The 60,948-nt window shown below is 25.6% G+C and overlaps 5 protein-coding genes across 8 annotated transcripts in view; 2 read left to right on the forward strand and 3 right to left on the reverse strand.

The window, feature by feature from the left end:
• The window catches only part of LOC114123131 (serine/threonine-protein phosphatase 2A catalytic subunit alpha isoform), a 7,626-nt gene extending 4,310 nt beyond the window's left edge, over nt 1-3,316 (reverse strand). For all 3 annotated transcript variants that reach the window (XM_050199884.1, XM_050199928.1, XM_027985998.2), the window contains exon 1: nt 3,075-3,316. In XM_050199884.1, the coding sequence (XP_050055841.1) occupies nt 3,075-3,176 (102 nt within the window). In that variant the 5' untranslated portion in view covers nt 3,177-3,316. The remainder of the gene's footprint in view (nt 1-3,074) is intronic.
• An 8,364-nt stretch (nt 3,317-11,680) lies between these two features.
• LOC114123133 (integral membrane protein GPR155) lies at nt 11,681-20,103 on the reverse strand. The gene is made up of 15 exons (XM_027986000.2): nt 19,485-20,103; nt 15,733-15,882; nt 15,324-15,613; nt 14,970-15,244; nt 14,785-14,906; nt 14,535-14,709; nt 14,327-14,482; nt 14,162-14,239; nt 13,869-14,083; nt 13,668-13,807; nt 13,501-13,609; nt 12,823-12,958; nt 12,587-12,744; nt 12,376-12,516; nt 11,681-12,308 (listed from the first exon to the last, which is right to left on the reverse strand). Exons 1-15 carry the CDS (start codon nt 19,523-19,525, stop codon nt 12,107-12,109), a joined length of 2,388 nt encoding a protein of 795 aa, XP_027841801.2. The 5' UTR covers nt 19,526-20,103; the 3' UTR covers nt 11,681-12,106.
• A 4,672-nt stretch (nt 20,104-24,775) lies between these two features.
• Nucleotides 24,776-38,526, reverse strand: LOC114123134 (mitogen-activated protein kinase kinase kinase 7-like). Its single transcript, XM_027986001.2, has 12 exons — nt 38,222-38,526; nt 37,916-38,141; nt 37,571-37,688; nt 37,360-37,502; nt 37,111-37,297; nt 36,331-36,458; nt 36,195-36,269; nt 35,210-35,304; nt 35,001-35,145; nt 28,095-28,216; nt 27,561-27,713; nt 24,776-26,762 (listed from the first exon to the last, which is right to left on the reverse strand). Exons 1-12 carry the CDS (start codon nt 38,297-38,299, stop codon nt 26,664-26,666), a joined length of 1,569 nt encoding a protein of 522 aa, XP_027841802.2. The 5' UTR covers nt 38,300-38,526; the 3' UTR covers nt 24,776-26,663.
• Nucleotides 38,527-38,674: 148 nt separating this feature from the next.
• Nucleotides 38,675-49,813, forward strand: LOC114123132 (symplekin). The gene is made up of 17 exons (XM_027985999.2): nt 38,675-39,030; nt 39,097-39,293; nt 39,357-39,590; nt 39,657-39,812; nt 39,904-40,052; nt 40,126-40,280; nt 40,347-40,580; nt 41,712-42,126; nt 42,205-42,412; nt 42,487-42,673; nt 43,404-43,645; nt 43,720-43,898; nt 47,413-47,573; nt 47,651-47,774; nt 47,869-48,233; nt 48,298-48,426; nt 49,588-49,813. The coding sequence occupies exons 1-17, from the start codon at nt 38,995-38,997 to the stop codon at nt 49,684-49,686; spliced, it is 3,270 nt and encodes a 1,089-aa protein (XP_027841800.2). The 5' UTR covers nt 38,675-38,994; the 3' UTR covers nt 49,687-49,813.
• A 165-nt stretch (nt 49,814-49,978) lies between these two features.
• Nucleotides 49,979-60,571, forward strand: LOC114123141 (armadillo repeat-containing protein 2). Of its 2 annotated transcripts, none has more exons than XM_027986013.2 (12): nt 49,979-50,308; nt 50,376-50,467; nt 50,532-50,686; nt 53,243-53,381; nt 54,029-54,210; nt 54,284-54,756; nt 54,884-55,052; nt 55,125-55,247; nt 55,307-55,577; nt 55,671-55,784; nt 58,920-59,198; nt 59,305-60,571. In XM_027986013.2, exons 1-12 carry the CDS (start codon nt 50,127-50,129, stop codon nt 59,454-59,456), a joined length of 2,331 nt encoding a protein of 776 aa, XP_027841814.2. In that variant the 5' UTR covers nt 49,979-50,126; the 3' UTR covers nt 59,457-60,571. The 2 variants fall into 2 exon arrangements, with proteins under 2 accessions (XP_027841814.2, XP_050063453.1); XM_050207496.1 differs by having other exon boundaries at nt 50,535-50,686.
• The last annotated feature ends 377 nt before the right edge of the window (nt 60,572-60,948 follow it).

Below are 60,948 nucleotides of genomic sequence, written 5' to 3' on the forward strand. Positions count from 1 at the left end.
TTATTATGAATAAGTACTTGGTCGATTTATTATAAAAAAAATCATTATTAACATCAAAAATAAAATAAATATTATAGTTTTTAAACATTTATTTATATTTTGTTTGACTACAACTTTAATAATAATTGAAATGTGTTTAATATAAGACAAAAAAATTACTTTCGAGATGGATGGTACCTGAGTTGTAATTTAGCTCTATTGATTGAACTCATGTTTAATAAGAATACCTAATAATGATGAACCATTGTCAAATATTTAACATTGAACATATTATATGAAATGTAAATACATTTGAATAAGTATTGTTAAGACATGCAAAAAACAATAATAAAAACAGTACAAATAAAAGTACCAAATAATGTATATTTTATTTTTTCAAGTATTATGTGTATAATATCTACATTAAATATTTAATAACAACATGGTCATGAAGAAAAGAATCTTAGTTAAAATTAAGTATAATATCTTATTTATAAATTACAATCAAATCGGGTTATGTGTTAAATAGGGCTAAAATTGTAGTCGTAGAAATGAAATGTAAGAAATTGAAAGTAGATTTTTGAATACTTTTATATTAAGATAATATAAACATAATAATTGTTAAAAATAGAGTTTTTATATGAGACAGATAATATGAACATAATTATTGAACACCAATATTTGACTTTCATTATTTATTTTTTTCTGATTACTAAGTATATATTTTTAAAATAATGTTAAAAAGTTTAATATGAATCAATAAAATAATGACATATAATACCAATTAACTGACCTATGATACATAACAAATAATGAAATTAATATGTCATATAAAGTGTTGTTAGTGATAAAAAAACTTTCTCTCTGTGACCTATAAAAAAATTATTCTAACCTTTAGTTTTTAAAAATTTTAAATTTTGATTTTAAATACTTAACATTTTATAATTATCTCTAAACATGAAACATGTACTTGTTAATTATTAAGTATACATAATATTAGGACAACCTTTTTAGGGCTCCAAATAAATTATTATGTTAAAAAACTCAAGTCAAATGTTATAATTTTAAAGCAAGGACAAGTTGTTGTATATGAAATAGTTAAACAGTGAAATTATTAACTAAATAATTTAGTATTCATTAGTGTCTATCAAAATATAATTGTATTTTAATTCAATGAAAATAGACGTATATACTATATATAATATAGGTACAAGTTAAATAATAAAATGCATCCATTTAAAGTTTTCTTATTCTATGGCTAAATATAAGTCTAGTTCACGGAATAATTACAAAATTATCACAAAAATATTTATTCATATAATTAGTTGTATCACAACAAAATATATCATACATTAAATAGTAACTCTGCCACTATGTGTAAATGTGTAATTAGAGTTGTCTAGGTTTACCACTAGTTTATTATTTTTATAATCTAAATTATAAACAGTCACCAATTTTTTTAAACAGATTTTTCATACAAAGGTAAATTATATACACTGAACTGTACTAGTTAACCTAAAATCTAATCTATCTGATTAATATCAGTAATAATATTAAGATTGATATTTTAGTATTGGTAAGTATTAATAAATAATTAACTAATTTAAAAATTTTAAATGCATTGCAATTGCGTGCATTTAAAACTAAATCCTAAAAATATTTTTTTATTTTACTAACTTTCCCCAATATTTTACTTTAATATGACCGATGATGTACATCAGATTATTGACTAGTTCATATTTTAGACATACCTTAAAAGTATTTAGGATTTTATGTTAAATAAAAATATTTTTTATTACAACAATAAAAAAAATTAATATTCATGTAAACAAATTAAGGTACCTAATAATTATTAGTTAGGTTACGTTAATTAAGTTAATTTTAAAACAGTTCCTATCATTTATTTTTTATCTACAAGGTTTACAATTAAGAATACATTTTTAAGCATTGTATTTTATTATTTCATGATAATTACCCAACTCAAATCATTGGTATTAATAATGCATTATGCATATATATAGGTACCATAATAGATTCCTTTCAAAATTAACTATGATTAATAATTTTTTTTTTAGTTTATCATACAATAAATTCTCTGTTTTAACTAATTAGAAAGATAAATCAAAAAAAAAAAAAAGTTTACCAAACAAGTAGTTATTATCAGCAATGTATCAATACACGGATAAAAATTGAAAATACATATTATATACATTAATAAATAATAATCAAAAATACAACACTCATTTTAAGCGTGCATTCAGCGGGTGCAAGTGACTTACTAAAAATAAAATACGAAAATTTAAGAATGGCTTTAAACTAACAGGTGAAGTGATACCAATAATCACATTCAATCAATAATAGAAAAATAAAGACTAATAAAAATTATTATTGATGTTTTCGGTCGACACAGTGAAATACACAACTGCAATCGTAACATATCCAAGCTGTATGCCTAATATTCAACGGGTAGGGAAAGAAAAAGTTTGGATTTCAATACAATGCAAAATACACGACGACCTAGTCGAATGGGTTGGATGCAACAATCTAAACCAAATCCGAAATCCAAGGCCATAATCAGAAGTAAAACAACACAAATCCTAAAGATCTACCGGGATTAGTAAATGTATTCAGAATTAATGCTGTTATCAGTCGGAAAATCGGACCGAAGCCCTGAAAATGTGAGAAAAACCACTTCGGCTCGCAATCCAAATTGGAAAATTTCCGCGGGAGCCGTGGACGGATGACGCCAGCGGCGGGCGCCGGGCAATGACAAATTTTGGGGAGGGGGAGCGCAGCCAGGGCCGGGGCAGTTAGGCGGCCGGCGCGCGCAAGTCGATGGGGCTCGTCGGGACCAGACCCGGTCACGTGGTCGATTTGGGCGAGGTACAAGCGTCCGCAATGGCCGTGCCGGGCCGACGGCAGGCCGGTGAACGGAACGCGCTCGACGGCCGATCCAACGGACAGGGTCCCGGGTCGCCTATGGCCGCGGAGAACGCGTAAACAATATGGCCGAACCGGGCGCGCGCGCGCGCGAACCCGTTGCGCGACGGCGGCGGCAACGCGCCGTATCGACGGGACGCCGCCGAGATATTTACCTTGTCGCACAGGAACTTCACTTGGCTCTCGGTCAACTGTTTGCACTCGTTCAGCTGCTCAATCCATTGGTCTAGTTCCTTCAGGGACGTTTTATCGTCCATAATACGAACGTAAAACGTCGACGGACGAAAATTAACCGATTCGTTTCTCAGGGTAACATGTAAAAATAAATTAAACGGAGTTTCGCGATCGGTGTACTGCGGTCCGGACGGAAATCACAACACAAATGAAATGACAGGTCGGGCGAAGGGTGGTGGTGGCGGAGCTGGGAGGGGGCACCCGATGATTATTTTTGTTTTCTTTTTTTCCCCCTTTTTTACATTTGTATCGGCCCGACTCACCGGTGCTGCCAACGCGATATGCGCGAACAGTGCGTGCAACGCCACTGGTCCGGACCTGTCGCCGCCGCCGCCGCCCACGGGCCACGGCCGTCAGCCGCAACGGTTTTGCTTTGCCCCGTCAACGTACGATAACCGTCCTCCGAACGTCCGATGTTATTATTATTATTATTATTAATTAATCATTTTTTTTATTATATTTATTTACAAAATGATGTCATTTTTATTTTTTACTATTCAACGGCCGAAGTACCGTGGACTATTGAGTATTGAGTACTTTTGGAGTCGTAGTCCGTAGAAAAATTGTACAACTGTAGAATTTGAGAAAATCACCGTTGAGCACCCGAACACGGCTGTTGTAGTGTTGAGTAAATATTACGTAGTGCACTATAATGTAGTGCGTCGTCCGCAGAATGACGTATTGACGTCCCACTCGTCATAAATGTATCATATTATTACAGTACTTGTTAGTATACCTCTTTAAACGGTAATTGTCTGTATTGATTAAACACTCTTTTTGGTTGCGTCCATAGTTTGTCATCTAACTATCTAAGGTACAACAATTTCTAACAATATCATTCCTCCTCGTTCGTTAACCGACTGACAGGCGTCGCGCGCGTGCAGGTAAAGCCGGTGCGACGTTTTGTTTGTATACAAACCAAAAGTATTTCGGGACTTCGGGACGGCTATTCTAGTATTCTACGATGTATACTACTTCAGTGTTATCGTTAGTCATTACCGTCCGTCCACTTTCCTACGATAAGTAATTAATAAATAGGTCAATATTTTTTTATTACTCTACGGTCATTGGCTATAGCGACGATAACGCGTTAGATTTGATATCAATACATTACCGTTTTTTTTTTCTAATAGGAATAGATAACCGACGCTGTTGCTTTTACTTTTTACTTATATCTAAACAACTATCTATGGTGCCCACTGACCGGATTCGTATTTACTATTTTAGGTAGTGATATTATTTATTTTGTATAATTATATTTTTGTAATGATTCTAGACAATTGATACCTAGTCCGAACACCAACACATTTTTCATGTTTATTCGTTTTAATAATTATTATGAATAATGATTATCGTTTTTTATTTTTATGATTTATTCGTTCTACTTATATATATTTATTAATTTATTAGTTCTTACATTAAATTAAATATTAATAATACTGGCACAAGAATACATTGTCTTTTGTTCACAACTATAGTTATTTTTAATTCCTTGACGTTCATTTTTTACCTAGGTACCTATATTTTGAAAACCTATGTTCAAATTTCATAACTCTAAAGCTTTTCCAATTTGGTACAATATTTTATATTTATCACAAGTAGTTCCTATTGAGCCCTACAATTATTCTAATAAATATAGAAACACATTTTTTCGAATTTTACGTTTATTTTTATATTTTATTATACATTTATACCCGATGACATTTTGAAAATATTCCTACTTATTTTAAGCTATTACACCTGTTTATACTACTAGTGATAAACTTAGTGATTACATCGTTCTGCAGTAATAACTAATAAGTCGGTATTGACTATTGACTCGAAAGTTAATAACAATAATTGTATACATGTTTAGATTTAATTATTATAATAAATACAATGATTATGACAGAATTAATTCAATCTATTTTATAGGTAGCTAATAGTAAAATAAATTACTATAAATAATTATAATAGCAATGTAAATAGATACCTATATAATAAAATATCCTTAGAATTATGGGCTGATAAATCGTATCTGGCCTCCATTCAGAAACGTTTTTCAATTATTTATCATTATTAATTATTTAATTCAAATTTAACACACCATTTTACAGTGAGCTACTCTATCTAGTATCTATATCTATACTCATCACTACTATACAGCAAAGTAAGTTCCCTGGATTTTTAGTATTTAAATCAAATAATGAAATGGTGTCATATTCCTATGTAATAATATTTTTCTATTTAAATTAATAATTTGTTTGAGTTATGTTTTTCTATTTATATACTGATAAGCAGATAGCCAAAATAGATACCTAGTATTATTATAGTAGTAGGTACCAATAATACGTATTTGTCGGTACTTATAAGTTATAGGTATGTCTCTTTTATCTATACCATGATACCTACGTTACATATTTTCATAAAAAATGTACAACTTATCGACTATCACTTGTGGTCCGGTTTAAGGGTGTGGCTGGGTGGGCTATGAATTTCGAGCCCACTCATTTAAGAAGTGCCCACCAGTGCCTGAAATGGATAATTTATACTATTATGAAATGTACAACATTTTTTTTATGCTATATTGGATAGGTATATCTTATTACTTATATGTATGTATAATAAATTACTGTATACATATTATATAACTATATAAGTATTATTAATTATTATTTCTTATTAGTTTATATTCTTTGAAAAACCTTATAACAATCATAATACGAATTTGACTGACATTCTCTTGACAATCGATTATTAACGCTCAGAAGTTAAACCACTAACCACTGAGAGACTTTATGCTTAGAAATAATATTTACAATAAATGAAAAATGTATACGATTTATATTATATTTACATTTATAGGTGAGGTCCATATAAGAATCTCTCGCATAAATATTTACGACATTGCTATTTAACATTATGTTATTATAATTTTTAACTCGAACCTTTAAACTTTATACACCTTGGTCGTCGAAATTATATTCACTATTATTCGGAGGTATCTGCTATTCTGATAGGGTATATTTTTTGAAATTCATAAAGGCTACCTATATTATGTGTAAAAAGAAAAAATATGCTCTTGGTCACGGTTAAATTAAATTATATTATTTTGTATTGTTTAATTATTTAAGAAGGCGCACGTAAATATCTCATGTTATGTTTTATTGATATTTGATAACATAACAATTTTAATATTTTAACAGTAAGCTTTTAAATAAACATAAATTAAGAAATTCTTAAGAACATACATAAATACAATTAAATTTAGCGTGAAAAAAATCGGTTTTTGAATAAGTTCATCACCGCTGTATACTTGTGTAAGCACGTTTATCTGTTGTCATTAGTTTTAAATAAAGATTTAAAATTTAAATAGGTATCCACTATTAGAAGGTTTTCCTGTTGAAAATATAGTGCAAATATTCCCGTTTTCAAAAAAGTACCGGATATTGAGAGAAGTCCGTTTTTCTATCGTGAGGTTTTACTGTACTATACTATGTGCATATAAATCATAAGACAAGGACTAAAAATGTATATAGGTAATTGATTTCTGATGGTAGGTATAGGTATTATAGGTACCTAATAAAAATGTTATTAATGTTAACTTCTGCTCGGTAAATAACGTCAATAAATATAATAATATCAATTGACCCGTGATATTGACCTATATAAACGCATAGCTTATGCCTATTGCCTATACTCTATTACAGTCTATACTCTATACCATGATATAATTAATAATTTTACTTATAATTTAGGTATATTATATAATAATTGTTTATTTATTATTATTATGTAGACGAACATATTATCACTGTCATTATTGTTTCATAGGTATATAAGTAATGAAAAATAACTCGAAATAAAAAAAAATGATTATTATTAATTATTAGACTAATGCAATTATAAATAGGTATATACATATGCTATAATAGTTTTGACTTCTGATAAAAAAAAAATAATTACTGTGATCAGAGGAAATATCTACGGAAGTCATCACTTTGTTATATATTAATTTATTAATTTTTAAGTTTATCTATATTTGTTTTTTCATTAGGAGGTCATTGTGATGAATGTGATAAATAATAAATTCAATGACAATTCATTGCACGCAATTGTACAAAAAAATGATTGTGAGCAGAGACAGCGTATCGTTGCCTTTTTTTTCATTAAAGTCATTAGACGTTTTATAATTTATATACTTATACATACATATACCTAATTACGCATTTAAGCTTTAAGGTAAATCCATTTAATATTTTTGCAAAACATATCGAATATAGAGGTACCTATTATAAATATTAGATAGATATAATAATTTATAAATTACTATTATTACCTACTATAGTTACATCACCTACTTAAAGGTATTACATATTTTTATCATGTTCATACAATCATATATTGATGTATTATTATTTATTATTTATTATTGTTTTAAATCAATACGAAAATATATAGTGGAAAAGTGTAAGGTTAAATGAATATAAATAATATAATTTATAAATAAGTTCATGAACATATGCATACCATATATATATCTACCATATGCATGGTAGATATATATAGTTTATTACAATTATTATTTATTAATCTCTAAATATTCATTAATATTATCATAGTCTGCAAAAAAAGATACTAATATATTCGTCGGATCCCAAACGGCTCCCGTAGAAAAAAAATTAAACTAAAACTCAGTCATGTCAGTACACCTAAATTTTTAAAAGAATTAGAGTTCATGAGTTCATTAGGAGAACAATTTTTATCTAGTAAACAAATTGATAAATGTATGTTTTTTTTTTAAATTTCTACTTATACATGTATTTTTTAAAAAAATTTAACATTAAAATCTATTATTCTAATATTATTTTAATAAAAAATTCACAATATATTATTTTTCTATACAAGTTTTATAATTTACTTAGTTTACACCAATAAAAATTTAACCATACCTTTTTCGAGACAGTTTTAAGTCTGTATGAAATGAGAACGAACTTTTGTTGTAAAAAACCGGAGCCATTTGGATATTTACCTGTTCATAAAACCTTTTTGACGGGAGCCGTTTGAAAAATTGATCTTTTTGTAAAACGGGAACCGAATGGGCTACGACCATTATATTGTTATGTTAATGGCGAAAATTATTATTTACTCCCTGCGTTGTATAATCGCATTTAAAGTCAAACTCAAAGTTTAAATAGGTAGGTACTACTCATAAAAATAATGTGGTTTTACGGTAAAAATTCCAAGTAAAATTGATGGGGATTCTTGTATCAATTTTAAATCAACATTTATAGAAAAAAAACGAAAAAATGTTGAAAATGGTATGTGCCTATAAATAACTAAAACAAGCTAAAATAAGTTGTTAAATTTAAATATTTTATCAAAATTTCAAGTAAGTACTTACAACTTACAAGGTAAGTAATACCGTATATAGTTGTCGATTATAATTTTTTAAATACTATAACTAACTATTGGCGAAAATTTAAAAAAATATTAGCCTATACAATTTAGCAGTTACAATAAGCAGTAAAAGGAACTATTGTACCTGTTCCTCGACATTTTATATTAATAAAAAAATGTATAAGGATATCAAAAATATCTATTGGTCCTGTTTTACTTAAGCTTTATCTATATTTCACTGTATAGTGTATAATATACATTATACAATGGGTAACATTTTTTTTTTAAGCATTTTACTTGAACATTATTTTTTTATGCAAGTAATTAAATAAATAAACTAATCAATAAAACATTTATATTACCTATAGTCTATAATCTATATAGCTGGTAGATACGGCCGTACAGAGCTGGAGTTAAGAATAATAACTGAAGATAATTATAAAATACTCCTATCTGAGAGCTAAGATGTAACTTATAAATTTCAATACCTATAATAGGTTTTGTATTTAAAAAAAGTTATAACATTTTAACATTTGTATACAAAAAAAGGAGACTACTTTATTTGTGGTTAAATTTCATAATTTCGTACCTAGATGGCTAGATATTTGGTATTCATTCAAAATTTCAAAACTGCACGAATATTACTGTATTAGATATACCTATATCAACAAAAATGTCTATAACATAATTCATGAAGTCATTTATGTAATGTTCATCTGTAAATATTTAATTAACATACAATTATAATATATTTATACATGTATGTAAGTACCTATACCAAATTTCGGTAAACACCGAAAGTCGATAATCATGACAATGTTAGCTATATTAAATAATTCTAGAATAATTTGAACTGTAAAAAACATATTATGTGTACCTATAACTATATTTTGAAAAATACAGTAAAATATTAAAATAAAAATGAGGCTTTAATTTAATATTTAAAAGTATCTTATAAATTTCTTTTACAAAAATCACTTTTACAAATAAATTTGGTAGTAAAAGTAGTTAAATAATTTTAACTAATACTATGATTACCAACTGTTAGTATTAATACTTAAAAATGTATTAAAAATTGTATTATAACTATAAAGTTAGCAGGTAATTAATATAGTTACACAATACATGATATTTAATATTTTAATATAGGTATCTAAACATATATAGTCTGGTAGTGGTAGTTATAACGATTTTGGAAATTTTCAAATCATTTATTTTAGATATAAATATTTAGGGGCGCTGAACTCGTTTTTGTTAATTCACTAATGTTGTTTTTAATGATGAAACTATTAAAACTATACAAATTACAAAACATACTTTGATTTGGTTGGTTATTTAGTCTAGAACTTGTTATAAACTATTTAAATAAATACATATAATATACAGTATACTGATGTGGTAAATTTATGATTAAAAAAAAAAATAATAATATTCGTACCTAGACAGGGCGTCAGCCGTCAGGGCCCCCACATTCAATTTCGAGCTCCTGTATTAAATGTTTGTCCGGGCCCTTTATAAAACTTCAAAAATACAATTTACCATGTATATATGATCATAATTTTTGGAATCATATATATTTTTTAGTTATACCAATTATTCAAATTCAACATTGATTGTTAAGACAGGACATATCAGTCGGGTCAGCTAGTAAATCATAAAAAAATCAAGATTCATAAACTTTTCAACATTAATAATGTCTTATTATTTTATTACAATATTATCTAAATTAAAATAGAAAAAAATAAGTATATTTCAATTTATATTTAATAAATTTTTTAAAGTTGAAATTTTATTTTGCGGGCTTTGAGCTCAGCGTTATCAGAGTTGGCAGTATCTTGGATACAATTGTATCTTGTATCGTGTATCTCGATACAATTATATGAAGTATCCAGTATTTTGTATCGCGATACTGTTTTTTTAGGATCTTGCCCTTGGAAATTATTTTGTTTGTTTTATTATTAATGTATTATTATTACTGAATAAATGTCAATTTTTATTATATTATTTGCCATTCCCTGTACTTAACGAAGTAACCATCCCCATAATAATAAACATAATTTTTTAAAAAAAAAACAGTGATTAATTTTACTAAAATGTATCGAATATCTAGTATCTAGTATGTTGATACTGGTTTTTGAGTAATCTTGCTCAACCCTGAGCGTAATCAATGGTTAAATATAAAATTAACTATTATTAATCAATGACTAAGTATATATATTTTTTATAAAATGTTATTCTATAATATTATTTAATATAAAATAAGTATTTCTACTAAAATTAATCGTTTTATCTAATTTAGAAAAATGTTTTTTTAAAGATTTAGCGCACAAATAAATATAGACACAGAATAAATAAAATTTTATTTTCAATTCACTTAACCTGTGATGTAAGTACTATAAAATTTAGTCTAGAATCTCAATTTGTCTCATGCATTTTTTTTTAATCAGGCCTTAATTGAAAACTAAAAATTACTTTTCCAAGAAAATCGAAACTATTTAGAATTATTCTTTACAATAAATAATTTACAATATAATTATTAATTTCTATAAGCTGGGTTACTTTTTAAGTTACTTTAAATATGTAAATAAAAGATCTATTTACAATTTTAATTTTTCTTAAAGTTTCATTAAAAAAAACTAATGATTCCAGATTCTTTAAAAAATAAATCATATGGTTTATTTTGAATTATATCTTTAAATTTCTTTACATAAGGTGTTGGATCTCATAATTTTAAGTAACAGTGATGTACAATTTTAAAAAATTATTTACTTTAATATAGTTTCTAAAAATGTATAAGATTTAAAATTTGTCTGAAAACATTTTTTTTTTTTTGCATATTTGAATAATGTCTTAATAATATTTTATTAGTATTTATTTCTATAGTTTAGTTAGAACTAATAAATAGAAACATGTTAAACTCAACACCCGTTCAGTCTTATGAATAATTTTATTTATACCTAATACCACAATGTTTCAAATTAAGCATATTATACTAAATAATGAATTGTAAAGGATAAAAAATAAGATAAATCAATTTGTCTTTGAAAGTCTGAAATCCATTATTTCATATGTAATATGCATGTATCTTATAAAGAATAATAACAATGTCATATAGTTCAGTTAGTACAATTAATGGATACTACAAATGTTCAACAAAAACAATTTTTATTCAAAGCAAACTATAATTTTAATATTTTAATTATAGTTGTTTGTTTTAAAACATAATAGATTTGTTTATTATATATAATATATAAAATAATATATTAAGCCTGTCAACAATTAAATTAATAATAAATATAATAGGTAATAAAAATAAAAATATAAAATAATTATAATTATAAAAATGTAATCACATCATCAAACTATTTAATTTTCTAGAACTGATAATTTTATAAAACTAGGTAAATATATACATTATCTAACCATTCAGTAACATATGAAGCATATTGGCAATACAAGCTTAAAAAATTTAAATTATTATTAAAATATTCTCACTCTTAACAGTCAATTATCACAATCATAATAAATGGAGATTACTTAAAAATCACCAAAAACAATACAAAGGTTGTAAAAATTAGCGGCGATTAAATGTATACAATATATTTGATGTATCTTGAAAATGTTCAGTACAATTTAAGTGTCTCAGTACTTGTCCATTCCACAACTTAATAGAATATCCTAATGCATCATCTCGATTTGAACAAATATTGTTCTCCACTAACCATGTTACAAGCTCAGAGCCAGTAAATGTTTTCTTATACTTCCATAGTTTCCATCTAGAACAATAAATAATAAAATAAGTATTTAAGCACTTATAATCAGTTAAATTATAAAATAAATTACCTAGTAAGATGTGTAATTTCTGCCAAACACTTTTCTCTATGCTTAAACATAAAGTTATCACATGTTTTTCTTGTATCATATGGAAGTTCTTCCCACGATGGACACTCAATCGGTGATCCTCCCCACCAAAATTTATTCCATCTAAACATAAACAATGTATATTATGTGTGATTAGCATTATGAAAATATTAAATAATATAGAAAAACTTACGCTCGCACAATTGGTCTATTAATAGATTGATAATTAATACCATAAATCAACAATGTGAAAATTGATTGCCCTCTCATTAAAGAAGTTTCAGAGTAAGCTAATTCAAGGTATAGTCCATTTGTTTCACCAAATATTCTCCAAATGGCTACAGAGAATGTCTGTTGACATAAGATTTTTATTAATACAATTTAGCATACAAGCTTTTCAAATTAATTGGAATATAAAAATATACTTACAACAAACATTGCAACTGCTTGCATAATAAGTAAAAGAAAATGCTTAAAATATTCATTATTATCCATAACATTGGTTTCAGATTCATAAAGGAGGCCTTGTTTTAAATCGTCTGTGTCAATACTATGAGTGTCAATACTGTAAATATGTTTAATATAAAAATTAAAAATTTGAAAGGTACTCATAAATTGGTCAAAATTGATATCTTGGAAACTGTCCCGCAACTTTTCTACTTTTATTGTTTGATATCACTATTGCATACTACCATTACAGTTAAATATAAATGTACACAAATATATAAAAATCAAATATGCTTGTGATCAAATTTTAATAGTATTTTATATAATTGTATAAATGCTATAGATATAGTTCTTAATTTAACGAAAGACACATTTATTGTGTATCTAGTGAATTAGTTGGCGCTGACTCACAAAACCTATAAAGTTCCATGGAACACCAGGTAGGAAACACTGATTTAGTTAATGGAACTAATAATAATTCTAAGATAGTCTGTTAAGTCAAATAAAAGTGGAAAAATCAAATGGAAGGAAGATAAGTAGTGAATGATTAATTCCAACTTGTGACAGCAATGGCACACATTACATAATAAACAGATGAATATATTTTAAATTATTAAATATAAGAAGATGGATATATTAAATATTCAAATAAAAACTTACGATTGCTTGGATGTACCTTGTACATCATTTATAGTTTCTGAATAAACTACTGCTGGTCTTATTATTTTATGCTTTTGGCGTTGATGCAAGACTAAACAAACAATTGTGCCTAAAAAATGCAAATAATATGAATATTGAATGTACTTATTATTCTAAGAATCATTTACAAATTATTGATGAAAGAAGAATCATTGTAAGTGTTGCAGCTTCCGGAGTTCCATACACATAATTTTGATCAAAATCTGATTTAACAAACAATGGTGGCTGGCAAGTCAACATCAGAACAGATACCAACAATATTGGTACACTAAAAGAAAAATGTGTGAAAAAATAATGTCAAAGTCAATAAATAATAATAACTACAATACCCCCAAGATATTATCATGTAGAAGTAAATAATTTTATCTTGGAATTCATCAGTAAATGGCTTATGCATTATTAGCAAAGTAAAAGCTAAGCATGCGGTCCAAATGTAACAACTCATATCACCAGCTATACTCAACATAAGTTGAATGTATGTTAAGGGGTGTGATTTTGGAGTCTCTGATAAGTATTCTAGTAATACTCCAGTACATGAAATTACCTGAAACAATAATATATTACTTAATTATCAACTTTCATTACAAATACCAATATTAGAATATCAAAAACACAAAAATACCTGTGAAATTACTAAGCAAAAAACTACTTTGAATGGTAAACTTTTTAGTTTTTTTAACATAACTAAGATAATCCAAAGCTGTAAAAAACAAAAAAAAAATAAGTGTTAAAAAGTGTTGTTTGTTATAAAGATTTATATTTAATATAAAAAAAATAAATGACTTACAGATGCAGGGATGGCGAATATACTAACGTTGAATTGATACCCTTTTAAAGCTGTTATATTATTTGATGGATCTAATTTGGCTACAGATATTATCTTGGCAGTTAAAAACATAATTGGAGCTGAGAAGAATACACATAATACCATTGAACTAGCAATCTAAAAAATAAAAATATTAATAAATTATAAAACAATCAAAAACAGTACATACCAAATCCATTTCAAGATTATATGCTGATGCATAAACAAAAACAGCTGGAGCAGAAGGGATCATTCCATATAAAAATCCAAACATGGAAAAGGCAAGACTATCGTCAGCATTTACTGTACCAAATTTTCCCAAAAAAATACTTGTTAGTTCTCTAATCACTAATGGCAAAACTATTCTGTAAAATTCAATCAATACATTAAAAAATGACATTTTTGTTAACTAATTAAAAAAAGATAAATAGATATCTTACAATTTAGCGGCTATTAGAAGTAACGGTAAAATTAAAGCTTCTCCTCTGAGTTTATTGATATTTCCAACCATTCGTAAACCAAGTAGAAACAATGCAGTAGCAGTAAACGCATTACCAAAAGTCTAAAAAATTAATTGTATAATAAAAATGTAGGTAAAACTACAAAAAAAAAAAAAAATACTTACCCCTAAGAAAGTTGTTATCATTTTGGGTGGGTCATGATTAAATACTAAATTAGCTATCATTCCTAAAGCTGTCATAAACACGACAGGATTACAAATAATATTCCTTGATATTCGTCCCATTAAAGCAGATCGTCTTGTAGTTTCATGGCGATTATATTCTTTACCTAATTCCATCATTGCAAAACCAAATGGATTTAGAATTATTAAATTAATTGGAGCCACAAGATAAAGATATTGAACAAATTCACTATGTTGATGCCTGTAAAGTGCTTCAACTGAAAAATAAAAATAAATCTATAGGTACTCAAAAATAATTAGAAATTAAATCTATAATATACTAATTGTATAACTTACATATTGGTGCTCCAATAGCAAAATCATTACTCTGGGTACAGAATATAGCAAATAGAGCAGCCCTAGCCATGTCTGGAGGTCTTGTTACTAATACAGTAATCAAAGCAACTGATACAAATACCAAAGTCTTAGATAGGAGTAGCGATCCCAAAAAAACCAAGTTTACAGATGATAATTCTAACACAGCCATATTAACAAATATGAGTGATGGTAAAGCAAATGTTCCAACAAATCTATTTAAGCCAATACCAGCAGCATGACTAACCAGGCCCAATCGCCCTGACAAATACCTAAAATAAAGTAAGAATAATTGTTAAAATGTATTTATAATTAATTGACATTTAATACAAAAACTTAAAAATAATAATACTAGTAAAAAAAAATAGAAATTGATTGTACAAATAATTACCCTGTGATAATGATCCCAAAACACTGAAATAATGCATTATACATATTATTCATTAAGTCTTCGTCAGAATCACTCATATTAATTGCAGTCTTATTTGAAACCATCATGTTATAAAATTGTTTAGCACTTGTGTGTGTACTATTGAGTAAACTAAAAAAAAAAAAGATATAGCCTGATTAAAGAACATATTATAAATAGTATATGTATTATTTATATATTAAAATCAATCATATTTTATTTATAGAACTAACAACTACTGTGGAATGGTTCATGATACTTATTACAATAATTTAGCTAATAAATAAGTAATTATAAAAATAACAGTTTAGGTCCGTTCAGGTAAAAGCCTAATCAAAAACTAACAATGAATCTACAAACGATTTAAGGGAAAAGAGAGTAATTTAAATTAAAAGTTACAAAAATGTTAATCACTAAGTTGTAAAGGCAGCCTCTTGCACCCTCTAACATCTTTCAAAAAAAAAATTTAATTATACTAATTAATATTTACTACCTATTTTCATTTCTTAAATTTTAATAAAATGTAAAAATTTAACAATTTTACCAATACATTTATGTTTGTTATACTACTCTTTGAGAAATTTAAGTATCAACAAAAAAATAAAGTTTTCATTACTTAAATTTAAAAAAAAAAACACATTAGCACAAAAAGTCAAGTATATCCAAATATTATATTTATATTGTACTAACTATCTTTACGCACATACTTGCCAGTTGTTTAAAAAAAATTAATAAATCAATTTTTGATTGATTAACTAATAAAATTAGAAATAGGATTATAACCTGTTAAGCAATGTACTATTTCATTGAAAAAGCAATAAAATCAAAATAATCAAATGAGTAATTTTAGGGAACATGTGTAACAAAAATTAGATTTTTACATTTATATTATATATATACATATTTATTATAAGTTTTTATTAAATATTGTAATTTAATTTCCATTGGGTCACAATTTTACTTACTGTACATACAAAAATTTAAATTAATATAATTCTTTTATATTTAATGGAGTTTAACTCAATATTCCACTCAATATAGAGAATGAAGAATGCCAAGAATTAGGATCAATAATTTTGGAATTCCTGAACAGTGAACATTGAACTCATACTTCTATACTATATGACTATATATATATATAATATATATATTTGTCACCGTCCACAATATAGAACAAAAAAGAAATATATATCTCTCAAAACTTTATTAAAAATGAAATCTTTTCTCTATATTAAACCTAACCACTCATTAAAAAGTTATAGAACTATTTATTTGCCTTTAACCATTCAAAGCTACTCAATAACTAGCAATATTGTATAATTTAAAATTAAAATAAGATTTTAGCTGCAATACTCATTCAAGACTCTTGAATTTAAATATTTAATTATTATGTATATTTTAAACATAAACAAAAAATTGTCATTTATTCTCTAAGAGAAAGCTTTTTTTTAAATGTATACAAAATTTGTACTCAAGAATTTTTAAACTGTGCTAAAACTATATTATACAAATAGGCTTTCTCTATATTATATATGTGATAATTGATAAGTTTTGGTTAAACATAACTTAAATTAATGATGAACCACATTACAAATAATCTTTTCCAAATTATTATTATACATAATATAGTCTACAAAAAGAGCTTCTATTAATTGTACAACACCACATGCTTTTTTTACACTTTGCTCTTATATTTCAATACTTTCTCTATAAACCTAAACAGCAAATTTAGTACTTCTAAATAGTTAGAATTAGTTAATCAAGTTAAGGGCTATAACATTTTAGGGCATTTGATCTCCCAAAATTTGACATGTTTAGACAATATATTATAGTCTAATAAAATATGTAGATTTATTACATACAGGCACATATACAGGGGGAGGTTCAACCCCCCCAGTTAGCCCCCCCCCAAAGTTAACAATTTTGTAGTTTATTTATGTCATCATTCATCGATAAATATTTATAATTGTAAATTTTTTTATGAACCCTTCCATTTTTTTTTTTGTATACATGCCTGCTGATTTTGTATGTTAAGTATATATATATATATATATATGTCTTTTTTATGTGAGTTTGTTTTACAAATAGAAAATCCATACTAAGAACCTAAGTTAAAATTTAAAATTTTGAATTTATTAGAGCAACATACCAAAATTAAAAATAATTTAAATTTGATATCATAAGAAAAGAAAATTTGACTACAGCTTTTTAATGATTAGGTATATATTCTACTTTTTCAATAGCTCTTAAGAGCTCATTTAGGGCTTTCATTTTTTTATCTATTATTTCACTCTATTTATCTCAATATTCACTTTCTTTAATACTTAATAGTGGTGCATATTATTCAGGGTTTGCTTTAATTGTGTACATTCACCTTCACCTAAGTTATCCTAAAGTTTTTTTCCTGGTTATTGAGTCTCTTTATTTATTTTTTACACCATTGGACCTCTAAATTAGCATATTCCAAACATTTGTCTCTTATAAATGATTTGATATTTGGTTTTAGGTACATTTGATAAACTTCTCTGGTGATTCTCATTATATATTCTTAATTATCAATGACAAGACCATACCTACCTACCGTATGATAGAAATAATCAAAGATAACTGTAGTATAGGATTGGTTTTGTTCTTATGGATAGTAACTTGAGCTATTATCTATATTAGTCCCTAAATATTTAAAATCAGTTACAACTTTGAAAGTATAATTGTCAACTTAAGATCTAATGTGTTTCAATTTCTTCTATCTACAACTAAATAGGTACTTGATCTTATTTTAATTAACCTTGAGATTCATAGTGTTAGCTGCTACAATAAAATCTAATTAATATTTAATTTATTTATGTAATTATTTTATTGGTTATTATTTAAAATTGACATAACATGTATTTTACATATTTTAATTATCATATACATTATAAGTAGGTATTTATACACCCATTATATTATACTTTTAACAAAAGGTTCTACCAATTTAACGTCCAAATGTGATACCTAACTTTCTCTCCTAAAATTATGTTGATTTTAAATACAGAACTGGGTAAAAATGTGGGAAAATGCCCTATTATGTTGCATTAAAGATGGTTTTTTATATAAGTGCTCGTCCAATCGTATTTTAGATTTATAGCAATAATTTTTAAAGTTTTATAAACTACATTTTTCTAAGTCTTGATAAATAAATGGATAAATCCAAACCAATACCTAAATATACGACTATATTCAGTGGCAGACATTACGGGTGGGATATTTGGACTTTTTCTGAGTAGCTGCAGTTAGTATATTTAAATAATAATTTAAGGCATTCCTGTTTACTTATGGCTGTAGAAAAAAAAATATATTGAATAATATTGATTTTGAAGAGATTATTGACATTGTTAGAAATAAGTGATTATTGTGATTTGTTAGATAAAAAATAGTATAAAAATTATGTATAAAACAAATGCAAAATATGATTAATTTTATTTAGTAATTACCAATTTTAAGGTAAAATGACATGCAATTATACCCTAAATAAATTTGAGGGGCAGTTAAATAGTTTTCTCGAGCTTAATTATTTTTTACAGTCTATCACTGTTTAAGGTTGACTATATTATATTATATTTTTGCTATACCTACTTAGTAAAAATCAAGGAAAAAATAAAGACACTGAAATTTTGACGACTAAAAAACAGCTTTATTACAGAATTTTATAATCTGTATTGCCTAATAAAATAAATTATTATTTCAATACTCACAATAATACATCTTTTAAAGCTTCGGAATCAGTAATTTCCATTTTGTTATTATTTTGATAGACAAAGGCTATAAAATTTAATGAAATATGGCTAGGAGTTTAAGAAGCATTGATAGCTAAACTCAACAAAATGTAAAAAAAAAAGAAAAGTATACCGTTTAAAATAAATTAACGAACGGTATTAAACGATAAAAATAATTTCATTAACGCAGAACTTTTACAAGAAATTTAATTTTTCGGAACAAAAGACGAACAACTGGACGAATATTAATTCTGTTTCCTAGGCGGACGTGCTAGTAGAACTTTGGAATGACGTGGGTACTTCCGGATTAGTTGTTCTACACAGCCGTCTTAATTGCACAAAATCATATCAAAAAAAATATGACACGCAACAGCATCGTTCCCTGTCATTACAGGCTCGGACGTCGCCGGACAGTTGCTGGCCACTGCACAAGTGCACGATGCGACAATACCGTAGATAAGTGTATTATGAACACTACGACGGTAGTACGACGTACATACTACGAACACGAACACACGATTATTACTAAGGACTTCGGGACTTCGTGAGTTGTACTCGGTAGGGACAGCTGAGTCGTAGTGTGGACGGTGCACTGCAAAAAATTAAATCAAAATAGAAAACTGATAACATTGACAACAATAACAATGGGTGAGCGACGCAAATCGAGATAAGACTTTATCACGTTTCGTACTCGACGACGATAAGCGTGAGAGAGGGAACCGTCGCAATTCAATGATTTTTTTATGCTACCGACCAACGTAGACTCGTACGTAAATACGTAATAATATACATATTAATATATTCATGAGTCATATTACATATTATACAGTAATATAATATTAAGCTCCTTTATCGTGTTAATATATTATAATTTTATTTTATCTATGCCGGCCAAAGAAATATGACTAACTTTTTATGCGTTTTTTGCATTTTTCGCTAGGCGTCAGACGCTGGTTACCCGTTGACGTCGTATTTCGTGTACGTAACAACAGAAACAGAATAGTATTCTGATGTCGCTACCGCTGCCGGAGTGTAGCGTTTTCGTACTATAATATTGTTGAACACGTCTTGCAGTTTTTCATATTAATTGTATGTACTGCGAATTGTACAGCTTCCACTAATAAAATTATGTACGAATTATGCGTCTTGCGGAAATCGGAATGACTCACGATCGTTATACTAATCACATACCTATTATAATACTGGCATACAAATTATTCGCATGACGCGAACGTGATTATTCTCGTTATTTCTTGAAACTCGGCCGAGAAACAGCGAATGTTGCAGTCGCTTTTAAAAACCCAAGGTAAAAGTATCGATTAAGAGGTAGGTACCTATATGAATAAAAAAAAAAAAAAATACCTTGATAGTAAGTAACTCATAACTCATAAGCAATAACTACTGAAAATAGTGTTCACAATTTATTATATTATTATAAATTATTATAAACGCTGGTAATGAAATAAGTACCCATTTCCCATTTTCACTGACCACTGCACCAAACATGACAAAATAAATTTTGTCATGGCACCAAATTTACCAACACGTTAAACCTACTTACTTCAGTATTTTTTACTTGTAATCGGTTCGTGTGTTGAACGCTATAGCCTATAATTACAATATGTATTATACTTCTATATACTACCTATTATACTAGTATTATAACATTCCCGAGTGTTACGACTTTCGACTATAATAGTATCAGCGGTTACTGGCTGTTTTGAAATGTATTAATAATTAAATAATTAAACAGAAATTCTGGAATTGAAATCAGTTAAAACATTAAACATTAGTTGTATAATTGCTTTGGTTGAAATTACAAATATATATTATGTATTATTATAATATTACACTAATAATATAATAATTACGAAAAATACTTCTCTAGTTTAAGATGAAAAGCCGACTTGAATAGTTGAATTCAAGTTTAACAAATTCATTACACTGATCGAGCAGTCATTGGATTTCCAAATGTCTTGTTGGGTAATGGGTATACATTCATTTCAACTAAATCATATAACATAGGTGTATGCGATGTGAATAAAAATAGGTAATAAATGATTAAAATATTAAAAACAATTTTTTTTTTTTTTTGTTTAGGTACACAAAAATTGTTATTTACTTATATTATTATTAATATAATACAACAAAAGTACTTTTTATAACAATAAACAAATTGGTACACATTAACCAAAATACTTAAAAACTACCACGATAGATGGATAAGAAAACCGATGGCGTTCGTGAAAACTGAACTATTATAATAATTTTTCTCGGTAGCTCGCCGGTTCAATTCGGGTCTGCTATTATTATGTCCACTAGTTATCTATATTCATTATTCACGTTTACTGTAGTCTGTTCCGGGCGGTTAAGTGTTGTGTTGGACAATGGCCACATGGGGTTGGGGGCGCTAGATGACCGTGACTGACTGCTGCAGGTGACGTCACGACTGCGAAAACAACCTTTGCTTTGGGATGTCATGCACTTGAATGACAGCGGCGATGGCGAGCGATTACGGAATCTCGGGTGAGTGCAAGTCATAGGCGCCACTAGGGAAGGACTTTGGGGGCTAAGCCCCCCCCCCCAAAAAAAAACTACACGTGGCCTCACCAAAAAAAATATTTTACCTTTGGTTTAGTTTTGAGGTAGGGCTATAAACAAGAATAGCCCCCCCTAAGATTTAGTGCTAGTTGCGCCGCTGGTGCAAGTGCACTTACGAGTGCAACGGCAGGAACGGATAGCGGCCGGCCATACGGACTCGGCTGACGGGAGGCCGGAGCGAAAACTCATCGGTGAACCAGAGCGGTGGTTCGCGTTAAATCTGTCAAGCTTGACGACTTCTCCTCTAAACCCAATCTCGGTGGTCCGACGTCGCACAAATGCACAATCACAACATACGGTCCTGAAGATCCTCCGGAGACCACTCCAGAGGGTTAGGTTAGGCTAGTCGACGGGACCGGCTTTTGTTCTACTGTGCAGGTCGTACTAATATGGCACCGTCTTGATCGATTCACCTCCAAAATAACAAAACTAAAAAATCGAACACAAAATATTGAATATAAAACAGCAAAAATTATTAAATTTAAAGAATAAACTAGCGAATAAAAAATAATGGAAAATATAAAAAAAATTAAAATTATGACAATTATTATTTTTGTCGTATCTAATAAAATATTAATAAACTAAAACGTCAAATTATAGACAATTCCTTTTCATTCATTTTTCATTTTCGTTGTAACGACTATTTGTTTCGTTGTCATTTACTAATTTTTGAATCCATTCAGTCGAATCTTTGTACTTATTTTTTTCCTTATATTATTTATTCCAGATTGATACTGCTCATATTTGATTTTCTCCGAATTCTGTTGTCTTTGAAGGCATTCAATAAATGTCCAGATGGATGGATGATGTGATGCTAAAGATTAAAATATATTAGGTTAATTAATTAATTACATTTATCAACAAATAAAATATAGATACCTAACAATGAGCTGAAACCTCTATGCCAACCCCCAATAGAATTATTGGTTTTGGCCCCCTGGCGTTTGGAAATTTCATAGCAGTTCCATAACATTGTATCAAAACACGGTGATTTCCGAACACTTTTTCTTCCTCGACGTCCAATCCACGTGTCTTCAAAATAGTTGGTGAATTAAGAAATTCTTCATTTTTGCAAAAAAATGGGGGAATCCAACAGTTCTTCAAACACGAGTATAACATTGTTGGGTGGCACAAAGGCAAGAGCCGATATAATTCTTATATATAAATCAAAATTAGGATCTAATTTATACTTTGTTGATAAATCTTGAATTTGTTGAATGTGCCTCCATATAGATTGTGCGAAATGAAAATGGCAACCATTTTGTTTTATATTTGGAAATACATATTTGAATAAGTTTAAATCACTACGTTCGAAGTCTGTTATGATTGATTTTAGATTTAAATTAAGCTTAACTTCTTTTAAAGTTTTTAATAGACGAATATACGTTTCTTTAGTTTTGTTCGGTAGTAAAGCATAAATAGTGGGTATATAATGATATTTTCGTTAACTAATACATGTATTGTATACACTTGCGAAAATATTAAAGGCGATGTTTTAAACGTGCCATCAGCAAACCAATCACTGTAATTGTCCATTATGTCTAAATTACCATGTGTAGAAAATATAATTATTCGATTATTTGAAGGGCCACTATCGTGCAACAGAAATTGTGCGCCATTTTTGTTTTTCTAAATTGTTCAGGAATATCAAGATCAAAAAGCGATTTTGGATCCGTAGGGACGCAGTTGTTCCTTTTGTGAATACGACGAAGTGTATTTTTTATTGAACTTACTGATGGCATTGCTCCCACCACTCCATTTCTTGCCCGTCGGCGAAGCTAGTCGCTAGAGGGATTTTCCGGTGTGTTACTCCATGATGTATAGTATTGGTACATTTTAGATATAATAATGAAAAAACCAGTTGGCAGTTAGTGAGAACAACAATGACAAAAAACGCAAAACCGAACCCTAGTCAGCGTTCAGTGTACTACTGATTAATAGGTATATTATATATATATTTTTGCAATGATTAAATTGATTAAAGCATCGCATCGTCGCGAAAAACCATATAAAATAAATGGAATGAATATCTGAGATTATTCCAAAGTTTAGATACATAGCGCGACAAGAATACAACACTTGGGTAGGTCGACCACGACTGAGTGCGGGGTATATATTATAGTCGGAGTGCATGATGTTGCATAATAATTCAAATACTACTTTATCATAATTTTCCATACACAGTAAAATGTTTATAATAAATTTGAACTATTTATAGACATTTTATTTTATTTAAATAAATATTGATAACAATTCTTTTGCTTTGCCACAAAGCTTAATTTGAAATTTAATTAAGATCCTACATATTAAGTTGTTCTTGAAGTAATTTAAAAATATCAAAAATATATATTATACAATATACATGATTTATTTTTATAAACATTTAAAGTTCAAATTTTAACAAAATCAGAAACTCAACCTAAGTATAGTATGTATAATTATTTTTTTGTTTTAATTTAAAAAATATTATTCGTATTGACTTGATTTTTTATCATTATTATTTAGCTTACACTATCTCATTTTTAAAATATTTAGCATAATATTATCTGTATTGTTTTAAATGTCAATAGGTAACAATAATATAACATATAAAATATTAAAATTAATAATACAACGAATATGAAGTTTTGGATAATTCAACATTTTATAGAGTAAAATAAAACTAAAAATATTAGTTTCAATTCAAATTTAATATATCCATTAGCCGTTACAATGAGCTACTCAAGTATGATATTACATTATACTTATATTTAATACCTACTACTCCTCCAAAGCAAAGAGGCTTCTCTGGTTTAAATTATGTTACATTATTTAGTTATATTATAATAAATGATTATTATTTATTAATCATTAAATAACAAACCACTTACCTACCAAATGTATACATTGTTGAAAAAATACATAATATCTAAAGGATAGCCACCACTGTGTATTTTTGTATTAGGTAGGCTGCTAATTAAAATATATAATTCATAATATTGTATAAATAATAACAAACACATATCTATATAATATGTTATGGTATATATATATATGTATACATTTTTTTTTTTTTTGCAAATAAAGTGTTTAACATTATGTTGTTTATGTTATTCCTACAAATATTAATATTTTTCAAACATATATTTAATTATAATAATAACAAAAAAATAATTTATTTTTCTTGCTTATTAATATTATAAATGTGTTTAAAATTTAAATTTATAAAATATAATTTAAATATTTCTAAATACAATCTAATACCTACTCTAAAATTCAAAAACAAAAATTTGGCAATTTTGTTGGACTAGAACACACATTTAATAACAATTTATACAAAAAATATAACCAGAAAATTAAATAGAAATATAACGTTGTACGTATTTAATACAATAATACATAATAATAAACCAGATAAAAAAAATATATATATATATTAATAAATTATACTATAAAAATTGTATTTTATTATTCAAAATATGAACATTAATAATATATATTTATATTATATAATTAAGTATATGTATACTGAAGTATAATGGAAAAACGTTCAACATATGTCAATTTGACATAAATGCAAGTTCATCTCAATTATTTTTTATCTATAAAATATTATATTTAGAAATATAATTCTTCATTCATTTTCTGTAAGAGATATCAAAGTTCAAGACCCCTTAATTTACCAAGCTTAACTTGAAAAATTAAAATTAATTATTATTAAAAAAATACATATAGAATATGTTATCAAAATAAAATTGGATAAAGTATTATTTTATTTTTATTGTCTTTAATAGGTAAAATAGAGCTGGCAGTATTTTTGGTATACTGATAAGTGATAATTGATGACAAACTTTTATTTGAACATACTTATATTCTGTGATAATTTATTAATATTCAATATAGGAACTTAACTGTAATCTGTAATTTTAACTTATTTATAATTCGCTGATAGGTAATAAATGAATATGACTTAATATCATAATTTGATTTTTATGGATTGAACTACATTTTTAAGTAAGGTAAATTTACGTTGTCTGTTTTACATTGGTAAAAGTTTAAAATACTAAATCTTCATTTTCTAAAAAATAATGCTATATGTTATTTCATGTTTTATGCGTAGCACATGGTATACAATTTTACAATTTTTATTGTTTAGCTTAACAAACAATGGTAATAATATTTAAAAGTGAGTAAAAATCCTTAAACTTGAAATAGAAAAGTATTTTTAAATCAAGTATATATTATTTTTTTTTAAGTTTGAGAGATCATAAATAAATTACATGAGTATTAAAATTAGACTTTATGTGTATAGTATACAATTATAAGTATGTAAATATTATTGGTTCACAATTACTATAGTCTTGAATATTAAAAAAAAAAACCTAAACAGGTATAGTAGAGACTAAATTATTAAAATACTGGAGAATTAATTGATTTTGCTGCCAGCTCCATATTTAAGTATTTAACAATCAATAAGTTCATTGACTGTTGTTACCTAATGTAACGTACTGTGATGCAAAGTAAATTAAATAAATTTACTTTTAATTACTTAGTCAAATACAAAACAATTCATGATCACTATGACGATGGCTCATTTTCATCTGAATGGTTACTGTTTTTTACTCGTATCATTTCTAGTTGTTTTTTGAGGTTTTGGCTTAATTGTGTTAAATTTTCCTAAATAAAAAAAACAAGTCAAATATTATTCAAAATTATCTATAATCATACTATGCTCATCCTTAAGTTGTCCTAATATTAATTTTAAATCGCAGAAAAATACCTACGAAAAAAACCACTGAGAACATATATACAAATTATAACATAATATTAAAATATATATTTATTATTATTACTTAATTTAATAAATATCAAGATTTTTTCAAATTAAACATTCATAAAATGAATCCATTAAAGTAACCTATTCAATGACAACACTTAATATTTGTTATAAAATGGTTTATACTTAGCAATTTATAGATGAATGTGTAACTATGTAAGTAGATATAAAATACCCAACAGTATAAATTAAGTAAACTGTACTTTGCTCACAATAAATAAAAACTGTATCAATAGTTGATCAATGGTCATTGAAGTCTATTAAAAACTATATTATTTGGTATTTCGAGATTCAAAAATTTATAACAAACAAACAAGAAGTAATTCAATTTGAATGCACTGCTACACTAGTGTACATTTTAATACTTTCAAAGTTCACAATTTGTCTATGTTACTGTATAACAAATAAAATATTATATTACTATAATACTATAGATCTACATATCAGAAGAATTTTATACCTATAATATTTTTTATGACTATCATTGATTTAACAAATTTTTTTTTTATAATTTCACAACTATGAAATCTTAATTAATAGGTATTCGTGGAATAATATTAAATATCATTACTAATTTTTAGTTTTTACATTAAAAATGTTTATAGGTGAGGTTGAGAAAATGATTTATCAATACTTACTTTTTCATTTTTGAGCTTTTTAATTTCTTCGTCATCTTCGTCTACTTCTTCATCACACAAGATTTCTTCTCGACTTAGTCTTTCTGCCAATTGCTCCATATGTCTTGATAAATATGCTCTTTCTGTTTGTACTTTTAAATATTCTTGAGCCAGCTAAAAATATGTGTTAATGTATTTTAGTTTATTTTTTAAATTGTTGTGATTTGTAAATAATAATAATCAAAAACTAAAAAAACTAAAAATATGTAAGAAAATTATTTATTAGAGGTAAATAAACTGGGTAAATTAAAAAGCACATTTTTAAAATGGATTGAAAATACTTATTTTAAATTGAAATCCTTTAATAAATTATGCTAATTTTAGCAATTTTCATTTTGGATTTTAATTTTCAATTCAAAATATATATTATTTATATTAACTAATATGAATTAATTATGATTAATTTATACAGAAATAGGATTTATCATATAATAACCAAAACTAAAATTATAGCTTAAATAATTTGAATAAATAATTAAGTTGTAATTTAGGTACCTGCTTATGTTCTTCAAATATTTGGACTGATTGTGGACAAGTGTTATCTGGGGGTATCGGATGCAATTGTTGATCTAGCATCAGGTACAAATTATCCAGTTCCGGATTTGTTCCAGAAACACCTAGATTATAATATCACACAGAATTGTTAAAAAAATAAACAAATCAATCATTATAATTTAATATTTAATGGTTTAATAGGTATTCAATTTTCATAACAATATTTATTTGGGAATAATTAATACATCGTAATTTAAATAATTTTCTATCATATATTCAATAATATCTATTGATGAGGCAAGTCATTAAGCTAATGAAGCCAAATAGATTGACTACCTACTTACTATAGTGTTCATTAGTGACGCACTCGCTAAGCTCACACATAGTTGTTGTCCGTCAGGAATCGAGCAAGGAAATAAACATACAAATACACAACACTAGGAAAACACTACTCTCTCTACAGCCGTGTCGTGTCTAAATCTAGCCGAATGACTCACACCCTTTACAACGTGAGCCAGATCACTCCAGACATCTGGACCACAGTTCTGACATCCCGTTAACCACAAATCATGAAAGTATTTTGTTGAATAAAAAAAGGTGCCGTACATAATACTATGCGTAACTATATTAAAAACGTAAATTTATATTTATTTTCAATTGAAATGTACAACAAATACATTATACTGTTATAAAATACGTCATCCAAGGTTAATTACGCAATATTCTGTTATTTTATTAAAATTTAAATTGGGATAAGTACCTAAGTATTATTTCTGTATTAATATCTATCAAAGGAAATTACGTATGTATTATTGTTGAGTTAATAAATTAAATGATGAGTCATTGTAGGTATATAAATTGCAACAGTCATTATTATTTTAAAAATTGTTTTATTTAAATAAATACATTATTATGAGGAAAATGTATGAAACTGGGAATGTACCTTAAGTTTTTAGCATAGGTAACGTACGAAAATATTCGATACAAGCAATTATATCCATAAAATAATTAAACAGTGCCTTCTAAAAATGTTTTAGTGCAGTTATAAAATGGCAATTAATATATTTATTATTAATTATGTAAACACTTAATTATTTATAAAAAAATTTATCGGGAATAAGGTTTAAGTCGACCTTTTATTAGCAATATAAAAGATTTTAAATTTAATGTTAAGTTATAAAATGTCTTTCAAGAACAAATAAATGGCCCTTTCTCGGAATTGTATGCAATATCCCACGTGCAACTCTATCGTTTTCAGATTAACATTTATACATGACAATTAAAAGAATATGAATAAATACATTTTTTTTTAAATAAACGGTTAAAATATTAAAATTGTTTTGATGATTTGATAAATGATAGTATATTTACAATGTTCGAACCACTTAAACGATATAATGCATATCATTAATTAGTAAGTTACAACAGTCTAGAGGTTTTAATATTTTACAAAAATTGTCATATCGTATTGGTCGTAATTCAGTCAATCATTTTATGAACATAAGATTGAGATGTTATGAATCATGATAAGGATTTAACAAAACGATATATTTTTTTAGACACTAAGCTGTGTTCACAACCCAACTAAATGCCTATACATAAATTTATATATAAATAAAAAATATATAGGTAATACTACAATAAAAAATAAAATGATAAAAGTGACAACAGACGATTGTTATTTAAGAAAATATTAATGCACTTGTTATTTTATTAAAATGTAATTTTTGTAAATACGAAATCAGCAAAACCAACTTTGTGTTGTAGTTTTAGTGTTAGAGTAAATAAATTAATTTATTATCAAACTAAAAGTTAAGAACATTATTTGTATTTATACAAATTTTTTATAAAATTTTAGTTTTTATGTAAATTAAGAGAATATAAAATATAACAATTTTAAAGTTCTCAATTCTCGCTTTATAATTTAAAATCGTAAAAAAGCCAACGTATAAAAACCGATAATGTTCTTAACTTAAAGTTTGATAATTGATCAATTTATTCTAATACTAAATTTAACAGTACTAAGTTGGTTATGCGAACACACATTTGCTATATAGAGCGTTTGTCAGACAGAGAAAACAAAGAGTGTGCTGACATCCTTTGTCAGTATCGATAATTAGTTAAATAGGTATACAGAACGAGATTATCAATTAATACTACAAAACAATCATAGAAAACTAAATTTAAATGAAAATGTAAGTAAATAATAAACACTCAAATTGTTCGCCGCTTAGTAATTTATTATTAATTGTAACAGCGCCAATTACATTATGGTGTTAAGCAGCCATTTAGTATACACCGGGCTTTTAAACACCGTACACTGCGTCTTTGTGTTCCGCTAGCTATTTACGTAAATTCTAAATTTATCTGACCATGTTCTTTATTAAGAGACGTTTTCATCAAATACCTACTCATTCGTTTTCCTTACGCAAATGTATAAATATATTATTGTCCTAAACAATTATAATAATATAGTCTATAATAGGTAGGTACATAGATACACGGAATAAATTTAAAATTTGGCATAAGACAAAAAATATAAGATTATAAAGGTTATACCTAATTTAAATTTAATATTCAAACGCTAAAGCCGGACATCGGAGCTTAACTCCACATTAAAAATAACAATATGTTTAAAAAAGATTATTATTATATATATTTATGTATAATTAAATAAACCAAGATATCATACACACCTTTAAATCAATTTTCAAAAAAAAAATATTATTTGAAATTTTCCGTCCTTTTTGAAGTATTAAACGTACTCAAAGTAGGATAAATAATTATAATTTATAATTTATTTCATATTGTATAAAATACACAATATATTACGTCTATAATTGTACTCTTTAGTTTTAGTTCATACACTAAATTAATTAAAAAAAAACTAAACAATTGAAATTCTGTAGACGAATGTTTATCAGTGAATACCATTACTACATTAGAGTAGGTGAACGAGTATTACGAGTATAACGAGTATATAATTCATATCATTGAGACAATTGACTATAATAATATATAATGCATACATAGTATGTACTATGTATAATTAATGATTGTACTTATAATAAATAAAAATGTTGTAAAATGTAGAAGATTTTTTTCAAACAATAAAATTCATCAATCATAGCCAAATTGTCAAAGTACAAAATACTTAAACGAAACATCCGACATCGGGATTGGAATGACAGGAATATTGGTTTAACATTGCATACAACTATAAGGTCACGTCCTTCTGAGGCTATAAACACCGGAAACAAAATGTTTGCATTGACATACTGATACTGGCAAATAGCCACCATACTCATAACACGAGACAAAACTGGAATACATAGATGGACATGGGGTTGATTTTTTTTTGGGAGATGGAGCTAAGTCCCCAAATCCCCCATTGTTCTCGATGTCCACCTATGTGCTGGAATATCAATCTAATGCTTTAAATTAAAATTAAAATAACACGCATTTTTCGGATCAATTTATAACGGGAAGTGTGAATCAAACTTGGAAGGATCATTATATTATAAATAATTATTAAATATGACTATTGAATGCTTCTATACCTATTATTCAAGTTAATGAAAATACATAATTTTCACAAAATAGTCTAAGTCCATTTTATCTTTTTTATTGTAATAAATATAATTATACTTTTTAAAGAAATATAATCTATTAAAATAATTAATTATTATCATTAAAAATATTTAAAATATTTTAAGATCATAAAATCATTAAGTAAAAATGAAGAAAAATGTAATAAACAATGTAAAACAATAGGAATAACATGCGAATATTATTGATATTATAAATTATTTATTTTATTTAATTTAAATAATATTATTTAGTTATGTAAATAAAAATGTGTTTAAAAATTCTGTATTAGATAAGACAATTAAATGTAAATATCTTTTATATAGATTTTTAATTTTGCATTAAAAATTGTACTGGTGAATAATATGTTTTATTAAAAAATCTGATTAAAAGCCTCCAAGCTGCAAAAATGAAAAACATAAATGTAATTATATAAAATTGAATAATCATACCATTTTAAAATAAATTATTTATTTATATTTAGTATTATTAACATATTTGATGCCAAAATTATCAGAATGTAAGTTGTTGTACAACATTTTGGAGAATTAAATTAAAAATCCAAGACAAAAAAAAACATTTACTAACAATAGTTTTACAATTTCAGAGATAAAAATAATACATTTATAATTATTGTGGTGTTGTGCATAAATGCTTAACAATAAACACCAAAAAATAGTTAATCGTTAAAAAAAATTGTAATATACACATAAGTACATTATACAACAGATAATCCAAGTTTTTTTTTTTGGCCAAGCCATGGGTCATTCACCATATGACTCATGCTTATGTGATTTATTATTAAAATAGTAACTGGCATTCACGTGTCATCAGAAAAAATGATCTCTTTGATGGATCATTTAACTTGGCGGTCATTCGCCTTAAAGAATTTTTAAAAATAAATCGAAAGAAGGGGTAAAAATAATGGTATATTTTATAGGGGTATTTTTTTAGTTATATGGTTTTACCATAACAAATTTAATACTTAAAGCAACTTTTGTATTTTTAATACAATTAAAACTAAGTACAATTAAAAATAATAATCTTCCTGATAAATTGTAATCATTTTACTTTTTACTACTTCTAATGATAATAATGAGATAATATTATAAAATATGTATTGTTCAGTAGGTTAATTAAATAAAAAGCAATACTATAATTTTTTTTCAATGATTTAGAAATAATGATTCTATTAGTGATTATTTTAATCATTGATTGATTCAGTTTTTGAAAAGATATAGCAACATTTTATACCAAGTAGATTAAAAAAAATTGATAAAAATTAATAAAAATTGAGAAGAGAAAATAGTTTTGAACATAGATGATATATTTTTTTACATTTCTGTTTGCAAGGTAAATATTCTTCTCATCCATAATACAAATGCAATGTTAATGCACTAACCATAAACAAACCAAACTCCTTTATATTTAAATATAAGCAAACAAATTATTAACAACAAAATATACAGATATAATAAAGGCATATTTTCAACAAATCTAAAAATTATTAGCTATAAGAGATTTAAATGAAATTTAAAATAAGATTTTTGACAGTTTTATACTGAATCTATTTTTGCTATTTATTCTGTTGGACATGTTCCAATTAATTTCTATTGTTTCTTATGACATGAATTTAATAAATGTTAAAAAAAAGCAATAATCCAAATTACTCAACATAGGAATAGAATATAATTATTAGCATAAAATTTTCATTGAATTCACAACTAACATGTATACATGTATAAAACAAGTCATAAAAGAAGATTTTTATAAGCATAATATTATCTACTTAAATAATGAACCAATAAATACTAATAATATTTAGAAAAAATACATTAAAATTAGAAAATTTCTTTACAATATAACAATTTTTAAATTTTTTACACAAGTTTTTATGCACATTATCTCTAGAGCACAGTCCCAAAACATAAAGATGATTTAGAATGTTTTAAAATAGGAGAAAAACAACATTATGGTACTTAACATTGGAAAAGTTCATGTAGTAGTAAAAGCTTAGTGAAAAGGATCCTTTAAACAAATGGTCTCAAATATTTCAGAATTTTGGATTGTATCTTGATACCAAATTAAAATTTTTACTTTAATCGCAAATTAAATAATAATAATTCAATATTTTTAATAATTTATTTTAATAGTAAATAATATACTATTTAATAGCATAATACATTATACAAATAACATTGATTATTAACAATATAAAAGAGGAGAAATACCTAGTAGGTATCCTATTTTTTTCAAATATGTAGGTTGTATCCTAATTAAGTATAGTTAAAATTGTATCTTGTTTTGATGATACTTTATTTTAAACTTTATGACACATTGGTTGGCAATCGAATTGACAATCAGTATACAAATAAACATCACACACACATACAGAGTCAATGTATTGACACATGTGTTAGCCAAACAAAAAAATTGCTATGATTCATTTGAGTTAGCTGAGTGGTCTTAATTATTTAGAGTTATTTATATTTTATAAATATCTAAGCCATTCATTTATTTCTTTAATTAAGAAACAATTATTTTGTTAAATATTTGTATTTTAAATCTATAATATAATATACATGATAATAATGTAATAATACGCCATATACATTAAACACGTGTTATATTGATATATAATATTTTCTTTCATAAATGTTCTGTGTATGAACCAATTTTGTTTTGAGACTTATTTAATTTGACTCAAGTCAAATTACTTAGATCTTTTACTCATACATAAAATCATAAAATACAGTTAGCTTTATAACCAGTGGCAGGATTTAATTTTTATGATTGGTTGGTGTGGGGGGGGGGTAGTACCCATAGTTACGAGATAGAAATTAAAAATAATTTAGTCACACACACAATTACTTACCTATATTTACTATTTAATTAATAAAACTTAACTAAGGTCAATGAAGAAAGGGGCAAGTCCAAGGCCTAAAACTACCACTGGTTATAACTCAGTAAAAATAATAATTAATAAACATTCAATTTTTAAGTTTCTTTTATAATAAGTACTAAGTAATTTTTTTTTGAAACCTAACACTAGAAATATGAATTAATTACAGTTAATAACTACGTATGTAAATTAAAAAAAAAAAAAAAAAAGATTAAAAAAGTTTAAAATCATTAAATATTATAATATACATAATACATATATAATTATCTTATTTAGTTACACTACTCAAGTATAGGACAAGTTAAAATATACTAATTAAAGAAATAAAACTTGATTAATATATAACATCTTTAACTGTGTGTATTGAAGATCAAGTTAATATTTAAACTTGAAATAATAATTTTTGTGAAACATACCTTTTACATTATTAGTGTCATTAAGTGGACTTTGACCCTGTGAATTTGATTCATCTTCCTTATCAGTTGAGTCAACAGTTTGATAAGCACCAACTTTGTCAAATCCAGGCATGGTTAATATTTTTAAGTCTTCGTATTGATCAAACTAATAATAAAACCATAACATTATAATGTATAATACAATTTTAAGACATACAAAATAATCTTACTTTATTTTCTACATCAACATTCAAAGGTAATGATAAATTTGGATTAGAATTTAAGCTATCATTTGTCAACATTCCATTAATTCCTTTATGACTTCCTACCATATAAACAAATATAAATTAATAATATTGATTAAACATACATTTATAGGTAATAACTGTGATTTTTAAATAAAAATTAAGATGACTAATTTATAAAATTAAAATGCTATTATATTTATAAATTACCTAGATAATTAACAATAAAATATAATTTATAACAAATTGATAAACTAGAGAATATTAATTCTACATTAAAATACCAAAATATAAAATGTGGAGGGAAAACGTTAAATTTTATAATTAAATCTTGGGCTTTATTGTCAATCTATAATTCATAATACATTATTAAATAATATAATGCATGTAAAAAAATAGACTAACCTAATAGTTATCTATCATGATTATCTATATTTTACATATTAGTTAAAACAATGAAAATACATCAATTATCATCTACTAATTGAGTAGTCAAAAGAAAAAAAAATCAAGTTTTTATAATTAGTTTTTTTCTTTTAAGATATTTTAATACTAAATACTAAGTGATTATAAATATAAAATATTGTATTTATATATTATATAATTATGATTTTTTAACCAGCAATTGGGAACTTTTGAACTATTAAATTAAACTTAATTAAAAAACATCCTATAAAAAATTATGTATTTTTAAAAGAGTTTAATAAAACAACCAATATTAAATAGATAATACTATTTATACATTTTAGGTACAAGCAATAATAATTAATTATAGTATTGTATATTATATAAAAAAATTGAATACATATTTTATTATTATGAATTAAATTTATATATTTTTTTTTTATTCAAATTGAAAAATTTACTAAGAATTGTTGTCCAATATTAAAATAAATAAGTCCCAACTATTTTTAAATCAGACATTTTGTTTAAGATTTGATTAAATGACAAACAGTGTAAATAAACATACTTAAACTTTCAATATAAGAGTCAGAAATTTCTGGGCAAGAATCTTCAGAAGTACTGTCATCTTCAAATTCACTACCTATAAATATAATATCCAATAATAAAGCATAAACAAAAAATTACAATTATTTTATACATACTAATAGTATAACAATAATTGGGATATATTAATGGTTGGTCATGCCCAGAACAAAATTGTATTAAAATCCTCATAACCTGAACGACATGATCTATTGATGGCCTAACATTTGCATTTTGATCCCAACACCTTTAAAAACAATATACAAGATAATACGCTGTTGAAATATATTAGAAAAGTATATGATCCAATATGATATCTACCATTCAGTTATATCTGCTTAAGACTCACAATTATTATTGGACACTATCAGAAATTACTTTTTGAGCAATGTTTGTATAGTAGACGTAAAAAAAAAAAATACATACCTATTTAAAAATTGGCATTAAAATCAAGGTAAATAAATAAATAATAAAAAAAATGGTGTATTAAAACACAAGTATAAATTTAATATAAAAGAAGAATATAATTTAATGGAAAAAAAATAACTAATTAAAGAATGGTATTTTTTATATAATTAATTCAAATTGTTTAAAGTATACATAAAATGTTTAGATATTTATTTAATAAAATTATTTATAATGGAAATATACTCTACTGAAATAAGAAACTCAGGAGGTCATTGAGCGCACATGGGTATGAAATCATTTTGTGTATTTGCAACTGGTGGTTGATTAAGTAGGGTTGTGTATGACCTATGCGGGCTATGCGTCACTGGACAAAACTGGTAGCTGCTAGGTCGCTTTTTATGCTGAATAAAATATAGTATATAGATACCAAATTTAGGTAGGTGGCATATTGGATCACATTCAATAATATATCTAAATAATTGTGTTAATACTCAGTAATTAAATCCTGGAACGGTCGAGGGCAGTGTTCAAATAATGGTGGTCTGGTTCCTTTATGTACAGCCCACATAATTCCATAAGCAGATCCTCCAATTTCATTAAATGGTTTCAGTCTTGTTAAAACTTGCCATAAAATAATACCCCAGCTATATATATCACATTTTTCAGTATAATTTGAACCTTAATAAAATTTAATATTATTAGTAAAGTATTAATGCTATACTAATTTTTCAATTTCAAACCTTCAAATACTTCAGGTGCCATCCAAGCTGCACTACCTTTATTATTGGTCATATAAGTTTTTTTGTCACAAGCCGTCCCAAAATCACATATTTTTAAAGTTTTTCCTTCATTTACTAATAGTAAATTTGGTGGCTTTAAATCACTAAAAAAATAAAACATAATTTAATTTTTTGATTTTAAATGTTTTAAACTAAAAATACAATTTCATACCGATGAATTAATGGTTTAGGTTTCATATTATGAAGATATGCTACACCTTCTGCACATTGTAATGTCCAGCTAACAGCATGTCCCAAATTGTACTGAGGCTCAGGTTTACAATGTAATACTATTAACATAAAATACAATTTAGAAATATTTTAATGGTATTATAGAGAAATGTATGAATTATTGAAGTATATAAGTATATAAAACAAATTTTTCTTTTTCCAATACACATTAACATGACACTAAGATTAACAACTTAGAATCAATATAAATGAGTTCTTTAGGTATCAATTAATGCAATAACTGTATAACTTAATACAATTTAATCAATAAATAAAAAAATCTAACCGTTGTATAATGATCCGCCTTCTGCAAATTCCATTACTAAACAAACAGGATTTGATGTACATGCACCATATAATTTGACAATATTAGGGTGGTTGACTCGAGACAACTGTCTAACTTCGACTGTAAATGCTTTACGCTCAGCTTCGGTGTCAATGTGTTTGACAGCCACATAGTTGTTACGCCACCGTCCACGGTAAACAACACCAAATGACCCTTTGCCAACAATCTGCATAGCGTAAAATAAAACTGTCAATATACTTTGGACATAACAAATCGTAACATTATACTTATAAACATAATATGTACTTCAAGCTTTTCAATTTCATCGTAATCAATTTCTTCCACAAACTTTTGTCTGTGTCCGTGTGTTTCTTTAATAGCCATTTGATTTGTGCATGTGCCTCGGATGGCATAGGATATGTTCGGCACCGTACATCGCCCAAACAAACCGTATGCAGTGATAAATGTTGTGAAGAATTCAAGAATGGATGAATAGAATTATTTCAATACGTATTATTTATTTTCTTTAAATATTTATATAGTATATATATACACCTATATATTTTTTAAATTATTGTTATCCTTTCATTGCTTGTGATTGATTGATAAAAATAAAATTTTGTGATTAATAACTTGCTACAAAATAATATGACGCTTATTATTATTAAAAAATCAGCTCAAGTCACGTGACTTACTTTATCACTGATATAAATGATAACATTGATAACAGATAACTGAAACCATTGGCTGAGGACGTATCAAGCATTCAAGCCAATAAACCTAAAACCATCAACGTCCAACGAACGTCGTACAACCATCGTCCATCACGCAAATCAGAATTATTTTTATTTTTAAGCTTTAATCTTTACTTTCTATCACGATTCACGAATTTATGATTTAAGAATCAAGTTAATCATGATTCGTGTTTCGTAAATCAACTAATAATAACGATTAACGATTTACTATTATATTTAGTTTTTAATACTCATTCGTTTTCATCAAATATCATTCATGTCTTTTATCAATATTCAACGCTTAAAGTTCCTGAAATTAGATACTGAAAATTAAATTTAGAAAAAATGCGTGTAGAACGTAGTCAAAGCCCTACTGAGGAGGTTAGAGGAATATTATTTTAATTATAAAGAAAATAGTGATCATCATTTATATTTTATTTTGTTCAGGTGACTAGTATTTTAAATGAAGCTGCTGTGGCTCCTGATGAAAACACTAAACTTGCTTTACTTCTTAAAGCTAAAGAAGTATTGTTGTATCAAGAACCAAAATTTTTACCACAATTCATCAATGATGTAATTGCGTATCAAAATGATCATAGTAAAACAATAAGAACATTTGTTGTAGCGTTCATAGAAGAATGCTGGTAATTTGGTTGAGAACTAATATTTTTAAAGGTATTTAATTAAAATAATAATTATCTTTCCAGCAATAAAGAAAAGTCAAATGTTTGTGTCACATTACCAAATATATTAATGTTACTGAAAGATCGATCACTTGTAGTTCAAAAAAGAGTGATACAGGCGGCTAGTAGTATATACAGAGCTGGATTACAGTGGATATCAATGTCTGATTTGCCTAGTTCTGATCTATCTACTGTATGGCAAGATTTAACAAATTTGAAATCGCATGTGATTAACATGATTGATAATGATAATGAAGGGTATTTAAGAATTATTATTTTTTTCTCTTAACTATTAAGAGTAATATAAATATTTTTTTTTATTAGTATTCGTTTTCAAGTTATTAAATTCATGGAAACAGTAGTACTTGTACAAACATATAAAAGTGAAGGTGGTATAGATCGTGAGAATGATTTATCACTTGAAGATATACCTTTAACTCTTAAAGTTACTCGTCGTAGAAGACTTGAAGATGAAGCAAAGTATTTAATATACAACTATATTATATTATATTATTATAATATTATAAAATAAACAATATAGTATTATATTAACAATGGATTTAAATTGTAGGGTGGTGTTTGATCTTCTATCAAGATTTTGTCAATCTTCTAATGTAGGCCATACAAATTTAATAACTTGTATGGTGTCATTAACATTAATTGCCAAATATCGTGTGTCATTTATTGAAAAAGTTTTAACTACATTAGAAACATTATCTAGTAAGAACTATCAAGTAAAATTCATTATTAAATTTAATTAAAATTTATTAATATTTATAATTTTTTTTTTTAGAAAATATACCAAACATTTTATCAATGAGTCAATTATCCTCTGTTCAGAGAAATCTAAAAACACAATTATTAAGTATTTTGCGTCTCCCAGCTTCAATTGAACATCAGCAAATTATTGGTAGACTATTACTAGATATTGGGGCTTCCAATCAAGAAGTATTTATATGATAATTACTATAATAAATTATTTAAAAATTATATAATATTCTGTTTTATATTTAGATTATGAAAGCACTTCAGGTTCTGTCAAAAAATGAAGATAGTAAAAAGTTATTACGATCCTTAAAACGTAAAAATGATGACAAAGATGATAAAAAACCAGAAAAAGATGACATTCCGGAAAAAAAGAGATGTACTGAGGGTACACTACCAGATCGACATATTAATTCAGTTAAAGCATGGGTACTGGAAAAATTATCTACAGAATCCATCACAAATCTAATTATGACATCCATGGTAAATAATTATATCAAGATATACATGGTGACACCTTAAGTTCTGAATCATGCTCGCCACATTTTATAACCTGAGTGGAAGTATTGGTTTAACAATAATGTTTATTTTTTGTCTATTATCAAAAATAACAAATTCCATTTTAAATAATAAAAAGAATTATGCTATCTTCTACTTTGATGGTAGTTTCTGGTAACCAAACAGATCTAATTACTTTCATCAGACAATTTTATTATTTTGACTTGAAACTTTTTTGTCATTGTGTATATTATTATTTTTTTATGTATAATTAAATTTTCAAAAAATTTAAATTTGCAGTTCCTAACTTTGGGTTAATTATCTCCCAGCAGTAAAACGAGAGTTTCTAAATAGTAAATACAAAACAATTTTTTCAATTACCTACTTACCTGTGGAATTAGTCTAATTTCCATAACTTTTTCAATTAATATTATAATATTGGGTATTTATAGTTACATAAATTTAATTCAAAAATCTAAATCTAATATGACCTCAATAAAGTTTATTTCTTTAAAATATAAAAATCCTATTACATATTCTACAAAACATGATTGTTTTTAATAATTTATTTTACAATAATTCTTATTTTTCCGTGATTTTTATTGCCATAGTACCAGGTATCTAGAATCTAGAAATTGGCCAAATAGTTGTCTCTACAAATAATCAGCTTTGATATGTTTAAGAAGATATATTTGTATACATTATCTTTGTCTTACAAACATTTAACATAGGAAATTTATTTTCAGTGGAACCGATATTGTTTTGAATGTTAATAAATCAAAGAAAACATATGCACTATGCAGGTGTAGCATCCCATTAAGGATGATAAAATAGAAAAAGTTAGATGACTTATTGATGTTAAAATAATTTATAGATTAATAATAAATAATAAAAATAACATTCTTATTAAAAAAAAACCCTTTTATATCGCTTAAAGACGGTTTTTTGATATCATAAAAATATAAGGATTTGAGAATATGGTATTAATATACATCTAAACTTTTAAAAAATTTAAATTATTATGTATAATTTAATTATAAATAGTAGGTGGGTGGTTTTAACTAATATTTGTTTTATATTTTATTTTTTTTTAAGAGTTTATATTTTAATTTATAGCCTAAATTACCATCAAAAATGCCTTCAACTTTTGTAACAAATTATACACCAATAGCTGCAGCTGGTACTGATAGTCACATAAAACATGTAGCAAAATTATTAGCTACTTTAATATGTGGATCAGAAGTTGTTATTCCTGATCTGAAGTATATAACTCAAAATGATGATGAATCTTTAGAAGGAGTAAAAGAAGAAATGATAAAAATGGAGGAAGAAGATATGCTATTAGCTCAACCAGCAGAATTAAATATGGATAACTGTCAAATTGATCCTATTGAAGCTGAAGAACTAGCTATTGATGCTTTACTTAGAGTTTTAGATACTAGTAAAATTATATTGTCAAAACAGTTTAAAGAAGTACACATTAAAGCTATAACTAAAATGGCAGTTATGTGTAGTAATGATTTTCGCAACAGTAAGTAATACTTATTAATGTACTCCATTAAAAAATAATTACATAGTTAGACTACATGTTTATTTATTTCTTGTCTAGCTATACTTGATTATATAAATTTGGATATGCCTAAAAATATGAATTTATGTTTATCGTGGTTATATGAAGAGTATAGTGTAAATCAAGGATTTATTAAACTGCCAACAGCATTCAGAAATTCTTTAACTTCAGAACAAAATTACAATACTGTTTTATGTGCATTAATCAGAGGTGCATTAAATATTGTAGATCCTAAAGAAAAAGAAGAGTAAATTGGATTTTTAATTAATATAAAATGTTGAGATAAACTTTTGATTTTTAATTTTTGTAATATGTTTATAGTGCTATAACCACTTTTTATTTTGAAAGTCCATTAATTACTGATGATGCTGTAGATATTTTGAAAGAAATTTGTGGTGATCATGCATTTGGTCTATTCATCCTCAATGAATTAGTTACTAAACGCCCTCCAAGACAATTAGTGTATTTAAATGCACTTCTTTTCTTCACTTCACATAAGAATGATAAAGTAATGTATTTAAATACGCAATAATATTTAATAAGTATGTTTAATTATTAAATAATGATATAAATTATTAGAATGAACAATCAATATAATACTTTTAATGGCTTGATTTAAATCACTTTATACTATTTAAATTATTTTTATAACTTATTTACTTTTTTTTTAATAAAATGTAAAACTGATTAATAATTACTGCAATTAATCTAAACTTTGAAAATTATGATTTTTGTTGTATAAATCTTAAAATATTAGAGTAAATAAATGTAGTGAACTCGATTATTTATGGTATAGCAACTACCACAGATAAGTAAATTCTATGAATAACCAATGTGGATTCCACATTGAGAAATAAAAACTTGACAAAAATATTTCTAATTTAAATCCCCAGGGTATGATCAGGTATAATCATTCAGGAAAATAGTTTTCAAAGGTAAGTTATGAGACTTGAGATATTCTCTAACTTATGGAAAACAAATTTGCAGAATTTTTTTTCTATGTGAATAATCAAAATTCTTTTAATTCTGTGGAACACAAACATATGATCAAGCTTATTGTGTTTAAATTGTTTAATATTAGTATTAAGTTATAAACAATTATATTATAATTAAGCATTTATTTTACTTCCAACTATTGGAAAAATGTGTTTATATTCAACATAAATACTTATAAAAGAAAAAAACTTAATGTTGTTATTATCTTATTTAATCAATTGAATTGTGTTGAATATTTTTAGCTTCGAGAAATTGCATTAAATTTTATCAGTAAATTGTATAAAAATAAAGATTTAAAAAATATTATTGAAGAATATGCTACTTTTTACTTGGGATTCTTAAGATTACAATTACCCCCTGATGTACTCTTTGGTCATGAAACAGGCCGATTGGTCAAATCTGAAGCGTGGGATGAAGATTCAACTACAGCTTGCTTGTATCTATATTTCATGTTAATGGCTGATAACTATGAACTAATCCACGAGTATGATTTTTATACTTAATTTTAATATTTAATTTATGTCAGTATACTTAATAATATATTTTATAATTCACTAGATTAGCAGCTGTATTTTCTAATGCTCAAGGAGAAGTAAAACGTTCAATAATAAAACTTTTACCACATCCTATTCAAAATATGCCAATGAATTCAGCTGAGATGTTTAGACTTCTTGAAGAAATACCAAAAGGGTCTGAAGCAATGATAACCCGAGTTTTGCATACTATTACTGAAAAAGGTGAGTGGCTTAATTTTTATTTTTAAGAGCAAACTACAAAATAATATGTTATAAAACTTCCATATATGGATTTTTTTGTTTTTAATATTATAATTTATAAAAAAATTAAAAATCATAAAAACCAAATTGCTGAAATATTTGATCTGTTGATTACTTGATTGTATGTACTCTTAAAACAGTTAAAACATTTAACTAAATAGTAAATGTATCCTGTTATTCAATTTAAATTTAATAATTTTTATTTAACACTAAATACTTGTACATTTTTAATGAAAATTATACCAACATCAACTAGCAATAATACTTTATAAAAAAATTGATTAAACAAAAAATAAAACTGCATACATTATAAAACTTATATAGTAATAAACTTAATTCACTATAAATTAGTGAAATGTATTAAGGAGCTTCAAGAAAAATAATTTTGCTTAATATGATCACAAGCAAAAATTGAACTTAATTATTAAGAGGTGACTTACATTTTTGTTTTGTTAGATTATAGCTGTCTTTCCTGTTTCCACCTTAATATGTCATGTTGAGTTGAATATTGATTACTTATAAGTTGTAATATTTTAGCTACACATGTATTAAATTTAATAAATATAATATAGAACGGTGACACGTCGGGCCGTATTTATGCCTAGGCCTGTAAGGCCCTGGCCTAGGGCGGCAAATTTTGTAAGAAATGAAAAAAAATTTCATATAAATATTAACTACATTTTTTTTCTTGGGATAGGGCGGCATATTTAAAAGGGCCTAGGGCGGCACCTGTTCTAAATCTGGCCCTGGTGACACAGTGTAATATAGCTAGTCATCTTCCTAGTCTTGAAAGTAGTGAATACTGAATATTAAAATTTTAAATCATCTATACAAGTTACAACTATAAACTTTAATAATACTTCAATAGTATAAGTAATAGCCAATTGATATTAATATTAAATTTCATTTTCAGTTTAAATTTAGTCTTCTTTTTTTGATCAAAATGATACTCGTAATGCTCATACTATTTTGGTTATACAATTTTATACTAGATAGCGCTTATAAAATTATTCTGTTATCATTATCATTTATTTTATTTGTAATTTGTTACTGGCGTTATTTTTCCATCCATCATCAGTATTTTATTGTTTATTATTAATTATTATTTATTTTGATTGTTGGAAAGTTAAATGAATAAATGCCTAGTTTTTTAAAAAAAGTAAAATAAATAAATACATAATTGTCAAATACTACATAGATTTATTAGCAGTTGTTGTTTTGATTTGAATACAAACCACACTGTCTAATATTGTTGACTGATAATATGTCTTCATCAAGTGAAAAAGATTCACCTTCAAATCCTAAAGGATCTGGAAAAATTGAAGAAAAAAAGAGCCAATCAGACAATGATGTACCTTCTCCATCTGAATCATATGAATTTCCCTGCCCATACACTTTACACAAGACTGAACAGTTTCGATGTACGAATCAACTTTGGACTGTAGGTGATATTGTATCTGTAAGTCAACCAAATTCAGCCAAAATAATTTATGCACAAATTATTGAATTATATGAAAATCAATTATGTGAAAAACGAGCAAAAATCATATGGTTAGCACCTAAAGCTAATGTTGGAGTCACAGATGAATCAAAAATGGTGCATTATGATACTTTTACACCTAATGAATTTGTACATATTTCTGTCGATCAAAGATTAGCACCCATACATTGCCTAAAATTTGTTATGAATGTTCCTAATTTATTTGAGTATAAAAAATATGTTGGCACCAATCACCTAGTCAATACGTTTATTGTATCACATGCAGAAAGATATGCAGAATCTGATGAAGACGATGGACAAAAAGCCAAAAGTAAAGTCAGACGGCTACTTAATAAGTGAATAAAATAATTATATTCATTGTTCATAATATATTGTAAACCAAAATTATAAAATGTATTTTTTTTTATATATGTATATATATATACATATTTGTAAATAATGTTATCATTTTAATCTTGATTAATGGAATAAAATGTTTTATGCTATTAACATTATTTATTAATAATACTAAAGGTAACTAATTTCATATGGTTTTAAAATCTTTTTTGTTTCAAATGTAATTTAACATTTAGTATTAATATTTCTATAACAATGTCTTTTATAATTTGTTAAAAATGTATTAACTAATTTAAAACATTTTTTTTTTGTATGTGTATTTTGTATATGAGTGGTATTATTGTTTATACCTTTATTTTTTAGAAATTTTATAAATGTACATTTTTGATGCTCAATAATAACTTAGTATTCTGTATAAATTTAACCTTTTATATTATTATAATAAATATACTTACTATAAAATTTATAATATTTTCATTAATTTTACCAATAAGTATTGTAGAGAATTGTATAATGTGTAGATATATATTATGTAAGGCTATAAATAATATATAAAGAAGTAATGTAGTTTGATAATAATACTTTTATAATACAATATTAAATATGTATAAATTATTAGTAGGGCTGGGATTTTAATGTCCTTAAAAAACTCAAAATATGTATTACATTTTTTTTTTTAAATAGCTTAAAATTTTAAAAAACTACATAGGTTCATAAGTATTTTATTTTACTTTATAAATTTATATATATAAAAAAATTATTATTTATTGTTACATTGAATCACAAGTGTGTGCTTCAGGTTTTCAAATAGAAATTGTATGGTAAAATGTTGTACACTGCACTTGTTAAGAATATCTATAATTTATATACCCTAACTAAAAGAAATAGGTCATTTTAGTTTTCATCTATTGTTAGCATATAATTAATATATTATAATAAAAATCAATAGTAAAATTTTTAATTTAAAACCACCAAAAATGACTTTAAACTCCTAAAAATGAGAAAAATGACCTTAAAATGCAATAATCCAAAAAAATGTATAATAAAATTTCTTATTCTAATTTAAAAATACTTAAAACATATTTGTGACAAAAGAAGCATCGTACAGAAAGCTTCAGAAAAAAATGCAGTGTATTGAAATCCCAGCCCTAATTATTAGATATTAAAAAACTTCTCTTTGATCTTGGTAATTTTTAATTAATCAGAGTAATCTAATATATTTTCTTAATTTGGCTAATTGGTAGAACAGTAAAATACCATAAATCATCCTGAAGCTGTTTTAATATGTTAAGGTATGCTTTATTTAAACTTTTTTACTATATTTTACGTATAATGTTGTTTTATTAATAATTTATGAATAAACAAATTTTATTATATACATTTATTTCAAGTATCCTAATTATTTGTTTGGTTTTGATACATAAATAAAATATAAATTTTATGTGACATATAATGTTGGTTTTTTGTATACTGTTTGCTCTAAAACACAGTTCGGCACCAAACTTTTATAGATCATAATATATAAATCTAAAAGATTAATTTAATATAAAACAATAATAATTAAACTTTTAGATATTAAATATATTTAAAATATATTACAAATATGTATTTGATTATTATATTTTATTTTTATTTTAGAAATTCCATCAACAGAATTAGTATCAAGAGTTAAAAAATTATATGAAAATCAGATAGTTGAAGTACGTTTCTTAGTTCCAATAATATCTGGTTTGGATAAGAAATATATTTTGAATGCTTTACCTCAATTAATAAAATTAAATCCAAATGTTGTAAAAGAGGTATGGTTTACAAATCTATTTAGTTACAAAAATGTATTAATTGATTAATATAAGTAATTATATTTCTTCAATTATAGGTTTTCAATAGAATTTTGGGTATTAACTATTCAAACTCAAATCCTCCAGTAAGTCCAGCTGAGCTTTTGATTGCATTACACACGATGGATTCAGATCCTAATGACCTCAAGTACATTATTAAAGGTAAAATAATAATTAATAGTTTAAGACTTTTTATGCTTATTAAAAATTAAAAATATTATATTTTCTAATACATAATACCATTCTATTTTGATAGCTACATCATTGTGTTTTGCTGAAAAATCAGTATTCACACAAGAGATATTGGCTATTGTCATGCAGAATTTGATGGATATTAATCCATTACCTACGTTATTGATGCGTACAGTTATACAGTCTTTGGCCACTTTTCCACGTTTGATTGCTTTTATAATGAATATACTTCAGAGGCTTATATTGAAAAAAGTGTGGCACCAAAAAACACAATGGGAAGGTTTCATAAAGTGTTGTCAGAAGACAAAACCTAATAGTTTTCAGGTGTTACTACAATTGCCACCAGAGCAACTAGAAGACGTCTTGTTTCAATGTCCAGAAATGAGAAAATCATTATTAGATCATGTACTTAGTTTTACTGAAGTACAAGTAAGAATTAATCAATTAATTAAAAATTGATTTTTAAATCTAAAATTGTTTTTTATATTTTAAGCGTTTGCATATTCGTCAAGCAATTATGGATGTTATATTTGGAAAAAAATTGGAAGTACCAATGTATCAAAATTTAAAAGTGAAATGTGAACCTGTAAGCAATACAAATAATCAACATGTTATAGTGACTGTAAGTAAATTAAAATAATTCGTTTGGATACTAAGCTAATTGTTATCAAAGTATTATAATATATGTTAGAAATTTGGAATACCATTGAACCCACTCTTCTATTAATTTAAAAGTAATAAATATATATAAAAAAATATATAAGCTGTAGGTTAACTGCTATTAAATATTTACAATATTGTTAATATTTAATAATTATTTTTTTGTTTTTTAATGTAAATAATAATATAATATGCATATTGACATGATTTGTTATTACTAAAGCCCGGATTTGGATGTTTTTGCATATTTTTTTTTTCACTTTTTTATATTTTTGTTAATAATCTTCACGAATCATACTTATTGGAATTCACTGCTAAATTTTTATTTTGCTTATTTTTGCATATTTGACTGTAAATGCATATTTGTTGCATATTTCAAAGAATGCGCTGTTGCGAAAAAATTTTGGTTGGTAGGATGCAGAATTAGCGACACAGTTTTAGCTATCTTAATTTAAAATACGTGTTACCTGTATGTAAAATATTATTAATACATTAATACATTAGAAATAGTTAAGATAATCCTGTCGTATTAAAATAAATAGTTCATCTACTGTAATCTAATCGTTATATCGTTGTTATTGATGTAATATATTTAATTTTATAATATAATTAATATAGTTACAATGACTATCAAGACCCAATGATTTTAAGCTATTTTAACTTTGCCCCAATAACTTCAGAAGATTGTAAACGATCATTTTTGATACATAAGCATTAATTAACAGACGGCATAGTTTTACCGAAGAAAAACTTGAATATCATTAAATAATTAATTTTAACAATAAAGAATAAAAACACATTTTGAGTTGTATATTTTATTTTATTTTTAAACAAAAATATTTATGCATTTATTAATGTGGTTCTTATTTATTCATTTATATTTTATTATCTTATATTTTTTTCATACTTAATACAACTTTGATTTTTTAAATATAAATTTTGTAAATATATATTTGTTGTATATTTTAATGATTTTTCTGCATATTATAAGGCATATTTTGATACTTATTATTACTTATAAATTTTGGCTTTAATTATTACCTATGACCATTAACCCATTAACATGTAGTTAAAATTTATTTATGTTGTTAAATTAAAAAAAAAATTTTTTATATTCTTACAGAATCAAGAAAAACAATCACCAGAAAAAATAACTAATTTGAAAGAAGACGAGCTTAGGCCACCAGGCGATTGTGATGAAGACTCAATAAATGGAATATAGTTGTATTATTACTTCAAAACATTATCACTTTGTTCCATTTATTTATACTTTATTTTAAAATGAATACAATTATTTCAATCGAGTGTTATATTGAAAATGCAATTGAATAAACCTTTAGTTTAATACATTTTATTAGTTTTGTGTATTTAATATTTATATAATATAATATATATTATATATATGTATTAAATTAAATGCATCGTTCTATATATATTAAAAAAAAAAAAATCAATAACCCTTGTTTTCTACCCTGCATTGCTATGAGCTCCTTGGTAACAGTTTATGAATACAAACATAACATAATATTCATTACTCTAGCAAGTTTTGATAAGTTGATAGGCAAGGTGTTTTAAGTTATTAAAACAAAATAATATAAGCTATAAAAGTGATATTTATATTGTGAAGTTTATTAGTTATATATGTATTTATAGAATAATAGAATGTCTGACAGAGTATATGTAGCTAAGCTACCAAAAACCAGTTCAGAAATTATAAGTGAAGCGAAAGCAGCTCTGAATCCATCCCTTTATGTAAAGCCACTGACAACAAATAGACCATTCACCCCTCGCGAAAGGGTATTCTTCTGTAACCGACGAACAAATCGTCCACCAAGTGCTTTTAAGTATGTGAAAATTGTTTTAAACTTATAAATACAACAATAATACTCATGAGGCTCATATGTATGATAGGTTACAACAAGTTCAATTGCAGGAAAAGAAAAAAACTAGTTGTACAAAATTACCAGCTCTTTATAATACAAAATATTCTACAGCCAATAATTGTAAGAAACATTACAATTATTTTGAATATCACATAGTCAATGTAATATGTTGTTATTAATGTAGTAGATTGTAAAAAAGAAATTAAAAGACAAACACAAAGCAGTTCTCCTAACACAACACGTCGACGTTCTAATTCAGACGTGGCCAACAACGCAAACATATCAAGAAAAAAAATTTCATCGTTGTCATTTCCTTTATCAATCGACACACTACTTAAGGTACCATTTACTGATTCGATTTATAATATTGAAACTGTTGTTGTATAGGTACTCTTATTTTTTTCTTTTTACAATGTATGTTATGATAAAAATACAAAAACTGATGAATCATAAGATTCTGAATTTTGTATTTCAAACTTTAACAAACAAAATTAGGTAAATTTTAGAATAAACAATCAATATTTGTGAAAGTCCAAAATTTTTTACCTATTATGTGATATTTTTCCTCTTCCTTTAAACTCTTATTAATTAATAAATGATTAAACTTCAATGGTTTTGCAGTTTTTAGAATATTTATATTTTATGTACTACTTATATTACAATGTTAAATGTTAATTATTAACTTGGAATTATGTATTTACTTATATAGTTACTGTAAAACTATTTATTACCTATTGATTATGAATAATAATATACAAAAAAAAGTAATGTTAAAAATAAAAAGGTATTTGAATTAAATTTTTGTTTGGAAAATTAGAGTCAATAGAGTCCTATGTTTTGTCGATAGGTACCTATACATTTTTATTAAGATTCAAAATCACTTATTAATTTGAAATCTGAATGAATTAAGAGTTAGATTACTAATTAGTTTTTAACTTGGTAGAAGACTAGGACCAATTAGGTACCTACTGACTAAGTTCCTGTTCATTTCTAACTCTTTGTCTTTCTATTGTTATATCATATTAATTATTATCTCTTATATTCAGTACTTACTACCTTCTTATTAAATATGAATTATAGTATTATATTGTATTACTTATAAATTATTGTTTTTTATGTGTATATAAAAATTTTAACCATCAAAAATGTGTTGAAAATATTGATTTATTTTTATTTTCTACACAGGAATTATACCTAGTACAAAATAAAATTTATTAATAAACCTACATTTCACTTAAGAGTTGATCAAGTACTTTCAGGCACTGAATTACACTCATATCAATCAAAAATATATTTTGAGCCCAACAATGAACATTTTGACCAAAGTCTATTTTATGCTTTTTGATTTCATGAATTATGTTTTCATTTTTCAGCTCACGAATTACTTTATTGAGCTTGTACCGCAAATGAATGGTATTAACGTTTGGATAATTTAATATTAAAGCATCTAACAATATGTCCATTGTCGTTGATTGATTGATTCTAATTGTTTCTAACACAATTTGCATTACTTTATTTAATTCGATTTTTAAGGAAGAATCCATCATATTAAATAATATATACTTACAAGTGTAATAGTAGATAATATTACTGTACAGCTTGTAACTTTTAATTTTTATAGTATATAATGTTAAATGTTAATACTTTATGATAGGAAAATAACGTGGATATAATAATTATTGTTGCTAGGCAGTAGTCATAGATTCGTCATATTAAAATATAAAAATCTACGTTTGTAACAAAAACTTTTTTCTGGTTTATACTGTTTGTAAGTAAACCAAACTTCATTTGTTTTGGTGTAACTTAGGTATTGAAAATGGACAATGATAATATGATATAGATATATTATGTATTAATTATTAATATATACCTATTTTATTTATATAATTATATTTCATTCGTATAATATCGAGAAAGTAAAGAGAAATAATGAATTAATTTCTATATATTTTTATATTATTATTTGTTATTTTTGTAATTTATTCTACCGATTTACTCTAACGATCGAATTGCTATAGTAAATAGGCTAAGGTACGATTTTCAAAATATTTTGACTCTTTTTGAGGTAGGTATTTTTTAGATATTTGACATTTTCGATTTTTTTTCATAAATATTGATAAACACATTTGTATTCGTCTAAATGATAAACATATAATTTAAAGTTACTCGTAAGTTGTTATTACAGCTAGGTTTTTAAAAATATTAAAAATAGTCGTACTTTAGTATTGGCACAATTTTTTTTTATAAGCAAGTTTTGTCAAAACCACGTAAATTTGCGTATAATATTATTGTTATTAACTTTTGAGTCACTACTGACTTACCTAATTAATTTTGAAAATATTATTGTTTGAGGATATAAAATATTAAAGTATAATGTTATTATATTATTAATATATTATTTATATATTGTATTAAAGTTTATAATTTTTAAAATTAATTTTGTAAAACTGAACTATTTATATTTAAACTTTATATCAAAAAATTGTGCCCATATTTTTCAATATTAATAATTTTATGTATTACCGACAAACGACTATTATATAGAAATATAGAATCTTGCATTTATTTTTTATACTTTAAATAGTGGAAAGTTGTTAAAATGAAATAAATATAATTATATATATATATATAATATCAATCTTTAATTATGAAACTAAAGATATATAAATAGATGTATTAAATTAAAGTAGGTTTGGTGCCCTCTAATTTTGTATAAGTTGCTTTTTTGTTATTCCTATACCTAATAACAGAAAATCAAAACTGAATAAAAAAATTAAATCTTTGTTTTTTTTAGTTAAATAAAATATGTATTTTATATTTATTGATATATAAAAGTAAAATATCTTGAGATATTTTTAAAATTAAAAGTTATAACTTATAAGTACAATTTTTTAGAATCATTATGAACAAAATATGTACGATCATGAGTATATGAGCCATGAAAATGAAATCAACGAAGCGAGAGCACTATGTTTTGATGTTCACACTGATTGCCTATGGATCGTGTCACTAATTGAAACCAAAATGAAAAAAAGTATAGTATTGAATGACAATTTTTTAACTGATGAAATTTTAACCAATTTTAGAAGACAATCACGAATATATATTAACATTTATTTTAGTTATTTAGTAGGTATATATAATATTTACAGAGTAACGCTCTAATTATAATATGCTCATTAGTCATTACCTACTTCTTACTTTTATAGTTCGATGTGAAGTAATAATAATAAAGTATGGTTTTGGAGTATGCAGCGTTTTGTATTGCATTAACTGCAGTCACCATATACTAGTGAGCATGTTTAGTGAATCACTAAATAATTTGTATTTTGTTTGATTATATAATATATTATGATATAATTTAAGATATAACTCAATTTCTATTTACTATTATATTATTATATGATAAGTACTAAAAATTATTTAAGTATATATTAATTATATTAATTGGTTTAAAGATATTGATTTATATATTGCTTGAAGACTGAGATATAAAGTACTTAAAATCATTTATTATAATTAAGTCAGTTAATATAAAAGTTTAAGTTAAAATTTCGTAGTCACTTATGATTATACGAATTTTATAAAATGTGTAATAAAATAGTCATTACATTTCATAATTATACTCATACGATTCAATTAGGTAAAATAAAAATAAATATAATGTAATTTTATTTGTAGATTTTGAAACTAGTGAGATGTGCTCACTTTTAAATAAACTAGCAATGGCCATTAAGCGCGAAAACCTATCAGTAATACGTGATGAAAATAAGAAGGAGACTATACTGAAAACAGTATTTAAACTTGTGAACACTTCACCCGACGACGAACTTACTGTTCATATATTATTAGTATTACTTCAGGTAAGTCAAATGATTTTTCAATGTATAAATACAAAGTATACAAAATACAATAATATCAAGTATTGATTTTTAGATGCAAGTGACTGGAAAATATTTAGCAACTGTTTGCAAACTAATATTCAAAATATCTCGTTTAGATAAAAACGATAATTTATTCCTCGAAACCAATATATTAACCCTTTTTGTAGATATACTTGGTTTAGCTACTCCACACGAAGATTCCGAGTCATTGATTTATGGCTACGGAGCTTTAAAATTTCTTACTATGAATCCAGATTTAATGGAACGTGCTATGAATAACGGTTGTCTATCGTTAATGTTACTACATTTGAAAATGATAAATTTAGAAAGAACAGAACGTCAAATCTTGCCGGAAACCATCAACCACGTACTATACCAATTAACTGGCACTCTTAGAAATGTAGTCAATGACAGAAAATTCTACGTTGAACTTTTATCTTCGGGTGGTTTAATGACTATATACCGTGCTTTGGAATTGTTTTCTGGAGATATCGATGTTGTTACGAACATTTCCAGAATTTTAAGGTACCAAAAATATTTATTACGAAATTCATAATAAATATAATTTACCTACAAATATATCTATATTTATGTGTTATAAACTTATTAAGTAAAACATAATAAGTAATAACATATTAATAAATATTATCAGCATTATGTCCACTGATGAGAAATGCTGTGAAGCACTTGTGGAGTGCTGGTCAAATGTATCTGTATTAATGTCAGTAATAGAAAAATACCCGGGACAAGAAGAAATTGTAGTTCGTATTACCTATGCATTAGGGAACATACTGACCAATAATGAAAACGCTAGACATCAAGTAATATTACATGAAAAGTTTTTACCAATAAAAAATTTTAAAACTTCTACTTTATACACCTTTATATTATAGTTATACGAGACACATTGTTCTATGGGAACATTTTTGAATTTAATGCAATTATACTTGGAAAAAGATTTAAACAATATATCACGTGACGTTAAATTCAACATTGTCGAGGACGTGCTAATCAAAGTAAAATAATTTCTTTTCTTTTAAAATATAAAATAAATTAATGTATTTTTGGTTAATAGATAATACGCGTCATAGTAAATATGAGCATACAACCAGAAATCGGTGCTAAGTTAGTAAAGGTGGCAGACGATTATCATCCAGTTCACAAAGTAAAAGAATGCGAACAGTTTTTAGATTCTTTACTGACTATACTTAGGCGGAAATCTATTGATGAAAACGAAGAGCTTGTACTTGCTGCGTTAGCTGCTTTAAACAATTTATCTTATTATGCGGACATGTCAAACCCAAATTGTGGCCCTTTTGGAGCTCGTCAGCTAGACATAACACAAGGTATTTATAGCCCAATTATTAATTATATTCTATGTACCTATAGACAGATATATTAGATACGGTATTATGATTATTTTAAAACTATTGTTTTAGCATTGAGCTTGTTACTTACAACCAGAAATCATTTTTGTAAAGTGGAAGTAGCTAGAGTATTTGGAAACTTAACTAGATCAGCTACAGTTCGAGATTACTTATTGGAGACTAGTGGTAAATACAGTTTTTACTTATGATTAATTTTATTATTCTAAATGAAGTGAAAGGAATGTGTTGGTTTCACAATTATGCGTATGATACACGTGGATAGTAAAAGAAAGACCTATACTTCTTTAGATTATAAATTAAAAACAATAAGTGATACTATAAGGACTTCTTAAAGTACTGATAAATGATAATTAAATTGTACAGAAAACAAACCATTTAATATTGGAAAAATAAAACTAAGTATGCGTTTTTAAACAAATTTCTATTAGTTTTGGGTGTGCCGAACTTCGCTCGCAGAATCTTTTTTTTTCTGTGGGTGCATTGATTTATAAATTAAAATATTTATAATACAACTAGCAGCCATCCCTCAACTCTAATTTACACATGTTATATGGTGTTCTATGTGGAAAATATAATAGATACAATTCTATTATAATGAAAATGTTGTTATTAAAGAAAGTGAAAGCATTTTAATTATCGAGTAAATATGGCAAAAGCTAGGGAAAATGTATAGATAATATATTCCTTGCCTAATTATTTATTATACTCGACATCACTGCATGGAATGTTCAAAACAAAATATAAATCACTATGCTGTGTACACTTTAAGATTTAGTACAACTTTAGGCCCTGACTGTATATATCTGCCATCACATTTATATTGATCTTTAAAAATAAAATGTTATCGACATTTAATAACATATTTTTTTCTATTAATTATGATTAATACAATTAAAGAATGTTGCGTGTGTTAATAGTTTTATAAACTATAATTGGCACTAATATATTATAATTTATAATGGTTTTGTTTAAGTTTTTTTTTATCGTTAAGCTATTAAAGCTGTTGAAAGTTAGTCATTTGTTTTATGCATTTAAGCTAATAATAAGTGGAAGAAAAATACATACTGTCAGAATTCCGATACGATTTAAAAATTATATTTGAATTTGTTAGCTTTTTTGAATATATCTTACAGCGAGTTATATTTTATTACTGCTTTTAGATACACTAAAAGTTAATTAAAGACACCGGTGCAATAACTAGATAAGTCCTGATTTTTCAAAAATTCGTTTTTAACAAAAATGTTCAGAAAAAATTCTGTATCAATTGGCACAGAAATTAGATATATTCAAACATTATATAATAAGATATAAAGTTATAATAGTTATATAAGCTATAAAATAATTAAAAAAATTTTTTCGATCGCAATAACCGGGTACCTATGTGTTTGAACGTATCAGATCATTTGCTTACTGATTGGTTGCAATAACCGGATAACTATATCCAAAATAAAAAATGGACATACCTAACTTGTTATTGCAGTCACTGAAAATATATTTATCAACACTTAGTTTTTATTAATTATTTTTCTTAATAAAGTATAATTACCGAAGTAAATTATTTTATTTATAGTATGTCTTATTTTTACATACATAATAACAACATAGTTTCAATAATGATTCGTTTATTTACCAATTTAGAACGTTTTTTCTTTGTTTCCTGAAAAATATTTACGAAAATGGACTTACCAGGTTATTGCACCGGTGTCTTCAATTTTAAGAAAAAGATAATTTATTTGGTATTATGCTTAATAAATAATAACACAAATAGCAAATCTATTTAAAATCCTATTACACACCCTAAAGAATAAAGTTTTAATAATGTTTTTCATTAGTATTTATAAATTATATGTATTATTTGCACGAATAAAAATCCATGTACGAATATCAAAATTAATTCAACTATTGTTTTATATTAATTATTTATAGTTAAACAACTTTTAAGTATCTTTCTAGATGGCAACTTTCAGGATTTAGGTTTAAAAATATAAGTAGGTGCTAATATAGTACTATACATTTTTAATAAATACAATTTAGCCAGACAAATAAATCTTGTAGACAAAATATGTAGGTACTAATAAAAACACATATAATTTCATTAAGTATTAAATTAAAAAGTTATATTACTATTTGTATATTAATGATTTTTATTTTATTCTATGTTATTTTTATTCGTGTTCTTGATTTTTATAGATGTTACTCTTAATTGAAATTTATTTCTACTAAGATTTTAACCTTTATATTATATGTATACATATTACGTGTCTAAATATACCTACGATAAATAAATAAATATGATTTACCTTTTTTTGTAAAACGATTACTTTATAGTATACAAACAAAACAATTGACTAATAAACAATATGACTCGTTAAAATTTGATATTGACGAACAAAAACATTATGGAAGTAAACTATGTAAAAATAATATTTATGATCTTAGGGTTTTAAGCTATTGCTTTTTCAGGTACATAACATCTTCGTGTGTAGAACAGACCAAGTATATATATTTACAATTAATGGATTTTTTGTCGTTGTTGTTACAATATTGACGTACCTATTGACATAATATTTAAAAACATTTACATATTACATCCCTAAACTCTAGACACTTAAAAAGTAAAAATAACTGTGGGTCTGTGTATTGTTGAAAATATTATCTATATAATATGGTAGATAAAAAAAAGTAGATACCTACATAAAACTGTTATATTTGATAAAAAAGTAGAAAGTCAATTTGTTGTTAAAAATGTTTACTTTAAAATTTCTGAGAGAAGTTTTAATTAGCTAGTACCTATACTGTTAATAGTTTTTTAATCAGTAGTCAGTTATCAGTAGGTATAATTAGTATTATTTTTTTATAAAAAAATAAAATAGTTGTATGCGAGTTGAGATGAATATAAAATATTATGTATAACTATTTGAAGTACCAACTAAAATAAACCAAGCTTCGCTCATATTTCTAAACTTTTTCGTTTTTAGATGCAAAATAATTATAGAGCACCTGCAATTTACCCTAGGTCTTGGTTTAATTTGTACGTACATGCTGTGTATCTTGCACATAATATGTTATCTTGGTAGTTAGATAATAACATTATGCTATTGCCTACTGAATGTTACATATTTTATATGCACAGTTAAAAAAAAAACAACAATGAGAAATATCAATTATATATTATATACTTACTTTTCTTTTATATTTATTTTCGAATCTTTTTATTCCATAATAATTGTAGATAGGTATTACCTAAAAATATTCTCGCAACTACTCATAAGCCACTGATTTTATGCATACGTATTTTAGGATTATTGGCGGTTACCAATTGCTTGGATAGTGGTGACATAGAATTACTGGTCGTATGTTGCGGCGTATTGGTTAATATGACCTCTGACGAGAACAACCGACAAGCATTCAAAAATTACAATGGCGTTTCAAAAATGGTAAATATTCTTAGGTCGTCAGGTGAACGCAATTGGACCTTGTCGTCACTTATATGCCAAACCTTGTGGAACGTGTGTTCAGACAGTGACAGTTTTCCGGGCGACCCAATAGTAGTGCTTGACACGCTGGTCAAACTCACAGGTAGGAGCTGCGAATGAAATAAAAATTTAATAGTAATGTGCATGTAGTATATTAGAGAATATAATTTGCTAATATTTTACTATGAAATTATTATATCACGTATTAGACGAAGAACAATTATTTGGTGAGCTATTGTCGTCGGACGAGGAGAAAGTTGCAGAGTACAAGCAGTGGGAAGATTTCGCTTCGGTGGCTACAAATCTCTTAGAGTGGTTAGACGAACTATTAGAAGGGAGATTTGATAACATAGAACAATAATGCTGATTGTCTAATTCTCGTTTTATTTATCATTGTTCTTGTACTCAGATGTTTGTAGCATAACTGCATAGGTATCGGTGGTTGACAAATTATGTGAAACCCCAGTACCACATGATGTGTGTTGTTTAATCAAAACTAAATTACTTTATATTATAAAAAAAATTATTCTAAAATTACATAATTATATTAATTTAATACTAAAATATTACATTTTAATATTTTATTTTTTTCTCAAGATCTGGACATCTTACGCGTATGTGTATTGTGTAGGTATAATGTTTTCATCTTATACTAATGCACTGCATAATTGACATTTACGTTCAGTATAGTTGTTAATTTAAATATTAAAATGAATTTTCCAATTATCAAATCTATATTATCTGTGTAATCGCGTTGAATTTTTCACAATATTTAAATTATCAAGCGAGTTATGAGCATTTTTAAATATTAATATTTTTATACTCTACCTACATAATTAAAAATTAAAATATGGTAAAAATGTAATGATCGAACACAAACAGTATTCTTACATTTAAGTTGAATTATTCCTAATATATATCTTAATATTCTTATATCCTAATATATCCTATGAAATATAGTCCTTTATGATTATATATAGCCATATAGGATAATTTACTCTAAAGTCTAATATTTAAAATATCAACACAAAATTTGAACTGCTGAACACGAATTTGTTATGTTGTCCATTTTACATTTATAAGACTTCGGAGACAACACTATCAGTTGTAAGTCTTCTTAAAATTGACTTATTTGTCGATACTTGCAGATTTCCCACCACCTTGGTAAACATTTTTCTTTGAAAAACATTAATCACTCAGATTATAATCGTTATATATTATAATAACCCTATATTTAATCAATAAACACTAATGATTTTGGTCCAATGTCCAATATATTTTAGTGTAGTTTTAATAAGTTACTAAAACTGTTGAATGTATTTTGTAGAATATAGAATAAATTAATATTTTTACTTATTAAAAATTATCTAAAAATAAGTTCGTCATTCAATGATAATTTTATAAAAATACTATTTCTATAATTTACATAAAGGTAATGTAAATTAATAAGTTTAGAATAATAGTGTTTCTTTCATCAACGCCTATTGACTATTTGTAATTTGTATACAATTTTCAATTTTCTGGTTATAGAAATTATAAACTAAAATGTATACTAAATTAAAGTTACTATAGTAGCGTACTAGCGTATGATAATTAGTTAAAGTTTGTCATTAAATTGTATACTATACTGTTATTACTTATTAGTTATTAGTTTATTATCATAATGTTTAATATGTTTATGTACCTATAAATTAGCTATAATATTATGATATTCATATATAATTACTTATAAAAATAAATGTATAATTTAAAACTGAATATAATAATACTTAATTTATTAAATATACATTACTCAAAAAAATATGTTCCATACATGTTCAAATGTTTTATTCAAGGATTCTAAAACAACTGAT

This window comes from Aphis gossypii, chromosome 1 (assembly GCF_020184175.1).
Source record: "Aphis gossypii isolate Hap1 chromosome 1, ASM2018417v2, whole genome shotgun sequence".
In the NCBI taxonomy this organism is placed as follows: Eukaryota; Metazoa; Arthropoda; class Insecta; order Hemiptera; family Aphididae; genus Aphis; species Aphis gossypii.

Bases quoted from the DNA above. Each gene is read 5' to 3' on its own strand.
- LOC114123132 (XM_027985999.2), top strand. From the start codon at position 38,995: ATGCGTGTAGAACGTAGTCAAAGCCCTACTGAGGAG. The intron at 39,591-39,656 runs GTATTTAAGAAT...TTTTTTTATTAG, and splicing joins ATTGATAATGATAATGAAGG to TATTCGTTTTCAAGTTATTA. The intron at 40,281-40,346 runs GTATTTATATGA...TTTTATATTTAG, and splicing joins TTGGGGCTTCCAATCAAGAA to ATTATGAAAGCACTTCAGGT.
- LOC114123141 (XM_027986013.2), top strand. From the start codon at position 50,127: ATGTCTGACAGAGTATATGTAGCTAAGCTACCAAAAACCAGTTCAGAA. The intron at 50,468-50,531 runs GTAAGAAACATT...TTATTAATGTAG, and splicing joins ATATTCTACAGCCAATAATT to TAGATTGTAAAAAAGAAATT. The intron at 55,578-55,670 runs GTATTTATAGCC...CTATTGTTTTAG, and splicing joins TCAGCTAGACATAACACAAG to CATTGAGCTTGTTACTTACA.
- LOC114123134 (XM_027986001.2), bottom strand. From the start codon at position 38,299: ATGGCTATTAAAGAAACACACGGACACAGACAAAAGTTTGTGGAAGAA. The intron at 36,270-36,330 runs GTATGTATAAAA...TTATATTTATAG, and splicing joins CAATTATTGTTATACTATTA to GTAGTGAATTTGAAGATGAC. The intron at 28,217-35,000 runs GTATGTTTCACA...ATTATAATCTAG, and splicing joins TGACACTAATAATGTAAAAG to GTGTTTCTGGAACAAATCCG.
- LOC114123133 (XM_027986000.2), bottom strand. From the start codon at position 19,525: ATGGAAATTACTGATTCCGAAGCTTTAAAAGATGTATTATT. The intron at 14,483-14,534 runs GTATGTACTGTT...TTTATTTTTTAG, and splicing joins ATAATCTTGAAATGGATTTG to ATTGCTAGTTCAATGGTATT. The intron at 12,745-12,822 runs GTAAGTATATTT...TTATGTCAACAG, and splicing joins AAGCAGTTGCAATGTTTGTT to ACATTCTCTGTAGCCATTTG.